The sequence below is a fragment of the Anarrhichthys ocellatus genome, unplaced genomic scaffold (assembly GCF_004355925.1).
Source record: "Anarrhichthys ocellatus isolate YVR2014 unplaced genomic scaffold, GSC_Weel_1.0 scaffold13, whole genome shotgun sequence".
Taxonomy (NCBI): Eukaryota; Metazoa; Chordata; class Actinopteri; order Perciformes; family Anarhichadidae; genus Anarrhichthys; species Anarrhichthys ocellatus.
In genome coordinates this window covers 3,693,454-3,762,861 of record NW_022280043.1, presented here as the reverse complement: position 1 = coordinate 3,762,861, position 69,408 = coordinate 3,693,454, and the positions used below count along the sequence as shown (strand labels likewise).

The 69,408-nt window shown below is 39.7% G+C and overlaps 8 protein-coding genes and 1 pseudogene across 10 annotated transcripts in view; 3 read left to right on the top strand and 6 right to left on the bottom strand.

Annotated features, from left to right (window-relative positions):
• otoa (otoancorin) overlaps positions 1-33 on the top strand; it is an 11,086-nt gene extending 11,053 nt beyond the window's left edge. The window contains exon 26 of the mRNA XM_031853064.1: positions 1-33. This exon is cut by the window's left edge and continues 68 nt beyond it. Within this exon, the coding sequence (XP_031708924.1) occupies positions 1-15 (15 nt within the window). The 3' untranslated portion in view covers positions 16-33.
• A 398-nt stretch (positions 34-431) lies between these two features.
• On the bottom strand, positions 432-8,632 carry znf687a (zinc finger protein 687a). The gene is made up of 11 exons (XM_031853324.1): positions 8,529-8,632; positions 6,091-8,037; positions 5,488-5,743; positions 5,188-5,354; positions 4,906-5,090; positions 4,632-4,808; positions 4,367-4,529; positions 4,038-4,268; positions 3,817-3,926; positions 2,621-2,723; positions 432-2,530 (listed from the first exon to the last, which is right to left on the bottom strand). The coding sequence occupies exons 2-11, from the start codon at positions 8,014-8,016 to the stop codon at positions 1,910-1,912; spliced, it is 3,939 nt and encodes a 1,312-aa protein (XP_031709184.1). The 5' UTR covers positions 8,017-8,037; positions 8,529-8,632; the 3' UTR covers positions 432-1,909.
• An 846-nt stretch (positions 8,633-9,478) lies between these two features.
• LOC116386800 (26S proteasome non-ATPase regulatory subunit 4-like) lies at positions 9,479-13,831 on the bottom strand. Its single transcript, XM_031853325.1, has 10 exons — positions 13,747-13,831; positions 12,696-12,836; positions 12,497-12,611; positions 12,130-12,216; positions 11,660-11,728; positions 11,345-11,560; positions 11,018-11,123; positions 10,749-10,886; positions 10,042-10,079; positions 9,479-9,948 (listed from the first exon to the last, which is right to left on the bottom strand). Exons 1-10 carry the CDS (start codon positions 13,770-13,772, stop codon positions 9,778-9,780), a joined length of 1,107 nt encoding a protein of 368 aa, XP_031709185.1. The 5' UTR covers positions 13,773-13,831; the 3' UTR covers positions 9,479-9,777.
• LOC116386658 (serum amyloid P-component-like) lies at positions 13,811-14,762 on the top strand (annotated as a pseudogene).
• A 154-nt stretch (positions 14,763-14,916) lies between these two features.
• On the bottom strand, positions 14,917-25,756 carry pip5k1ab (phosphatidylinositol-4-phosphate 5-kinase, type I, alpha, b). The gene is made up of 16 exons (XM_031853423.1): positions 25,681-25,756; positions 22,704-22,738; positions 22,325-22,417; positions 21,989-22,119; positions 21,771-21,888; positions 20,855-21,007; positions 20,399-20,698; positions 19,735-19,970; positions 19,549-19,632; positions 19,372-19,420; positions 18,932-19,016; positions 18,648-18,818; positions 18,419-18,551; positions 18,269-18,322; positions 18,066-18,165; positions 14,917-17,948 (listed from the first exon to the last, which is right to left on the bottom strand). The coding sequence occupies exons 1-16, from the start codon at positions 25,724-25,726 to the stop codon at positions 17,946-17,948; spliced, it is 1,791 nt and encodes a 596-aa protein (XP_031709283.1). The 5' UTR covers positions 25,727-25,756; the 3' UTR covers positions 14,917-17,945.
• An 820-nt stretch (positions 25,757-26,576) lies between these two features.
• On the bottom strand, positions 26,577-33,506 carry ecm1b (extracellular matrix protein 1b). Of its 2 annotated transcripts, XM_031853320.1 has the most exons (12): positions 33,280-33,506; positions 32,486-32,536; positions 31,994-32,062; positions 31,849-31,908; positions 31,216-31,284; positions 31,049-31,108; positions 30,391-30,671; positions 29,317-29,522; positions 28,019-28,307; positions 27,730-27,929; positions 27,375-27,462; positions 26,577-27,203 (listed from the first exon to the last, which is right to left on the bottom strand). In XM_031853320.1, exons 1-12 carry the CDS (start codon positions 33,347-33,349, stop codon positions 27,021-27,023), a joined length of 1,626 nt encoding a protein of 541 aa, XP_031709180.1. In that variant the 5' UTR covers positions 33,350-33,506; the 3' UTR covers positions 26,577-27,020. The 2 variants fall into 2 exon arrangements, with proteins under 2 accessions (XP_031709180.1, XP_031709181.1); XM_031853321.1 differs by lacking the exon at positions 33,280-33,506 and having other exon boundaries at positions 32,025-32,062; positions 32,486-32,537.
• A 2,575-nt stretch (positions 33,507-36,081) lies between these two features.
• rorc (RAR-related orphan receptor C) lies at positions 36,082-54,145 on the bottom strand. 2 transcript variants are annotated; one of them, XM_031853322.1, is made up of 13 exons: positions 54,089-54,145; positions 53,902-53,981; positions 49,311-49,337; positions 40,999-41,084; positions 40,047-40,188; positions 39,586-39,945; positions 39,393-39,494; positions 39,189-39,310; positions 38,672-38,804; positions 38,455-38,562; positions 38,238-38,348; positions 37,582-37,691; positions 36,082-37,452 (listed from the first exon to the last, which is right to left on the bottom strand). In XM_031853322.1, the coding sequence occupies exons 1-13, from the start codon at positions 54,133-54,135 to the stop codon at positions 37,288-37,290; spliced, it is 1,593 nt and encodes a 530-aa protein (XP_031709182.1). In that variant the 5' UTR covers positions 54,136-54,145; the 3' UTR covers positions 36,082-37,287. The 2 variants fall into 2 exon arrangements, with proteins under 2 accessions (XP_031709182.1, XP_031709183.1); XM_031853323.1 differs by lacking the exons at positions 49,311-49,337; positions 53,902-53,981; positions 54,089-54,145 and adding an exon at positions 47,611-47,722.
• A 4,198-nt stretch (positions 54,146-58,343) lies between these two features.
• Positions 58,344-61,642, bottom strand: them4 (thioesterase superfamily member 4). The gene is made up of 6 exons (XM_031853387.1): positions 61,227-61,642; positions 60,570-60,759; positions 59,563-59,725; positions 59,106-59,216; positions 58,619-58,743; positions 58,344-58,491 (listed from the first exon to the last, which is right to left on the bottom strand). Exons 1-6 carry the CDS (start codon positions 61,338-61,340, stop codon positions 58,445-58,447), a joined length of 750 nt encoding a protein of 249 aa, XP_031709247.1. The 5' UTR covers positions 61,341-61,642; the 3' UTR covers positions 58,344-58,444.
• Positions 61,643-65,488: 3,846 nt separating this feature from the next.
• LOC116386905 (FK506-binding protein 4) lies at positions 65,489-68,895 on the top strand. The gene is made up of 4 exons (XM_031853500.1): positions 65,489-65,967; positions 67,241-67,295; positions 67,522-67,636; positions 67,762-68,895. The coding sequence occupies exons 1-4, from the start codon at positions 65,674-65,676 to the stop codon at positions 67,946-67,948; spliced, it is 651 nt and encodes a 216-aa protein (XP_031709360.1). The 5' UTR covers positions 65,489-65,673; the 3' UTR covers positions 67,949-68,895.
• The last annotated feature ends 513 nt before the right edge of the window (positions 68,896-69,408 follow it).

Here is a 69,408-nt window from a genome sequence, read left to right as displayed (position 1 = left end):
TTCCTGCTGCTGTGAGAACAGAAAGCCACCACATCCAACTGCAAAACCTAGAGGGGCTTTAAGCTAACCACACACCCGGCCTTATTAACATTAGGTGCACTTGTGACATTTAACTCTTCAAGTTTGTTATTTGTGATGAAGACATGTTTTTCATAGATAAGCCAAGTCTGAGATAACTTGTGTGAGCATAGAAGTGTGCCTATTCTAAACATTAAGTGCATAATCATATGACCTGTTCATCTGTGTAAGGAATCGCTATTATTGCTTTTAAATACTCTGTCACTACAATGAAGAGGAATATTTGTTTGTCTTTATTTGACACTGCACTGACAAAATGAAAAGTGATTCAACTCAATAAAGAATATTGATATATACGTACTCAGTTACTGTTTAAATGGTATTTGAAGACAAAAACAAGTTAAAATAAGACAATGTGCCAGTTTTTTATTATTTTTTATTTTTTTTTAAAACTTTGGATATAAATCGTCTTTTCAATGCAAGAACAGAAAAGTTAAATAGAACAACGAGTGTTCAAGCATTGGATAACCTCCTGAGAAAGTGAGCACAAACAGGTCACTGATGACAAAAGTTCTTAAAAACTAAAACTCAGACGGGGATGCATAGGCTCAGTCAATTGATCCTGTGGACATGAACAGCAAGAAAAAAAGTGCCACTGAATCAAAACACATCCCTCTATTAACATATCCTCTCAGATCTCTTTGTATCAAGCAACAATTTAGTTTAACAGTTCTGAAATTAAACGGATTTCTTTCTGTGTTGATATGGAAGCTAAGTTTACACATCAAGAACAACCTGCTGACAGTCACTGAGCTATGCTGCAACATCAGATTTTTAACAGTGCAAAGCATGAAAACTAATTTAAAGTACAGAGTTCAACATGTTCTTCAAAACATCAGAAAAGCACAAGGAACAGACATTATCGCATACATACTGATCTTTTGTCTCATAAAACATTTAGAAAACGCATCACAGAGAAGGAATAACTCACTTAATCTAATGTTCATACATTAACATTCATTCAGTTTTCTCCATTAACAACAAATTGTTTACACTTCAGGTTTTTGCTGACCATTGCCCAAAGCAAAGTTGAAAATTTAATTGTTATTGGTCACTGTAATTCTGGCAGTGAAGACATTCCTTCACAATATGATGAACTATGGGGGTAAATTCTGGGATCATTCTGTGAAGAAATATATTCAGAAATTTAGTTTCAGCAATCTCAGTTAGACAAATGAAGTGGGTCCAAAATTAGTCTTTTTAGGACCAAATTTCACATTTGTATAGAAGTCAATGATTGCTTTTGGAGGTGGCAATCAATATACATTGTTATTGTACGTTTCTGAAAATGGCAATAAAAAAAGTATACATATTTAAAAGGTAACCGAGTTAACATTCTAAACTGCTGCAATGCTTATTTAAGAATATGTAATAAAAAATAATAAAAAGGACTTTGCAGAAAAATACCTGGGTTGCTGTTCATACTTCTCAGTAAGATGAAAATATAGAAATCAAAACAGACACATTCCATCACTGACTATCAACATTTAATGAAACATCCATCATCATCACAGTAGGCTCACAGCGACTAGTCAGACTAGCTGTTCACCGACAAAGAAGCAGCTCTAATCCTGTTAGTCATCACTACTGACCACAGAAATGTAGCATCAGATCCTGAGTGTCAAGTAAAAGGTTAATCTCATCCTCACCAGTAAAAATCACATCCGATTGTAAAACAATCTATTCACATGGGAACTCTGTTATATCACCTCTCTTTGGTTTAATTCTTGCAAAAGACTGCTAACCCACTCTTTGATAACAAGTCGACAGTATATAAAGGCACGTGTAAATATTCTGTCATCACCAACAGACAGTGCTCTTAGCCATGTATTTAGGGATTTTTGCCGGCGTTCCTTGCATTGATAAAAGCCATACCGTGAGTTCTGAAGTGTGTAGTCAGATCTGTTGCCTTTTCGAATTGTTTGTCACACACCCTGCAGGCCAGTGTGCCCTCCTCTTCCCTCCCCTGAGCCATGGAGGATTGAGAGGCGGGTGATGCTGGTGCCGAACCGTCCAGAGAACTCTTATACTCGTGGTTCCTGTTGGTACCAGGGGAAGGTGCTGGGTGCATGCTGATGGATTGCTGGTTATCAGTGGATGCGTCTCTCACTTTGTGGGTGATGAAGCGATGGCGTGACAGGGCAGAGGTGGATGTGAAGCAGGCGCCACACTGTAGACACTGCTGACCGCCGTTGCCGCCCTCTGTCCCTCCTCGTCGGTGCTGGCCGATATGCTCCAGGAACAATGCCTGGTCCTCTGTGGTGAAGCCACAGGGGGAGCAGCGGAACCCAGACTCGAAGGGGGCAGAGGAGTAGGTCCGCAACTTCTTCACTGGACTCACTCCATCAGTGGACTCTTCTTCCTGCTCCATCCTCACAGCAACTTTCCGTCTCCGGCAAGACCCCAAACTACCGTCCTGTTCTGAGGAACTGTCGGCCTCATCTCTGCCTCCCTGCGACCAGAGGAAATCAAGCTGCAGTTAACAACATCTTAGTAAAAATAGTTAACTGTTTGACTTCTGGAAAAGAGAAGAGTGGCTTACTATCGGTGTGTTCTGGCTCCCTGGGTCCATGCTGTGTCTTTGCTGAACATGTTTCTCCAACATTGCTCTGCTGCTGAATGTTTTCTTACCCTCACTGCAGAACCTACACACACACACACACACACACACACACACACACACACACGATTTATTAACTGCAGTGAAGGTTTGATGTAATCATCATTTTTGGACCATCGCCTATTTCAGGAATCCCAGTTAAAGTAAGGCTGACATTTTTATTTATTATTATACAAGCATTACCCCTAAAATCACAAATAGCCGATGGAATAAGGAATAATTAAAAAAAAATAGTTTAGTCCGTCATAAAAAAGGCATAAAATGTCGTAATATAGTAGGTCATATACAAATGCTATAAACAAATCATAGTACATTATGCCAAAACAAACAAAACAAAGTATTCAATTAAATGTCATAGTGTAGCATTTCATAAAAATGCCATTTAAAACGGTCATAGTTTAGTATGCAAAAATATGTAATAAAGAGTAGAGTATTGCATGAACTTTCATAGTATAGTATGCTATAACAATGCCATTAAGAAATCATAGTGTATTATGCCAAAAAGACAAACAAGTCATAGAGTATTCCATAAAATGTCTTAGTACGTCGTATAAAATGCACTAAAAAAGGTAAGTATGACGCTCTTATAGAGGAGGTTCTCTTTCACTCTCTCTCCCCTTCTCTATGTGTGTCTTTGTAAGCGCATATACACTATGCATGCAGGCCCCACCGGAGTCTAAGCTGAAGGACTTTCTGGTGAACCTACATGATTTCATCTGATTTTGCACGGAATCCGGTGGCACCAATGACCAGCATTAAGAATAGCTACATATAAACAGCCCGATGGTCTTGTTTACTTATGTAGGTCATATAGAGTCATCAGTATTAAATTACGACTGTTCCATAACCCGTGTTGTGAATCTAGGGTTGGCTTTAACCCGCTGACGAGCCCCGTACACCTTGTTAAACCAGGGAGGAAGGGCCAACTTTAAAAAGTGGTGTTTACAAAAAGCAACTGACAAATCCTACTCATACTCACGACCTGAAATCAGTGAGGTCACCACCTTGGTGTTATAAACAGAAATGCTCTTGATAATAGTTTCAACTTTTGGACAAAGTGCCAGCAAATTCAACTGTGTCACAATCAGGATAAGGAATGCAGAATTTGAGATACTCACTCGCAGCGGAAGCGGTTCATGACTTTGTGTTTGTCTCTGATGTGACGTCTCATACTGGAGGTGGTGGTGAAGGAGCTCTCACACTTGTTGCAAGGAAACTTCTTCAGATTCTACATAACAAACACAAAAACATCTATTCATTTATAGCTGTGTCTAAAAACTAAATCTATTCAGTCAAATGAGACATCTTTGACAGCAGGGGGTATGGCGGACTTCCAGACCTTGCTATGTTGCTCAGCCATATGGGTAATGTAGTCTTCCCGGTCTGTGTAGCGTGCATGGCAAGGTGCACACTTCCATCCGGAGGGGGTCTTCATCCTCTCCGTCTTCACCTTCTCTTCATCCAGCCACTCCTCTCCATCTGAGCTCTCCAACTTCACTGAAGGCCGTGAATGAGAGGAAGCAGCTGGAGGTGACGGCAACTCTTGTTTCAACGAGGGAGTCTTATGTGTCTGAGGAACAGAAGAAGAAAAAAAAAAAAAAAGTGGCATTATAAGGCTGTCTTAACACTAACTGAATGAAATTAGACATAATGTAAGCATACATGTACCTTGAAATGATCCAAAAGGGAATTCCTCTGAGAAAACAACTTGGTGCACTCAGGGCATTTAAACACATGCACCTTTTGATTGGTTAGATGAGTGTCAAAGTGGACGTGCAGCAGAGACTTGTTTGTAAAAACTGTGTCACACATGACACATTTATATATTGACCTGTAAAAAGGATAAAGAACGGTGTTAATTAATTGAGAGGAAACATTTATTTTCATGAGTTAAAGCACATCTGTGTGTGTGTGTGTGTATTGTAATATATACATGGTCTGTCCTTCAGTGAGCGTTGGATGTTGGGCACTGATGTGGTTCTGTATGCTGGGAGCAGATTTAAAAGCCATAGGACAGTTAGGGCACTTGTGGAACATATCACAATGAGCCTGTTGAATGTGAGCCTTCACCGAGTTAAGCCCCCCAAAGACTACCAGGCAACTGGAACATCTGCAGAGAGAGAAAGAGTTGTTAAATGGCAAGAGGAAAGAGGGGGAAACACGGGCATGTAAACAGAACTCCTGTGTCTACAACAACGATATCACACCTGTATCCAATGCGTCGTGCAAAGTGTAAGCAGGTCTCGTTAAGGTGCGTTTGAAATAGCGGCTGCTTGGCCGTGCCCCCACACTCTGGGCAGACGTGTGGAGGACAGCCTTGGTGGATGCGTTGATGAGCTGCTGCACTGCAGCTGTTGGGCAGAAGCATGGGAGGAGAACACTCTGTGCATGACTAGAGAACAACAGAAAAAACAAAGGAATTAAGTTAATTCTCCTATCGTTGGAAAACAAATTTAAAAACAAATGTCCTCACACTGAAAGGGACTCACAGAGGTTTGTGCTGGTTGGATTTCTTGGAAATGCGCGGCCACTTCTTCTTTGCTGTGGAACTGAGCCTGACACTCAGAACATGTATTACTGATGTACTGCACTGTGTCGGCTTTCTTCTTGGACACTGCTTGATTTGGCATCGGTGCTGGGGTGGCCGATGATGGTCCTGAACAGGGTGACAAAAGAGAAGGAGAGAGGAATCAATGAGGAGTATACAAAGAGAGACATAACCACACATACGAATAACATCCCAAAAAAGGAACAGTTAAGCAACAGTGCTGAGACAGATGTTAACCAACCAGTTGCCTTGGGTTCCTGGTGGCCAATCATCTGCTCCATCGGAACAGGTTTCATGATCAGGTGTGAACACTGCATGATCAGGCCTCTCTCCTTGTGTTCTCTGGCGTGTAACAGCAGGCTGCACTTGTTGTAGAAGGCTAACCGCTTGGCGCAGTGATTACAGGTCACCTCGATCCTCAGCGAGCGGCGATCGTAGTGCCGCGCCAAGCTCTGCTTCAACGCAAAAGCATCGCCGCACTCCAAACAGCGGTAGCCCTGCACGGGATCAGACATTCATCTTCTTAGATATTGACATTATTATTAAATAGAGCCTCGTGAAACAATGCTGTGAGCTCGTCATGTCAAATTAAGACCAATGAAGCCTCGTTCTGTTGGAGGAACGCTGCCTGCAAGGAACATTATATGTTACAATGAAAACAATTTACCTGCGACACTGTTCATAATGCAATATCAGATACTGCACACATTCTCTTCCCTTATATTGCTTTTTTTATTTAAATAAATGAAAACCAACAGTCCAAAATCCCCAAAAATTCAGTTAACGAACATACAGTATATTCTAATAAATAATTGTTTCAGCACTGTTCACAATGACAGCTTACCTGTGCAGGTAGAGGAAGGCCCCACTCTGCAGGAAGAGGTGAGCTCAGGTCTGGTTTATAACTGGGCAGGAGGTTCTTGTTGTTGAGGATCTTGTTGAAAGCTTCCACCAGGTTGGTCTGAGTCTTGGATATGATCGCCCCGGTGCTGTTAACTATGGAGGCTGGTCTGCTGCTACCATGAGGCGTAAGCAAAGGTGACGGAAGTGTCATCCCACTGTTCAGAGCTTTATGACCCAGGCTGCGAGGGTTGATCCCACCCGGACTGACTCTCAGAGTGGAGACAGAGATGGTGGGCAGTGCTGCAGTTTTGGTGATGCTAACAGCTGTCGGGGAAACTTTAGACTTGGTGTCCACTGCGGTTTTGTCTTTGACCGTACTGGCACCTTCCAGCGTTGCGGCACAGGCATCCTGGAGCATCACCATTGCAGGCAACTGAGATTGCTGTGATAACTCCCTCTTGGATCTTGTGTTGCGACGTTCTGGTGAAGGTTTTGAACTATTCGCCCCCTTGGGAATGGCTCTTTTTTTAGGGGCAACACCCGTCACAGTCCTTGTGACGCTACCTGTAGGCATTTTGATTTTAACTTTGAGGGGACGCAATTGAGATGAAAATGTGTCTGCAGCGCTAGCAGACCCAGGATCCTCAGTGCCAGCACCACAGCTCTCCTCGTTTGAATTTTCCCCATCTCCAGCCACCTTTTCACTCAGCTCCTCAGGGTCACCTGGCCTGTCCTCTTCTTTGGGCTCACCTTCCATGAGCTCCTCTTCGCGACCTAAGTCCTTGTGGTTTGCCGTTGCTTGGGCCGTATCAGGACTTCTGCATCTCTTGGGGATTACAAAACCTGTCTCACTGGGCGGTGGGCTCTCAGGTGAGTCCCTTTCATCAATCACATGCTCTGGGTATTTCTCCTCTTGGACTGATGTAGAGCCCGCGCTGAGAGAGGGGAGGCAGTCCTGGAGGCTCTGTGGTTGAGGAGCTGTGGAGGCACAACTGAGGGTGGTAGGTTGCCCTTGCTCCTCAAGTTTGGGTTTAGGTTTTGCAGGTGCCAGAGAAGGCAGAGGACGATGAGAGACAAGACAGGGATGGGATTCAGGAGACGCAAGAAGTTCAGACTGTATTTTTGCTCTGTATTTAAATTTGGGAGGGGAGGATATTACAGATTCTGGGCTCTCCTGGATCACCAGCGGACTTCCTAAGTCAGGCTCCGAGTCATCGTCATCTGAGTGCATAACATGTTTAATTACAGCCTTAATACTCCCATTTTGTGGTGAAGGGGAGGACGATGGATTACTGAAGAGACAAGTTTCCTCCTTCTCAGGTGAGTGACAAGTAAGGTGAGGACTGACTGAGTGTAGGGAAGGGGGAGTTGAGGAGTTAGGACCAGCCCTAGTCGAAGACTGGAGGTAGGGGAGGGGCTTCGGACTGGTTATGACATCAGTCGCGTGTTGGACCAATCCAACCTCAGCTCCTTTAACGCTTTTACTCTCAGTAGCATTCAGTGTGGACCCCAATGGTGAACAAGGGTGCCATGGCTCTGTGTTGGACTGTCCCTGGTTCCTGGGGACAGATCCCTCAAAGCCATTGGCAATCTGTGGCTCCACGGGGGCATCAGCAGCCATTTTTGGACCAAGTTGTGAGGCGAGGTCACCCACTGTGACTGTGACATCACTGTGAGACTTCTCCTCCTCTTCCAAAGACTCAGATCGTACTGTGTTCTTCACAATAACACTGACCACGGGGAGGTCACTGTGTGAGGCAGGAGGGCAGGGAAAGCATGGAGACCCACTCTCTCCATCATCTGAATTAGTCCCCACCTCATCCCGTTCCTCCTCTGGACTTGATTGAATGGCCTCTTTGGCATCAATGTCAGGAATGTCAAAAGCTGCCAGCAAATCATCAAAATCAGGGGTCTTCATGTCCCCCATTGCCAGCACAAGGCTCGAGACCTATCGGGGCAACACACGAGTCAGAACAACGTTACATATTAACGGTAACTTAATCGTGACACGTTGACACAGTTGGACTGCGACAGCTATACTTGTAGCTAATTGAAATAAAATATGTGACAGATGTTATCACAAAAGGGTCGCGATTGTCTGGTTAAATAAAAAGAATAGTTGGTGTTATTCTGCTCCAGACTACAGATAAACAGGTCTAAAGAAACAAGAAAGTCGCCGTTTCGCCTGTCAAACTTAACTGTGGTGTTGCAACAAGTGGGTCCTTCTGCTAACAGCTAACGTTAGCTAAACGTTAGCATTTAACTAGCTGGCCGTGCTAACGACAAATAGCCAACTTTCCTCACGTAACGTTAGTCAAAAACTACAATTAGCTAGAACAGTGCAACACTCAGCCAATGCGGTCCCAATATATAATACTTCATGCGTGTTGTATTTGCTCTAGCTGAAGCTAACATTAGCTTCTATTTAATTTGAATTACCTGCTAACGTTAGTTTGCAAAGTTGGTTCCTGACTTTCTTCTCGGACGCATAAATTTCTCGTCAACACATTGTGCGACAGTGACTTCCCAGGTGCCTCAAAAAGGTTGTCCACAACATTAAAGCGCTGTCATTCAAAAACATTCGTAGAAATTAACATTTTAAACACTATTTCATGAAGAACTTTTCCAATACGAACTGAACATTCTGCACTTTTCTCTACAATCCGTGACTTTTGGAGACTGGTGGTAGAAGCTCTCCTATATTACGTACAATTACAAAAGTAATGGCATCAAAACATATTTAAACTACCAGAAGTAAAAGTACTCATTTGGTAGAATTTACCTTTTTTACTGTTTTGTGATTATTGGTGTATTAATGGGCACGTCACTACAGGCTCAATTTATTTATTATTGATATATTTGACTATTATATCTTTTAATCTGAATCTGGAGAGTGACTGGTACTTTTGGTTATCAAAGAAATTTAGTTGAGTAAAAAGTACAATATCTGCCTCTGATGCAGTGATTAGAAGTATAAAGTAACAGAAAATGGAAATACTGAAGTACAGGTACCTACAAATTGCATTTAAATACAAAATTTATGTAAATGTTCTTATTTCTACTGGTTTTGGTATTATGAATCGATAAATCTAGAAAGATGTATGTACATTTTAGTACTTGCTGACACGCTGTTATTATAACATTTGATTTGTGGTCTCACATACTATGGTAACACGACTGCAGATTATTATTAAATAATTCTGCAAGAAAAACATTAAAAACACAATAAAACTGTATTCATCTGCTTTTTAAGTTACATACTAAATATAAGTTATACACTGATACTTCTCATTCGAAGTACCTGTGATGTTTGTAAATATTAATGCAACATCCATTGAAATTAAATTGATAAGTAGGTGTACAAATTAAACTGTAAATAAATTTCAAGTACCACCTTGTATTATGTAAATTTATTGAGGACATCTGCCTTCTTACTGAGTAGCTATATTACAAAAGATTCAAAAGAAAGCATTTCTGCTTGACACAAAAAATGAAATCAGAATAGGCCTTTAACCTTAAGTTGAAAAAAAGCAAACATTGTTTCCAGTTTACACAGCCTGCACACAGCCACATAAACAAAATGGTACCTGTACGGAGGAGGGTAATAATGTAACTGTGAATAACACATGCGGTGCAATTCTCTGGTCTTTTTTTATTCATATCATATATTAAGTTCTTCTTTAGGTGTTCATTTATTTTTCTCCTCGTCCTTCTTGTTGTCGGGTTTAGAGCCTGTCTGGGAAGCCAGGGAGCCCATGGCGCTACGGATGGCCTCGTTGTTTGGGTCGACTCCGGGAAGGTTTTCCAGGACGCTCTGAAGAAACTCTGGATCCTGCATAACATCATAGTCCTCTTCATCCTGGACAAAGAAAATTCCATATTGTAAAGATTACCACGCACATTTCAATCTGGTGAAAAAGACAAATGAGAACTAATAAAGGCTTGTGCGTACCTTAGCCTTGCTGGTGTCAGCTCCTGTGTCCATGTCCTCTGCAAGAAAAATGGAACAGAAATGTTGTTCGATTAGGAAAAATGGGGTTTATGGACAACTGTGGTCATTTTTAACCTGGATTGATGATGTGCAAAATAATTATTGCCAAAGGTATTGCATCCGTGTCTTATCTTAAGTAACGAGAGCAATACCATGCTTGTACTCTCATGCTGCATTTAGTTTGAATAGAGAACTTTGTAAATATGGACCTTAAACTGTAACAAACTGCTCTTGCCAACTGTTAAGTCATTAATCACACGTAAGATATGTGGGAATGTTTTCCAATACAATTTATCATGCCAGGTGTAGTAGAGTAATAAATTGTATTCGAGTGCCAGTACAAACAAGCCAATAACCCTTACAGTAGCATCTCCAGGTAATCATTAACCAAATTAGCAGTTAGATATATACACTTCTACAATCAATCATACCCTTTGTAATAAAAGGTTGACATTCCATGGCTTATTTTAGATTCTGATACAAATAGTACAAGTAAAACACATAAAGGACACCCACCAACTACAAAAAAAAAACGTTCTGCTTCCTCTAACATGCCGTGAACATGATTTTATAATGTTGATGTGATGCATACTGAATCTCAGCTTGTATTAAAGGTTATCAATTCTCCTAGTAAGGGAAATTCAGAAAAGTCAAAATCCGTGTTTAACCTGCTCCTTCTCCCTGCATGGACATCTGCAAAGCATAGGCAATCTGTTCATCCTCAGTCATGCGGCTGAAGTCTGGTAGAGCAGGTGTGGATGACTCTGTTTGGGGAACGGACATCTTCAACAGGGCATCATCAGACTCTGCAACAGAAAGAGAGAAAACACACTATGTGAACTCACTGAAAATGGGAGCAATATATCCTCTACTGAAAGAAGATGGGCAGAAATTGGCATCTATGATGGCAAATCAAGTTGTTGGACATTTTTCTCACCATCTGCAGCAGGAGAGGCAATACCAGCTTCAGTAGATGTGACAGCGGCTCTGCGAGCTTCATCCTCCTGTCGTTGTCTCTGCTCCTCCATAGACACTCTCAGAGCCTAGAGAGAAGAGAGGAAGAAATCAGCAGGTAGCATAATGCCACACACATACACTGAAGACGACAGATTAAAAATGTGGTGTAGAAGGTAGTGGGGGAAAAAAACAGCAGTTTGGACGAATAATCCAGAAGATTTTAGAGTCAAAAGACAAGAGAAGTTGTAAGTTCAATAAACTACACAAACAGTGACCCATTTTTACCCACTTTCCCCTGCTCTCTTACCAAGGCAAGCTCTGGGTCTGCACTGGGATCCACTCCAAACTCAAAGTCACCAGCACCCAGGCCCAACACTGCACCTCCCTCTCCAGCCAGGATGGGTGAGGACAGCAGGGCATCAGCCAGACTGGGGCCTGGAGGAACAGTGACCAGGTGGGAGCCTGCTCCCTCTTTGCCATTCAGTGTGTTGATGAAGACCGTCAGCTTCTCTGTGTTCATCTCCTGCAGGGGTGAGAAAGAACGAGGGTCAGCACATGGACCAGACAACAGCGTAAGAAATACATTAAGAACATTAGATATTCAAGATGAGTGGGAAAATACCTCCTCTCCAAAGTTAATGATATCCACATTGACCTTTTCCTTCTTTAGACGCTTTGCCATTTTGACGAGCTACAAGAAAACAAAAATACTTCAGTGACACATACATATTGTATCAGAAGGCTGTAATGGGAAAAAAAAAATACTAACTCAGCTAGAACACAACACATTTAACTACACAGCTGCCCATTTCAATAATAATGTAGTTTACATTAATGACTTAGTCAGTCATTTCTTTAGATAAGCCAAGTGTGAATAATTATGTGTTAATATCAATTTGGTGCATACAGGTAGCCGTGTTTAAAGTTCACTCCGTAAGAGTGCGATGAGCAGCATGCTTTTCCAAGATGTCGACCATCCCGTCCAAAGACAATCTCAATTGTCTGATATTGTTGAAAGTATCGTCCCTGGTTATAAATAACAAAATCCCAAATACATAAACACACGTTGACTTATTTCAGAACGTAGCTCACTTCTTTTTCGTTGTCCTCCACTGGGCTGCCAACAAACGCAATAATGCGCATCTTGTGGTTTTTGCCCTGTCTGTGCTTCAGTGCCAACTACAGAGAGAAACACAGCAAATTGGAAAAAATAAACTTTATGAACTGAAAAAAAAGGTTTTCTGTGACAAATAGGACGATGGATCTTTTCACCACAGACATTCTGGCATGTAAAGTACAGGTGTAATTAATAACATTTAGATGAGGCAGTTCTTTCACCGACACAATAAGTCCCATTGTTCCATAATTTGACTTTCCATATCTCTCCCAGCTCCGCTATTGGTTTTCCTGCAGGAGGAGCGGGAGAAGACTCACTTTGTAATGAAAGTCACGAACTCACGTGTGCAACCCTGATGCCGGTACAGAAGCAGATATTTCCAATAGGCTGCACAGCATGCAGCTTGGACAGTATCCTGCCCGTGTCTGGAGTCAGTGTGGTCAGCACCTCACAGTTGCTGCACAGGGAGACACAACACTTGTGTTATTTTATCTAAATATTTTAGATGTCAGCACTCTCAGTCAAACACATTGCCTCTTACTTTGCCATGGTGATGAGGCCCACGTTGTTTTCGGGGTTGGTGCGGGTCTTGGAGTGACAGACCATATTAACTGCGTCCTGCTGAGCCTGCAGCCGGGTGGGCAGAAAGTCTCCATTGCGCATGTACTCACTATTGTCCACACTAAGAACAAAAAATAGTGTCAAGAATATAAACAATGTAAAGTACACTGATTGGACTAATATTAGTTATAACCAACATGCATCTCTAATAGGTACTCTGTATAACACGTGAAGGGGTGGACACTGAAACAATCAGTTCATTAATCAATTCAATGATGGAAATTACTGCAAACAGTTTTCATAAGTGATTCCAGCTTCTCAAAAGTGAGGATTTGCTGCTTTACGTTGTATATTTTAGAGAAACACGTTGCTTTGGGAAAATGTCATAAGCATTTTAAACTTCTTTCTGACATTTAATAGACAAAATGATTAAACTGTCAACATATTTCACATGACAATCATTGTTGTAGCCCCAGTGAACACAATAACCTGATCTCATACAATGTAACTTTGAGTCCTGCAGTACTGCTACCTGTGAAAAAACATATTGTTTAACAAAACAGGTTTCTTAATGTGTGTTCTCTCCCTGAATGTACCCAGAACTGAGAGACAGTGTCTATTTGTGATAGCTGACTATTGTTTGCTAGCTAATGCTAACGCCTTAAACAAGAGAGATTTCATCTCAACTTGAGGCTCAATCTGAACTTAACAGCTAAATTCTCTTAAACGTAAAAGAGCAACTTCACATAGGCTAGCGTTAGTAATCATATAACTTGTTAAAGTGCATAACGTGACTAAACAGCCCTTTGTTAGCCGTGTGGAGGAAGCTCCTCCTGGCTAACGTTAGCTAGGTGATGGAGTGACTCAGGGAATAGCTTGAGCATCTTAACAGACAAAACTAAATAAACATACGAATGCTTCAGCCAAACGACGTAAAACAGACGAATATTTATTTTTATCAAACAACAGCTCATTTTGAATAAAGTTACGCTTCTCCATTTATAACTTTAACCATATTTCTTATTCCTTACCAGACCATAGTACTTTCAAGCACCATCTTGATGTCCGTGGTTTACAACGTCATCGTGAGGGTTTATGGGTAATGGTGTTTTCTTTGTTTTTCTAAAAGAAAAAAAGAAAAACACCGTGTATTTCATACAATGTTAAATCTTAGGATGATCAACTATTTAAAAAAAGTTGGATACAATAAGCTCTAAAAGTTTGCTCTAATGCTCAAATATAATGACACAGTAGCAGTTAAATCACATCTCTTCAATACTTATGTTTGTCTCAATCACAGAACATTTTAGTTCATGTAGTCAGTATTCTTGCTCACTCTCCACCGCTGAAATAATTTCTTGGTTAGCTTTTCTACCCTTGCAGATTTATCAATCAAAGTCTTTGTCTTCCCCAAGCAGACCGATATAGATCATATGAATCTCAAAACCAAATTCAGCTCTGTGACCCGCTGTCTCTGGTGACTGATTTTGTCATAAGAAAGCTTCTATATTCATTTTAATGTTTGAAGAATTGTTTTCCCCAGATCTCACCAGGAGCAACGGGCTCTTCTCTTTGTCTACTCCCACGCACAGCAATGACTTTGTGCTCTATAAGATCAACTCAGAGAATGTCATAAGAATGCATGCTCTGCAAGGGGTACAGACGTCCTGATGCTGCCATTTGCTCCAAACACCTGGCACTCTTTGTGCACCACCTGGCGCTCTGACAATATGTTGGCTCAGCTGTGGGTGGACCATCAAGAGATTCATCCAATCTGGGCCCATTACAGGAGCACCCATCACCATCCTGGGCCAAGAGCAGGAGTCCTTTGGCGGGGGTTTGGATGAGAATCAATCATTCATCGATACGATTGCTAAGGTCCACATGTAGGACTAAGTCATCCCCACCGCTGATATCAAACGCTATATCGATGACATGTACTTCACTCCAGGCAATGTGTTCAAATGAAGAGCTCTGGAGTATGAAATGAAGGCAGGTTTTGGTGGATGGGGAGTCTGAATTTATGTATCTGAGCGTAAGACATTGAATTAATGAGACAAAACGCAAATCAAACACATTATACTCTCTCAAGATGATTAAAGTCTCTTCAGATACTTAAAGGACGGTAGTCCTTTTAGTAAACATGCACTATTATTCACAAACCCGTAGCTGGATAACACATTCAAAAATGGACCAAAACAGAGATTTAGAAAATATGTTTAATCCTTTAAAATCAAACATGAAAACATCACCACCACATAACTGAAACATGGCAGGAGGGACAGGCAGCACATATTGCATGAGAAGGCATTTCCGTGACTCCTATGTACATATACACATTTTATACACAGTAAAAATATAGTAATTGAAGCATTATAGGACAACCAGCAATGTTGGCTTGTAAGCCTTGAGAAACATTCATGTAGAAAAAGTTTGGGAGATTAAGAACCCAGAATCATGGTGGAGCGAATATATCCATATTACAATCTGAACCTTCAAATATAAAAAGTGAAATTGTCAATAGTCTCCCTTCATAGGCAATACACGCTATAAAGTTTCAGACATTCTGTCAGTATACAGTAAAGTTACAATCATCTAAAAGGTACATAATATAACTTTTATCATTCCAGCCTGCAGCAATCATATTAATAAATATACTTCTTAGAACTGAACTGTGGCAGAGTTTGTGGTTTGTATATATATTGCATTACTTCAAATATCTTGTAGTGTCCGCACTGACTGCACCGCCCTCTAAGCACCGTAGGATGTTTCTATTGTGCCATGGTGAAGTACACAACAACTGCGACAGAACTGGTCTGCATCCGGCAATTACTTAGTACCACCCATCAAACAAAAGAAAACTACATAAAACCTCAAAAACAAGGGGACACAAAACATAATCTGGATTTTTCTAATGACAACAAATTTCCTGGAGTTTTTTTCTTTGGTGGCCGTTTGACTCTCAACCAACTAAATACAACTTTAAATTGACCTGTTTGAAATAATCAACATATTACACTTCAGCATATTATCAGAAACAACACATTTCAAGTACATGATCCTAATTACACAAAGGGAAACCACAACTGTAGTCAATTTAAACTGAATTTCACAGGAATGTGGAGTTAAATCTTGAAACGTCTCAGGCCAAAAAGTAAACGGATTCTTCTATAAAGAAACAATAAATTGATGTCAGATACAGCTTATCAGACGAGAAATGATGTAGCAAAAACAGACAAACATCCAGTTTAAAAATAAATCCTTAAAAACACAGGTCAACCCAGTGTTATTACCATGTACAACGTATCAGTCCAAGCAGGTATCAAGGAGTGTCTGATTTAATTTTCATGTCAACTGCACTGGATCCTGAACAATCACAGGAACTCCCCACTCTCTTCTTTGGTGCCACGACTGGCTTATGATACAAAAGACTCAGTCCTAAATCCTCAACTTAACACGAGTAGTTTTTCCTTTCTTCTATATTCACAACTCACATTTCCCCTTCTCCCTCTCTGCTGCATAGACCAAATGTGCCTCCAACACATAAATAGTAATACCTTAAATGAGATGATGTCTAAGATCTCGAGTGTTGCTACAGTCACTTTGTAGTGATTTGAATTTCTGTATTAGAAATACCTTGTGGGGTAAAAAACTTTCTGCAGCTTGTTTAGTGCCTTAAATAACCACATCATAAACACAAACAACATTTTGTGAAAACAAAGCACAATTGTTATGAACAGCCAAGTAAAAGCTGAGAGACTACATACAAAAAAAAAGTACAAATATTAGTTATACACATGGTTATTAATTGGTCCAAGAGCAGATGTGGGCGGGAAGTCACTTCTGTAACCAGCAGAAATGACTAATGAAGAGATAAGACATCCTTACTGTCCGACATCCGGAGAGTTAACAGGATTATCTGAGCTGATGAAACACAGCGACTGAGCACTCGGCATACACATAACCAAAATGTGTTGTATTCAAATCTGAAATTCTTTTTAGACCCTGACTGTTGGTCCAGACATACAAATGGCAGTTTGACCACTTCAGCTGTAGTGATAAGGCAGGTTTCTCTGTGTGACCACAACACTAACCTATACAAAATGTCAGTTATACGTCACATGTTAGGGAAGGGACAAAAATGTAAAAGGCACGGACATGACAGACGAATGACAGTAGCTGGAAAGTGTTAATATTCTACGAGCTTAATACCATGACTTCATTTAACAGCATCTACTGGCCGGCAATGCTGCCGACAGCTCTTCTCTCTGTATACATTTATAGCACATATGGTCACATCAGAGGGGGAGATTTTCCAGGTTGTATAAATGTGGTCTGCTATGTTAATAAGACACATTCTATATAAGAAAAACATTGTAGTGTACATTCAGCAGTGGCAAGATCCAGCTGGATCTTTTGCAGCACCACTGTGGCTTCCAGCAGAATAACTTAGAACATGAAACAAAATGGCCGTATAGGTCTGGTTGAACCCATTCCTCCGCTGTTTTCAAAATCAAATTCCAAACAAATACTGTTCATCCACAATCAGTAAGAAGAAATGCATACACGATTGCAGAGTCAACAGCAGCAAGTGTTGATTTGAACGAGGACCGCTCAGAGCGCCCCTGCTCATGAGTGACGAGGGGGGAAATGGAAGTGCGGTGACGGGAACACTTCAGCGTGAACCCACTTAGACTCCGCATGAACACAGAGGCAAATATTCACTCCTACAAATGCAGGCAATCCCCTTTATGTGCTCTTCAGGGGGTGCGTTCCCGCTGAAACGCCGTCTGTGTGGTTTCCCAATCGCTTCATGCAGCGAAACACAATGACGTCTCTTTGTGGATAACTTGACTGCCTTCACCATCCACTGGGGAATGGGGCTTGGGCTTTTAACAATATACAACTAATTATTTTGTGTATTATGTCATTGAAGCATCCTTCATTTTGTGAACGTGAAGTAAAATGTTTTTTTGAGATAAGAGAAGAGCTGCAAATTCAGGGCCATTAGTCTTTTCTTTCCGTCCAGGTGTATATAAAGACAGTTGGGCTTCGGGATGTCGATGGCTGGGAAAGCAAAAGCCTTCCGCATATCATCTTCTTCTTGATCTTCCCCTCGACTATTTAGCAATGGGGGGTCCGTGGTGGATGGGTGACTTTCACTCTCTTTACCCTTACTTCCGCCCACCTCGGCTCGTCCAGAAACGTCTCGTCTTCAAATATCTATTTTTTACTGTGAAGATGAAACGAACGTCAATACCAGGAAATGTACAACTAATACTTCCCAATTTAAAATAAGGTCAGAAATAATCGGCATTATCCTATGTAAGGTTTAAACGTTTAGACTTACAAAACTGATGTTGGTCTCAGGGATGATGTCAGAGAGTGAAATTGCATCTTCGTTTCCAGACAGGTTGCCCGAATTATCGACCGCCCCTTCTGCCTCCAGACTGGAACAGAGAAAAGGGAATTCATGCAAAAATAACACAAGCAAGAAAAGAATATATATATTTTTCAGTCTGTAATTTTATGACCCATCATTGCCTTCTGTACCTTTGATGGTCAAGCTCTGTGTTTGCCGATTTGTGCACCTCCACCCCTACAGACCTACGGGAAAATAGTCAGAGCAAAGACACTTAAAACAGAGCGTGAAAGTAAGGTGGAAGAAAACAGTCACGCATTATTAACTTGGTGATGCTTTACCGTAGGGGAGGAGAGGTGGAGGCGACTCCTGTGCTGCCTAGTGACGAGGTGGACAGGTTGGCCTCATAGTCAGAAGGGTTTTCTCCCAGCGGAGGGGTCCTCGGAACAAGATCTGGTCTGCCCAACTGCACACCTGAGAACAAAGTACCATTCAGAAACCAAATGTCAACACCAGTATCTCCAATCTGAGCACAAATGTGACAACAATAGATCTACTTGATGTTCTCACCACTGTCTGCCTCTGAATCTGTGCTTTTAAAGTGGCTGTGGTAGACTAGTTTGCCGTCAACAGCTGACTGTCCTGTTGAGTGGGAGAGCGGGGTGGGAGCTCCCAGGGTGGGGGCCCTCCTAAGACCTCCCTGACCTCCGCCACGACTCTTCTTAGATGGAGATGGTTTTACTACGGAAGATGGAGGACAATGATCAATACGGGCACCTAGAGTTTTCACCCCTGGGATTTCTATCCAGGCAATTAACTCCGGTGCGTTTGAAAATACACATATGCATACTTACATGGAATTTTCTTGAACGCCGTGTTGCACATGAATTGCTGGAAACGATCTGCATAGAAGCCAGGTCTGTGAACTGAAACTGTGTCCTAAAGTGGTAAAACAGAAACGAAGCCATGAGATCGTCAAGTCTAAATGCACGCAAAAGCAAACAGCAGTATCTACTACTTCATTTTATGTTTGTTAACAATTACCGATAAGTCTGATAAGAAAAAGGCCTTTTATCAGTCACTTAGCAAAATGATTTTTCTGTCAATCGACAAATCAATTAATTGACTAACCGTTCCAGTTCTGCATTGTTTACTGCAATTATAGCCATGAGTGATATATATATATATATATATATATATATATATAGTACATTCTGTTTGTCATTCTGCTCAGTTTCTCTGCTTAACAACACTTTGTTTAGCTTTATAGAACATTTAGTGTGTAGGTGCTTACCCCATCATGGACCAAGGCCTTCCAGGAGTGCTCCAACTTCTTAATAAACCTAAATAATAAGACACGATTAAACTAATTACTGGAAGTTACATAAATGGGTGATGTAGGTGGGAAGCTTGTCAGGGAATTAAGACCAAATGTTGAAACAGGGAACTGATTCGGCTGCTGTGAACAAACCTGTAGGACTGGAGAATGTCAATGATGCCGATGTAGATCAGCAGCCTCTCTCCTTTAGTATTACGGGATGGAATACCGCCCATGCTGAAAGGAGAAGGCCAGAGAAAAACCAGCGGATCGTTTAATTGTCATGTCCCAGTCACAAATGACAACACACGACAGACAAACACGAGTTGAAAGACTCACTGATCTTCTGAATCCAAAGCTCCCTTCCCTCGAGCCTCCCCCTGAATGGACTCCATGGCTGTACAGTACAGACTTTTCTGAATTTGTGGCCGGCGCTGATCTGGGGTCACTGCTCCCTCCGACCCCCCACTGTCACCCGAGTTTCCGCCGCTACGTTCTCGCTCTCGACTGGCTTGGTCCATGTTGTGGATGCTCATCAACAGACTGTAATCCATGATCTTGAAACTCTGCAAGAGCTACATAAGACATAGAAATACAATAAATGCACTTGCACAGTTGTAGAGACACAATGGAAATAAAAACTACACAGAGCGTACATGGTAATTGAGATACCAGAGAAGATAATAAATGTGTGGTGAGAAGTCCATTTATACCACAGTAGCGTAAATTGAAGTGGGTTGAAAAAGCATAGTAACAGTGACCACAAAGACAGATTAGCCTCTAATGGAAAGAGATATTTTAAAATTCTAAGCAGCCTCTGTTACATAAGTTGTTTGGCGTGTGAAGGCACAATGATAATGTATTCTGCTGGTGTACAATCTGAGCTTGTTTAGGACTTTTACACTTGCGCGTATTGTAACGATGCATGTCCTGTAATCCCCTGTGGGCTGAGAGTTTTGAATAACAATCACATCAATGAGAAACAAGTGTCTCTGTGACTCACCAAACAGTCCCTCTGAATCGTCTTGCACAGGGCATTGTAGTTGTCTGCTTCCAGCAGCAGACCGTCAGGCAAGTCCTGGATAAAGTCCAGGTCTTTGTGAATGGGAACAGCCTTTTCCCTCTCCTTAAGGGAAGCTCGTCTCTTATAGGTGGAGCCCTTCAGGTCGTATTTGAGGTGCATGGGGATGTTCCGAGGCAGAAGATTGTTCATCACTACGATGCGGATATTCTTGCCTCCTGCCTGAACGCAATACAGTCCGTAAAACTTGGGCAGCAGGGTGCGCTTGTTTTGGTTTATGTTCTGGAAGGGAGTAGGAATATGGAAACAGATATATGACACACTTCAATTTAAAATAAATGATTAGTAGACTCACTCTCATAATAACTACAGTTGATGCAATAAAATTCACTCATATTGAACATGCATGATGATTACACTCGCACACTCAAGGCTCACCATGAAGTATCCCGGCAGGAGTTTCTGGAGGAACTCTGCCTCTTTGTGTTGAACAGTCTTGATGATGAACTCGTCATCACTGGAGACATAGAAGAGGGACCCGCTGGCTCCGGGGTTAGACAACTCGATCAGTGGCTCGTTACACAGAGAATACTTCAAGAAGAAGCGGAGTCTGCATTAGTATTCAATTGAAACAAAGCAAATATATTGGCATATCCAGAGCTCTAATTTAACTAAACCAGTGGTTCTTAACGGGAAGTAGAGTATTTTTTTAATTGACTGTTTAAAATACTTTTAATGGTACTACCTATAGGCCACTTCTTATTAACAACGACAGACTTCTGACAGAGACTCTTGATTGCTTAAGTTACTTTGTTGGCATAGTTAGACCACGGAGAAATTGAGTGATTTCTAATCAGTGGGAGTGTGAAATTCTGATATTACAAAACAGCCAGCTTTGAAAGAATCAAAAGGAAAAACCCAAAAGCAGGAAATATGACAAAAAAGTATTTTGATTAAGGCTGTACTCAGACCTGTGATGGCAGGGATCCATCACTGTGTCAACAATTTGTGGTCATGTGTTGCCGCTGATTTGTAAACAAGACACAAATGATCGCAGATAGGGGCGTGAAGATTAACTGATACGGCTTTGGAAAATCGACACAAGAGTCTTAGGTACGGCTAAATGGATACAAAACTCTGAATCCTTGAGAGGGAAAGATGTACACGCCTAATTGCAGGCATTACTAGATTGGCAAAACTGGGAGCCTCACAATTTAGGTGACAGTGTTCATCCTCAGAAGGGGGCACAGGTTTAAACCTCTGAACTAAACCATTCTACAAAAGAAAGACTAAAACAGTGATTAAAGGCATCACATAGTTAACATGGCAGTGTGTGTTTGGTGTAAGTACTGACCAGGTAGTCATCTGGCCGAATGCCAAAGAGCTCTCTGAAGTAACGAAAGGCAATAGGAGCGTAGGTCTTAAAGCGAAAGTCACTGTAGTGGTGAGCAGGAGTCAGGTTACTGCCTTCACTGAAAACACACGAGAAAGAGACCCAAAGGCAATAAAACTACATGAAATCAAAAAACACAAATTCATAATGTTTTTTCGACTACAACTTCAGTTCCCAACCTGGGGAAGAAGATGCTTTCGACCACCACGAAGTCCTGCATGAGAACGTCCCTCTCCGCCTTTTGGCTTAAGCTGCCAACTGTGTGAGTGATGCCCAACTGGATGGCACCTTTTAGGGCCGATGACGTGGTCTAGAGGGGTCAGAGAGGAAAAGACAGTAAGCGCTGGAACACACTAGATTTTACCTTGCTGTTTCTTTCACTATCTAGTGAGAGGAATCCCCCAAACTAATTTTAGACTATGCACACCAAACCTTTACACTTTTCATCAATGCTGCTTAGTGCTGTGGGTGTCAAAAAAGCACTGGTGTCACCACAACCCCCACCCTGTTCTAACCTTTTTATAGGTGGTCTCTCCTGTGGTGGTCTCAACCCCCCGGTGTCCGATGGTCTTCTTCATACTCTGAGTTGTGCCTGAAGAACCCGGCAGCTGAGGAGACGGACGGAGAGAAAAAATGTAAATATGGCGTCTGGCGTGTGTGTTTGTGAACACAGAAGAGCAAGCTGTATGTAAACACCTTCACATGACAACCATATCCTGAGACATTGCTGAACTCTCAACTTGTGTGGAGGAAGTAGGGAGCGAAACCAATGTCAGTTGGCCTGGCTCCATTTATGTGTGACTGATACCATTGTGTCTACTGCAATTAAATAAGTACCAAAGAAATTGACGTTAATTTGTAATCTTTTATTGACAACATTTCTGACTTCCTTACCTCTGAAGGGGCCATTCTTCGGATGCCACTGGTCCCTTAAGACAGAAAAACAAGTTAAAGTGGGATTCACAATGTGAGAAAGACACTGAATCTCGAGAACCGAAAAAGGAAAAACACTAAAGCCTTAAGGAACGGCTAGTTCTCTTGTTCAGACTTAACTTGGTGAGGCCTGAATGTCAACCCATGCAGTCAGTGTAAATTTGATGCTTGCAATTATTTGAAAATACATTACGTTCACAGCTATTGAAATGGAAGAATTTGTTAATGACTGTTTAAGAAACCCTGTGCTGGTTAATTAGCAGGGCTATTTCCAGTACTGGCTGATGACTCTGAGCTAAGACCTAAATATGGCCACAGTAACTTGCCCGACTGCTGCCCTCGATACACCAGCTCTACGTGAACTGGAACTACTTCTCCCCTGAGCTGGCTGCTCCAGATTCATCTGGTCCCTGAAGAAGATGCGTGTCTTCACTCACAACCTCCTTCTGCAAAACTACAACGTATAGCTCTGTTTGTAGCATCTCACAGTAACTTTGCATTCTTTGCAATGCATCATCCTGGGCAGGCATGATAACAACCACACCACACAGTAGTTTTGTAAGAAACGCACACACTCAACATGATTCCCCTTATATAAACTTGCTGTTTAAACTCGCCCACTCTGCAAACACCTCTAGCCTGTAACCAATGGCAACATGTACTTCAATGCTGCAGTGTCATAGGTCAATATACACAAAAAAAAAAAAAGGATGTTGGGAAGATTACACACCTGCAATAACAATCCCGTGTGTGGAAATTAAGCTACGCCCAGCAAATTAATTTCCAGAATGAGTGGACACTTCCCAAGAAAAGTGGGCGTGTTAATAATAAGACAGACTCACTGAATGCCATGCATGTCTTCTCAGTTAACACACGGCAATCCTCAAACAATGAGCATCATTCTGTCCACGTTCCCTCTCTCATTATGTAAAACATCACACTATATCATTACTACTCATGCAGTTTCTGCTTACTCGCAAAGGAACACTTGCACAGACCCATGCGAGTACCTCGCTGAAACGCTCTCCTCCAGAACTGAGTCCTAATATCTGTGGAGTAGGAAACGGTCAGCCTCAACGGCTTAATCTAGTAAACAAGCAACACTGAACACGCTTACTGACGGTGTACGGGTACGAGAAAATGTATTTCATGTAGAGCTGAAAAGATCCATCAATTCAAGGAAAATTATACAAATAATTTTTGTAATTTTTAGTCTGCTCAAGCTTCATAAATATGAGAATTCATATCTTTGGGTTTTGGACTGATGGTCCAAAAACAAAATGATGCCTTGGGCTATCTTTTACTATTTTCTGCCATCTTATTAAAGACAAAACAGTTAATTGATTGATAAAGGAAATAATTAGCAGATTAACCAATAATGAGAATAATCATCAGCCGCATTACTCATTTCATCACATTGACTTTTTTTTCAAGAGCCAAAGTTGAACTAAACAACCACACACAACCACACACACACACACACACACAACCACACACACACACACACACACACACACACACACACTGTGCAGCAGATTCTGGGTAGGAATTACCCAACACAACCCAATTACGTTAAGAATGACTTTAGCTCATCAGCCTTACAACAATAGGCAAACCATCTGTTCCTCTCTGTATACTAAACAACTCCCTGCCAGCCCCATTCACTTGTAGCCTGCAGCCTACACAAGGCAATAATATGGGACACTTGCACTCTCCTAACATCATTCACTGCCTATGAAGACTCCATAAATATACTGGTTCTTGCCCCGATGAGAAAACAAGGCCAATACGGGCTAGTATTCCGGATACCACATTATGTTACTGTCACTCAACTCTCTGTGTGTGTGTGTGTGTGTATTTGACAGATCGCTGTATCTTGTATATGTACACTCTCAGGCTCTCAGCCATGTGAGAGACACTATTTTTAATTCACTGATTCAGACTGGGTGGTTACCAAAGGCAGAGCAACTCCTCTATACACAGAGAAGCTCATAAGTGGCACACAATTTAATGGATTAGCAGGATGCAATCTCCCCATTAGCTGTCCTGTCTACAATATAAGACAAATCTGAAAGCATCACCATCACCCATCTGTGTGGGCACTGAAAACTGAGACAGACCAGTTCATGAGGGACTCACCATACAGAGATCTGATCTGAGATTAGAGATCCTAGATCAGCTGGATAAGGATAGCAGAATGGTTTAAGCCTGTTTATTAACTAGATAATGATGACAAGCATGTGTAATTGGTTTTAAGAATGTAGGAAATCAATAAGATCAATATTTGCTTTGATATCAAATCACCTCGACTGTGAAACTTTGGAAAGTAAACTAACTGACATGGTGCTTGTGCTGGAGGTACAAAATGGAAAATGGATTTGTCTGCTGGCTTTACCACAAACCTGGACAGACAGAGGAAGAGGAGGGGTATAAGGACGACTAGGGGATAACAGCTAGTTTCCATAGATGTAAAGACCCATTTCAAACAGCAGCCACTTAGCGCGCCCCATATTTAGGAAACAACGGACCGTTATCTATTAGAGCTCATATCCTCCTCCTCCGGCTAACTCATTAGCATAGAAACTACAACAAAATTGCCGGCTTGCCAACGTGGTCCGTGGAATTATTTCTTTACTAAGTTATTCATCCCAATATATAATTTGATGTAAATACTGGCGGCTAGCTAACTAAAGTGATTAATACCAACACCAACTAAGGTTCATCAACAAGGCAGCTAAACAAGCTAAACCAGCTAGCCATCGCCTGATTCATTTGTTAGGTTTGAAAGCCTCGATGCTAATTAGCTAACTGGCTAACCGGGGGACATGAAAAAGCCAGTCACCGAGTCAAGACGTTATCATCGCGACAAAATGTCACATAGTTATATTTGTACGTTCGTTGTAAGACAACAAAGGAGGAAGATTTATCATTTAGATACCTGTCGGGGCTGTTGATCCACAGTCTGCTGCTTCAGCAGTCGCCATTACGATTTGACTGTTCTCATCCCAGACAGTTGAGTTCTGATGCTCGTCCCGCAGCCGCACGACAGCGCCCCCAGTGGGCGCACGTGGAACAGTTTCAGTTTCAGTTTTACTGTAATACTACAAATAATCATTTATTTACACCAAACTTTTTAAGTATAGAATAACAGGCGATCTTATTCCAGTAGTTTTGAATATTTAATTTACAATGTGATATGTTTTAACTATTTAATTAATAATCTTACCAAAGAAGCTGGACTATATTTTCAAATGTGTTTATTCGGTGTTATGTTTCAGTTTTATCCATAATACCTTGTTTGATTTACATTATGTATAGTTTATATCTTTATATTTTTAGTCTGTCTTTACATGTCATTGTCCTAAGCTGGATTGAATCTGTGTTACCTGTATGTTGTTTATGTGAAATATCATCAAACCAAATCATTAATAGTTTTATAGTTTTCATCTAATGTCACTAGGCAGATGTTAAAAATCATGAGTTGCAATGTTAAGAACACAATATTAAAACATATAGTATAAATAACAATTAGAAAATGTACATATAACACAAAGATAAGCTAAATCATGACTTGTTATTTGTGGAAATTTGTCCAAGTGATATTTTGACTTCTGTTAAACTGCAACATCTTTCAAATGTCCACCAAATAAACGCCCTTTCATTACATTCATTTCATTGACTTATTTGTGTTCAACCCATTAACATTTGCTTCCCAAAAATTTGTCATCAACTTTTTAACATGTCAACTCATTGTAGCCTACCAGGCACACTAGTGCACGCTTAAACGAACAACACAAGTCTTGCATGTAAGAAGACAGTAAACCACACGGCAGGTACATTTAAAACCATTTTTATTAGAACTTTTGTAGATATGACCACCAAAAAACCATACGAAGAAGAGAACTGATCTTGCAGCTTCAACTGAATCAATAAAATGCATTCATACTCAAATATATAATGAGCAGCCTATAACAAATAATGGTAAAGTGACACAGACAACAGTCTGTTTTCCAAACTAAGCATTTAGCTATATTTTTGTTTCACTATAAATCTATTCTTGTGATAACAATGCTTCTAATGTGATCTCAGATGTAAAAAAAAAAAAAGAAGCAAATAACATTGGCAGTCAGAAGCCTATAAAGCTAGAATTTTGACCACATTTTCTTACAGACTTCTAATTGTTCCTGTTCAGTGATCTGAGGTCAACTATGCTGCTAGCTTGCCGTTGCCTTGAAATGCCCAGTGCCAGTAGGGTCAGCAGCAAAAGGTCATAAGTGTTTAGGAGAGAGGGCACCTCTTCTTCTTCTTCTTTTGGGGTGAGACGGTGGTTGCTTTGGAGATGGCATCCATGATCATTTTGGAGAAACACTGTGCAGACTCTTGTGAAGATCTGCGGCAACAGCGATGGATAGCTAAAAGAGAAGCCTTCCTTGAGTAACACACCCGTGCTATTTCCTCAAGCTGATTTCATGGAGAAAGAACAAGATGACAAACAAATGAGTAATAGCATTAGAAAATCTGAATATTGGGTTTCATTTTCAAATATTCCATTTGAAATTTTCCCAGCCCAAACTTTGTCTTCTGATTTGTCCACCTAGATTTTTGTACAGACTCTCTTCCTTTTTAACTCACCTCCTGCTCAAAACAAGCAGTCTTGGATTCTTCAGAGAGGGGGCAGCATTGGTTCACAAAGCGCTTGAGAGGAAAATCAACAGGGAACCTAAAGCACATTGACATCGTTACTGTTTCTAACTTTACATTGTGCACAGATTGTGACCATGTGTTAAGATCCATGACAACGCTCATAACACAGAGAACGTTGTGAATAAGTGGCGACAGCACATTTCATAAGAGATATTCAATTGTTTTCTTTGACAGAAAAAAAGAAGGAAAAGAGAAAAGAGAAACTGTACCAAACAAAAAAAGAACATAAAAGAGGAAGAGAATGAAGGAAAAACACAGACAGATGTCGGAAGTTGGGTCTTACTTCTTCTTGACAATCTTGTGAGTGTCACAGATGTTGTGAAGTGAGAGCTCTTCAGTGGCAGAGGTCATGTTATAATGTGGGTCAGGAGAAGCATCTTGGAAACAGTTGTAACGATCAATTGACAAATCGCCCAAACAACAGAGGAAATCGACCTGTCCACCGTTCTTGGCAACGCAATACTTGTTCAGCTCTTCACGCCACTAAAATACAAAAGGACAAAGGACATGGGAAGACAACAACAATGACTAAATTAAGCAAAATATGTAAGTATGTAGGTTTTTATCCTTACCTTCTGATCAGCACAGTTGAGCACACCCTGCTTCTTTTTGCAGCAGTTTTTGAATCCCTTTTCTATACGATTAATGGTCTTTGCCTGACGAGCCAGCCATTCGTACCCGACACCTGTCAGGCAATTTATTTTATAGAGGGGGCGCTGTTTCCGGTCGCGACACAGTGTCTCAATTGTGTCAGCGGTGGGTCGTCCAGGAGGAAAGCTCATGTTAACTTTCTGGGGAGCAGATGGTTTCTTCTCTATCTTTCTTCTGTTTCCTCTGACCCCCTGCGAAGTCATCACTGTCCTGTAAAGTATGAGGCATAAGGTCAGAGTCAAACCTGACCTGCTTCAGCCTCTAGGATGCATTTACTGTAGCACAAAGGAATTGTGCTTTGCAATGTGATGTGCTCTATGCTTTGATTCATTAAAGGATAGGTTGGCCTTACATTTGCCTTATTGTCATCAAATCCCATGAAAAGACCCAAACCAATGTCTTAGGTTGCATTCATCTGAATAGGACCACTACACTGATGCAGCTGGCTCAATGCAGACGGTTCCAGCAAAAACAAAATTATACATATTTTGTGTTGTGGTGTCTGATAAGCCTTCAAACTTATGGATCAGTCAACTGGACCTCCTGGGTCACATTTCATTGTCTCGCTGGTAACTGAAGAACCACAATATTTTCAGATTTCCAAACCCTATCTCTTTCAGACCCGTTTCCACTGAAGATGTAACTCACAAAAATATATATTGTTAAAAGAAGGCATGGTAATAGAAGCTGGGCACAGCAGGTTTTAGCAAATGTTATTCAAAGAAGGGTATATTGTGCATTTGTTTGGTACTATTTTCAGCAGTGGATTTATACACATTTGGTGCTCTAGTGATTATTTACAGCTCCAGGACAATGTATGTGGAATTGACTCAAAATAAACTAATGTCAATGGTCATTGTAATGAAGGAAAATGTCGCCCAGTAAAATAGTGTGGCCCATTAACACTTTTAATAGTTTCCGGGGGAAAAAAAGTGTCAAAATGTTTGTCTTTCTATCGGATTTATTGACCATAAGAAAAGTATACAATTTTCCAGGGCATAGTCTTCAAGGCATTAACAGATGTTAAAGCAACTTATTAAAAGCTGGAACTAATTTTGTCCTCTGAATAAGAGCATAAATGTTAAGTTCCATTTGGAAACTGTCAGGTGGAAATGTAGAAATATCATAGAAACTTTGTGATGCTACTTAACCAACACTAGATTGTCAATATCAACATTTTTATTGGTGCTCATTTGACATCTTTCCATGCATAGACTACCTCTGGCAAGTGTTAGGGTCAAAGCTGAAGTTGTCCTTAGAGGGAAGCGGTGGTACCGGTAGCTCCTCTGTTGCCTCGTAGTTTGGGTTTGGCGCGTCGTTTTGGAAACAGTTCAGCATGTCGTTGCCCCTCAGTTTGCAGCAGTGATAAACACGATGCTTTATTGATATGTCGCCTTCACAGAAGGATTGGACTGACAGCTCCCACTGAAGTTGGCACAAAACAATAACACAGATACAGGGTGTATGCATTAAATCCTTTGATACTGATATGAAGTCTGCATGCCTGAGGCTGCATGTTGAGTGATTTGCCACCTGCAATTATGTAGATTATTTTAAGACACACTGAACCAAATCTGGAAAACAAACAGTGTAAGAGGGAGGTAAGATAAGATAATGCTTAAAATCTGAAGAATTTGAGACAGGTTGCCTTCAGTCAGCTCCACTGGTGCTCATACCAAGGCCTGTCTGATATGTCACGCTGCATATAATGAACTTACATTACATTACAGTCATTTAGCAGACGCTTTTATCCAAAGCGACTTACAATTCAGATTCTATCACATTTCTACACCGTAGGCACAGCTACGGGAGCAATTTTGAGGTTAAGTGTCTTGCTCAAGGACACATCGACATGCGACTAGCAGAGCCAGAGCCGGGGATCGAACCGCCGACCCTCTGATTGAAGGTCTGCTACATTACAGCGTGAGGAATTAAGTTATTATGAATGTCAAGTTACAAAAGTTTGCAATAATATAACATCTATGATAGCCTTCCTCCACATGAGGTGGATAACATTAAATATATCTTGATATTTAGCATTAAATCATTTTGGTTTGGGATCAAATTTTATCTCCACAGTGCATACTCTCACTGTGTCTCTCATCATGCTTCTTTAGAAAGTAATTATGTTGAGACTAATGAGAAGAGGCTGCAATAACATAATCAACAAAGTGGAATGAACCAAGAAGAGCAGAAATAGAGGCAGAAGATACACGATGTCATATCACCATTTTGTATTTATACAGAGTAAGAAAGTGCTGAATCGGCTATAGGAGCTGTTGTGAAAACTTACTGCCTGTGTGGCGCAACACAGCGTCACTTCCCTCTCCCACGTCTGGTTCCCTTTGCAGCATGTGCGAAACCAGGACTCGGCCATATTGACAGCACTGGCCTTCTCCTTCTGCTGGCTAAAGCCAGAAACAGGAAAGTAAGACTTTGGGTAGGTGGGACGATGTTCTCCATTGAGACAGATGGCTTGGAGATTGTCGGAGGTCGGTCGCCCGAGGGGGAACTGAACTGGGTAGTTCAAAATGGGAGGACCACCAAAGGAACGAGGCACAAAACTCGGACGACCTTAGACGAAAAGACAGGAATCATACTGTTATTTGGTACTATTACAACAGTAGTACAGATGAAGTTAATGAAAACTCTAAAGAAAGAGAGGAACATATATGAACGTCCTCTAGGTGTCAAGACTCCCGGTCTATAGATTATATTACTAAACAGTACTTTTCAAGTGTTTTCTTTATATAATTGCTGCTTTATTTTACAGGATTCAGGGGAGTAAGACAGAAAAGAGGAAGCAGATAGATAGATAGATAGATAGATAGATGGATGGATGTATAGATGTATAGATGAAAAGATGTATAGATAGATGGATGGATGGATGGATGGATGGATGTATAGATGTGTAGATAGATAGATAGATAGATAAATAGATAGATGCTTACCTCTGTCATTCGTGCTTTCAAACTGTTCTGGTGGGGACATCATTACCAGCTCTGGTAAGGCTATGAAAAAAGAGAAAACATTATGTGACAAATGTTTCATGTGGACATGCAGCTCCGTCGTTTTGTCAAAACAAGAAGAAGAAAATAAGTAAGAACATTAACAGTACCCTTTGGATCAAGAATGTATGCCAAGTCCACCTCTTTCTGCAACATGTAGGAATCTGGGTGTTCCATCTCTGAAAGACACAGGTTTTTAAAACAATGATTTACAAAAAAAGTTATTCAAAGAAGGGTATATTGTGCATTTGTTTGGTACTATTTTCAGCAGTGGATTTATACACATTTGGTGCTATAGTGATTATTTACAGCTCCAGGACAATGTGTGTGGAATTGACTCAAAATAAACTAATGTCAATGGTTATTGTAAGGAAGGAAAATATCGCCCAGTAAAATAGTGTGGCCCATTAACACTTTTAATAGTTTCTGGACAAAAATGTGTCCAAATGTTTGTCTTTCTATGGGATTTATTGACCATAAGAAAAGTATATCATTTTGCATATTCTTCAAGGCATTAGCAGGTGTTAAAGCAACTTATTAAAAGCTGAAATTGATTTTGTCCTCTGAATAAGAGCATAAATGTTAAGTTCCATTTGGCAACTGTTGGAAATGTAGATGTGTTTTCTTTATATAATTGCTGCTTTATTTTACAGGATTTAGGGGAGTAAGACAGAAAAGAGGAAGCAGATAGATAGATCGATAGATTAATTGATATATAGATAGATAGAAAAATAGATGCTTACTTCTGTCATTCGTGCTTTCAAACTGTTCTGGTGGGGACCTCATTACTAGCTCTGGGAACGCTGTGAAAAAAGCGAAAACAATACGTGACAAATGTTCGTTTTGTCAAAACAAGAACATGAAAATAAGTAAGAACATTAACAGTACCCTTTGAATCAAAAATATCTGCCAAGTCCACCTCTTTCTGCAACATGGAGGAATCTGGTTGTTCCATCTCTGAAAGACACAGGTTTTTAAAACAATGATTTACAAAAAAGCATTTTTTTGTGTGTCTACAGGCACCAGAGACAGAAATACTTGCGTTGTATTGAACCTGACCTCAGGTACATCAACCATAGTCATGCATAACCTACAATCTTATCCTAACCTTAAGGGAATCTCTAGTGATTTAGTATGTCACTCAAGCGCCACAGAAGACATTAAACAGATATTTAAAAAAGCGAAGTATTCCTCGTGACAAGTAACTGGAACTTCATGCGTAAAATGAGTGGAGAGCTCCTTAAACCTCAATCTCAAACTGAAGTCCTAACCCTTAAAATAGCGTCTTGAAGTAGAGAGAAGGGTCAAATGCCACTCTGAACATCTGAAATTCTAATTGGTCCTTGCAGAGATACTGCACTAGCATGTGAACACACGCACCTTGCATGATTTTGTCAAAGGTGACCTCACGCTGCTCCCAGTCGTGCTCATCTGGAAAATTGTACACACAAAGAGAGAAAGGCAGAAAGCCAGACAAAGTTATACAAGTCTTAAAGCACTAATTCGATTGAGAGACAGCCAGTGGTGAAATAAGTATTCCTTTACTTAAGTAACAGCAGCAATATTACAGAGTATAAACACACTCCATTATAAGTAAAAGTCCTACATATAAAATATTGTATTATCAGAAAAATGTACTCACAGTATTAAAAGTAAGTAAGTACACATTATACTGTCAGTGTTGCATCATTGAATATTACACCCTATATTTGTTTCACAATATTACTTTTAATGATATTAATGTTGCTGGTTGGGGTGGAGCTAATTTGTAATACATCATATTCTATTACCTCATATGCAAAATCATAATCTGCAAAGTAGATGCAACTATGAAATAAACGGAGCAATAAGTAGGCCTATTTGCTTTTGAAATGTAGTGAAGTAGAAATAACATAACATACAAATATTCAAGTTAAGCATTAGTAGGCTACCTGAAAGTTGTACTTCGGTAATCAATTAGTTAGATTTCATCACTGGAGACATAAGAACAGTCATGCTCGGTAAAGGTATATAAAAGTCTTTTAAAGTCAGTTTGCTATGGGATTAATGGCAGGAGGGTCCACAGGCGAAATAAACGCACTTAGTCTGACGCGAACAAAAATGGAGTCAGCCAAGAAGCAAACACAACAATTTCTGACAACAACAAAAAGAAGTGTGGAAATAACAGTACGAACCATTGGATGCTGAGCTCAGTAAAATCAAGACAAACGCGGTGGACCAGACTAGAGCCCCAGACGACCCCATTATAAACTTGGTAGTGTCGGTCCTGAGCTGTTCGTCCTGCTATTGCTTCTGACTGTCCTGGCACAGTGAACAGAGGCCGCCCAGGAAAACACGCTCGGCGGGGCTGCGCTCAGACGGGCCCGGTAATTGGTCCAACGGAGGCTGCTGTGCTGTCCGTCTGTGAATGCGAAACCCCGCATAAACAGATTTTATGGTTGTTGTGGGGTTTCAGGGGGGATGAGGCGGAGAGAGGAAAAGAGGGAGTGGAGGAAGTTTTTTCAACATGACTCATAGGTGATCTGTTCAAATGCTGATATGTGGGAAAGATGAATTCATCTGTAGTGAAAGGTCGTCGAGCCTGAGCGCATGTGTGAACACGAATCTCATTTCAATCTTTTTTATTCAGACTGTAAAGCAATTGTCTCTGCACTCATTGCTCTGCCATTAAGCCCAATTATCATCGATTGGAAAAGTAATCATTTGACTAATCACGATTATGTCACGTGGGATTGAAAGTGAGTTATTGTCATTATTATTATTAGTAGTAGTAGTATTATAAATATTTCTTATAAGATAGTTTACAGTCCTCTACAAACAGGTTGTATTAAGTAAGTGAGCAATATCCAAGCTAGAAAATAAACAGATATACATGTCTATTAACAATCTAATTTTATTCCAAGTGTTGGAATTCCCCTTTAACAAAGATATGCTATTTTATTCTGCCCTATACTCACCAAGGTTGTAAATGCATTTTTAAAGGATCAAACAAAGGAAACTGTTACTATTTACCATGAATCATATGTTTACTTGGCCTTAAAACCATGACATATGGATGTGGACATGCATGTGGATAAAGGTTCCTATATGTCAAAATAACTGATTGATTACAGTTTTACCAAACTCTTTCACAGTTTGAGATCTGAAAGGGAATACTTCAGCGATTTTGTATTGCAATTCCATGGGCTGTGAATATTTAAAAAATAATTATTTTGAATTATTTTAATCAAAGCAGCAGAGCCTGATAAACCCTGTCAAGTATAGGTCAATAAAAGACAGGATTCAACATTTGTCATATTGCAACACAGTATTGCATTTGACCCTCCCTTCCTGGTAAATGCTCATGTCTTTCAAACTGCACACATGTTTGTGACACAGGATTTTTGCTAAAGAAATTGTAGTCCTCCCATCTGAACAGGTTTTGTTTTTTCAGACTTAAGACTTTAAACTGGATGTGTAAAATTAGAGGAGTGCTCTTTAAAATAGTAGAACCTTTTTTGATAACTAGGATTTCGTAAAACATTGAAAAATGTATCAATATAAAGATAATGCTGTTTTATTACCTCGATCTGAATTTTGTCCGTGTTGGTGAGTAAATGTTTGCTTGTCAAGAGAGAGAGATATGAAAGTCCTTAAATTCCTTGTTATCTCACACTGGGTTTGACCCAGGGTTATTGTGACCTCACAGATTTCAGTCTAAACAGTAACCTCTTCACTATCCCTCCCACCATGTTCTCGTGAAAAAAAAGAAGACACAAAAGCCAAATCAGAACAGAGAAGAACTCCCTGTGTAGCTGTGAACTGTAATGTAGAGTTTCCACAGTTTTTTTCTCTATAGGCCACAGTTTAAACTGGAAAGATTATCCTGCCTTTGCTGCTCTCCCCACAGCTCTTTCATTTCCCATCATAAACAGTAGACATTAAGATCAAAGTTTACAGTTGGTGGTGGTGAGTCCGGAAACCGTACAGAAGTGTTTGTCCTGGGTAAAAATTCCCCCGAGAGGTCGGAGAGCAAACAAAAAGCAGACTCTCATACTCACACTGCAAAGAGAGTTTTGTGTTTTGCCTTGAAAGCATTGAGAGAAATGAATGCAACAAAATTAGCTTCCTTTAAGGCTGCTGAAAACTGGCTTTACGTGTCAATATACAGTATGTGCGTGAGTTGACAGTTCAGTGTCTGGCTGTTTACCTTCACTTTCAGGAGTAAAAATCTTATCAGGTCTTGTTTATTCATATTGCTTATTTAGATTTAATGTCTCTATGGACTAAACAGATCGTGAGAAGCAAAAGTATCTTAGAAAAAAAACAAAACACAGCAGATGAAATTGAAGTGGTATTACTGTGGGTGAAATAGCTGCCACGAGGGGGAAACTGGTAATTAAATAAACATAAAGTTGCGCTGTAGTTTTCCAACATGAGAGAGAGAGAACATCCCAACAAGTAGTATTTACCTGATCTGATGTCTTTCCAAACCGAACTGAAATATGAAAACAAAAACTACTGAATGTAGAAAGTTGCTTTCAGCTTTCTAGCGTAAGTACATTTGACATAAAGTCTTTGTGGCTTTTCATAGGAAAACATCATATTTACCACATCCAATTGAGTCTTTTAATTTGCTTCCTCTTAACTTGGTTAGCAACTGTTTTTTGTCTATGACAACCTGACAACTTTCCACTGCCAGAGTCTGCTGAAGGGTCGCCCACAATGACTAACATTTCCTTTGTTTTGAATGCAACAGCAACAACAGTACGGTGCAGGGACTATGCTAGGATCTTCTTATATGCTATTGAGAATGATAAATCATGCTTATCACTTGTGAGCTATGTCTGCTACAATTAAACTGTGTTTTGTTGAGTTAAGGACATTTCTTATCGTACCATAACAGGATCTCTTTCTTTCAATCTTGCATGTCTCAGTCTTACACAATTGTTTATATTACACAATCAAACAATCAAAGTTACCACATCTGCATGGTATCGCAGCCTCAGCAGTTTATTAGCAGATTTACATTGAGTTATGTTCATTATAATCTCAGCCATTCCAGCAACAGAGAGGACTTCATCCTGATATACAGTACTTAATGCTGAAACATCTCATTGTTTCCAATTTACTCATGGCTTTATTCAGAGATATGTTAAGAAAGCAAAACATATGCAAGTTAATCTGGAAAAAAAAAGGAAAAGTTTGCACACAGAGGAAGAGACTTCTACTGTGTCTCTCACATTTTTTACAATATTTCTACTTTTAATGCAACATATTTTCAAAGCTCAAAAGATATAAAAAGCCTCTGAGGATATATTCAAACACAGAGGATAACATTTAAGAGGTACTGCTGCTTTGTCTGATTTATTCGTCAATCTGACAACATCAACCTGAGGAGAGACATTTCTCTACAGACATACAGATGCAAAGAGGCAGGTTGTCTACTATGGATGTGTTTAATTGATCACACCAATATTTCATGTTTTGTTGGGAATACTTGTTATGCAATATATTAAGGACACACTTAAATGTGTTTTTGAGCTGTAAACTAAATAATGTGACTGTACTGTGAAGAAGCACATCAATGCTGGATTTAATTGGGTGTGCACATATGTTTATTATTCTGATTGCTTAATGTTGCTATTTTGCTCCTGGAATGTGATGTTTACTTCTCAAGGGGAGATGTGTGGTAATAACCTTCTTGCTTTTTCGGCTCTGCCAAAAGAATTTTGTGTGGCTTTTTATAGCTTACTTTTCTATCTAGCTTGTCCAGGACCATCTGCAAAGTCACCTTTTAACTCTACAGGAGGTCCGCATTTTAAACTCCAAAGAAAGATTTTGGATGGACTTACATTTTAAGTTTCAATTGACAACGATCGGTACCCTGCGTCTTTGAATTTCTATGTCCAATCGCACTGCGACATACATTTACTGTGACTCACAATAGCACGTATCCAGAGAAAATTAATGCTGTGCCTCACTGACAAGGAGCTGTCAAACAACAACAGCAAAATGCATGTTTCCCTGGAGTAATAAAAATAGGTTTAAGCTATCAAAATATTAAAATTCATGTTTGACACAATCTACCAAAAAGCTCTTTTGTCATTTATTTGAATTATTAGAAAAATAGATTCTGTCAGGATATAATGAAGAGACTTAAAATAACATGTGTGTATGACTTTGCGTATACTGGTTAATCATCATTGAGTGGTCCCCGGCAGCAGCTCTGCCTCAGAGGCGAACAGCTCCTTGTAGAGTGGAGGGAACAGCGAGTGAGCAGTGAGCGGGTAACGCTGACTGAACCAGTGCAGCTTCTCCATATGCAGACTGCATAGTGAACGCAACACTGACATCCTCTGGTACAGCTGCAGGGAGAACACAAACAAAGTTAGAAATATGCTGTCTGCTACAGTGAGGAACATGCAGGTCAAAGAATAATGTGTTTGGATAGAGTAAATAAAGAGAAAGTATCTGCTCTGTACTGAGACATGTACCTTGGGCATTAGACTTTCTTGGTTGTCTCGGTGTAGAATGTGTGTGAGTCCAAACTCCACGCTTCTTTGCACTCGCTGAACTCTGCCTCTGTCCTCCAGACAAGGACGATCTGCACAGAAATACAAAAAAATAAGCTAATTTGTTTTAAAACCTTACCATACACTCAAATCATTCTACAATCATGTGAATAGTCCTGGCTCACTGTGTGGCCTGTTATATTACATTGTCTGCCACTGGGGGGGGGCAGAGAGGCTAATTGTGTGGGAATGAATGAATGAATAAAATGTGATGGAACATTTTATAGTTTTGATTCAAATGGAAAGCTGAGAGGCTTCTTCAAAAAGCAGTATTTTCAAAAATGTTTACGTTTTGGTCTTAAAGATGATCATGACACTGACACAGACTAGATAAAGCTATAAATAACCATCAAAGTAAATCTGACACGTGGACCAGGGTAAATCCCGCAGAACAAAGAAAGAAAAATCTGCTTCGTAAAGTTAAACAAAATTAAGTGGATGTTGCCTGATTGAGATTGCAAAGCCTGTTGCATGTTGCTTATCCTGCTGGTAATCAACTCCTGCTATAGTGTCTTCCCACTATTTTATGTAAATGAATAACATGCAACATAATGGAGGCACAGGTGAGTTGATCTTACCTGTGTTGATCAGCACGAGAGCACTGAAGAGAGCAATCTGCTGCTCCGTAAGCTTTAGATCACACATACCGTGAGCAAAGTCAAACACCGCTGTGATTAAATCACCACAGGCTGCAAGACAACAAACCACAGAGCATTGATAAAGCACCATATTTATGTATTGTGCTCACTGCACAAATGCTTTCAGAACTGCCTTTCTATGTAGAGAAATCCTCACCCAAAGACTTGAAGACTTCAGCTCCAGCAAATTTCCCATCAAAGTAGACGGTGTTGTTCTCAGTGTTGAAAAAGCGACTCATCCTGACCAGAACCACCTCCATCGAGCCTGAGGGAGGGGGGGGGAGGAGAGTGCGTTAAGAGAAGGTAAAACAGACTATAAAAGCATGTTAGATTATGATTGACGCTGACTTTTTGTAAGTGACAGGTAAACTCACCAGTCTTCAGGAGAGCGATCTGGTCGTTCTGGTTGAGCAAACGGAAACCTGGGATGTGTTTTGCAAACTCCACCACATACTGCACGGCATCAGTCAGTCGGATAGCGCAGTGCTGCCACATCTCATCCACTGACTGGGAGAGAAAATATATTGAAGGATGAGTGTATTTGAACATAACATTTAAATCAACCCAAATAGAGACTCAATTATTTTACTCATCACACATAAAGTCATCCTCACTGTCCAGTCTACTGATCTTTGCTTGGAGGTAGCACAGAATGTTTCTGTATTGTATCTCTTTGTCAAATGCAATTAAATATTATAACATATGTGCTGCTGAAAAGCGTTAGCTTCATTTGAGATCAAAGAGGAAGAAGAGAGGAGAGGGAAAATGACAGTTTCTCTGTTTAATGAATCAACTGTAGCCTCAAGATCATTTGAAATGATGTGTTTTCTTTTAAGGTCACACAAATGTGAGAGGGAGTCTGAGAACCAGAAAAGAGTGGTCAGGTTATACTTTGCTCTGGTAGGCTTGGATCTCCTCTCTGCTGAGCAGCTTCCATCTGAGAGCCTGCAGCTCCTCCACTCTGTACTTGCTGGTCTCTCTGTGGGAACGCACAATGCTGGCACACAGCTCATCTGAAAATAAAAAAGAAACACTTGTAAATATTAATATTCAACACGCCATTTTTCACGTTAGCCCACCGTGCTGTTTGCTCACCTATATTCCTCAGAGAGTGAGGATAGAGGCTGTAAGAATCCTCCACGGGGTTGTAGGGATGAATCCCCACAAGATCATGAGATGGCTGTCTGGAGTCAAACCCTGACATGAGGAATAAAGAAGAGAAATGAGAAATAAACAGAAGAGGACAACGTACACAAATGTGATGTATGTACACACATGAGAGCCGTACCTCTTATGTCAAGGTGTCCGCTGTTGTCCCCCCTCGCCTGGGATCTCGATGTGGGAGACACACCGGAGCCTCGGTAGATCATACCCGACACCTGCGACTCGTTCGGGGAACAGACCAGGTAAGGGTGAACATCAGCGGTGTAGGACAGCAGCTCAGCCTCCCCGGTGAAAGAGTAGGTTGAGGCCATGGGCTGAAGGAGCTGTGGGGAGCGGTCTTGACGGGCCTTGGTGGAGAAGGACAAGAGAGACTGGGCCTCTCCCTGAAGCTGCTGCTGCTGCTGCTGCTGCTGCTGTCGATGTCTCTCCACTTCAGCAATCAGAGAGTCACGCTGACGTTTGGACATTCGTCCGAACTTCACAGCTGAGGAGGACAAAAACATGAACACAAGAAAATAAACAAATGCTGTGAGTGGAGTATATATTTTGTCTGTCGGTCTGCATGTCGGTGTGTTTGTGTCTCACCATCTCTGCTCATGCCCTTTGCTAAGCACTTCTGCAGGCGGCAGTGTTGGCAGCGGTTGCGGCTGGCTCTGTCGATCTGACAGTTGTTCTGCCTGGAGCAGGAGTAGGATACGGTAGGCAGCTGGCTGCGCCGGAAGAATCCCTGAGGGTTAGGGTTAGTATGGCATGATTAACAAAGCCCAACAGAAACTGGATTTTTAAGGCAAATACCAAATACTGACATTTAAGACTTACAAACACGTGATAATCGACAGGGTTGTATTATTTAAGATCGGTCTTGGCCTCAAGACAACTTTTTGAACGTCTCTGTCTCGTCTCGACCGCATTTTTACTCTCGGTCTCTGTCTCAGACAAAGAGGACTCAAGATTTTATATCAAGACCGGTCAAGACCACAACTGTGGGGATATCTCTAAATTGCCTGTGCATTGTCTAATTTATTTGGTGACATCATTACTGTGACTGCTCAAAAGAAAACAAAAGAAAATCCCCACAAGCAAAATTCACCTCTGCAATGCCTTCGGATTATTTTATCAAGATATTTCTCACGGTACACTTATACACTGAGTGAAGACCAAGACCGGACCAGTGTGAGTCCCACACTGCATGACACACTTACAATAAAATATGGAACATGCAAAGCATAAGTACTCCTCAAATTTACATGCAATATATATATATATGACAATATACAGTAAGAGGTGAATGAAAACAAATCTTTATTTGTTTTCTGTGGGTGTTTTTATGGGAATGTGGATCATTCACAGCTTAAGGAGTGACGATGGGCTTGTGGGACTCACACTAGTCTGGTCCTGGTCTTGACTTGGTCTCAACCCCTTCAAAGTCTTGGTCTAGTTTCTAGTCGAGCAAAATGATGAAATGCTCCTTTAATACCGATAAGTGTTGTGTGTGTGTGTGTGTTTGTACAGTGTGTGTCGGATGCGGTCATCTCACCTTGCAGCCCTCACAAGTGATGACTCCATAATGCACTCCAGAGGACTTATCCCCGCAGATCTTACATGGAATAACCTCAATCTGGGCTAAACAAACACAGGAGTAAAAGCAGTGTTAACATTTTCAAGTGCATTCCACATCTACTTTCCTCCACGTGGGTACCACTTCACATTCACTCAGATAGCACACCAGGAGGGACGAAGCTACTGAGCCAACTCGATCTTCAGTATCATTCATGCAGTAGCTGAACAGCATATGAAAAGCTAAAATTTCTCAATGAAATTAAACAGTGCAATAGTTCATGTTCTTGGAATAACATTGAAGAATTCCACATGCTGTCTGTTTCATAAAATCATTTTAATATCCATGAAAACATCAGCGCACAGCTTCTCACAGTTGAAGTAACATAAGCCAACACGCATCAGAATGACGTTATATTTTTACCAAAAGAAGTCATCTGAGCAATTCCCACTGTGAGAACTTCTGCTGTACTTCCCCCTTAAACATCTATCAATTGCTGTGTGACCAGAGTGAACCAAAGGTATTTTCCTCTCAAACACCTCCTGCCTTAATAATAATGAAGAAAATAACATCAAATACGGCAAGGAGAGGAGTCTTCTGAGGACGTGGAATATTTGCAAATGGAGAAAGGTGAAGAATACGAAGGTGTCAACCTCAGAGTCCTTTCAAGTGGTTGATTGGCTTCTCTTTCACTCTGACTGTCCCTCTTTCATGTCAATTCTTTCTTTGTGAATCCATCTCTGTCTCGCTCATAAAGGACACAGCTGCCAGTAATGCACTCTCTCTAGCTTCATCACTGCCAGTAACGGCCCACCCCCCTCTCACCTCCCCCCCTTCGTGCCCCTGATCTCTGGGAGCTCTCACGCCCCTCAATCTTTTGCTTAGTGGCGATTTTTGTCAGAATCAGATGTTATTTGATGCATTAAAGTACCAGAGAAGTCTAAAAGTCTGTGTTGGTGACAGGTGTGAACAGTTTTATAGTATGTCCTGACAAACATATCTCCAATGAAATGATAGAGTACTGTGTATAATTACTTGATATAATGAATTTATAGTAATATAGAATGACACACAACCAGAAAGAACAGCTTATAGCATTGTCATTCTTTACTAGATAATCTCCTTTTATCTATTCCTGTCATCTTCTCTCTTCCTTCCACAAATGCACATACGGCGTGTGATTCTTTTCGGCGAGACAAGCTCTTACGTCTGATACACAAGTATTTGCGTTTCCGTGCATAACTGTGTCAGATTTTCTCACGAGTGTGTGTTAGTGTGTCAGTGTGTGCCCTCTTTCTCTGGTGCCACAGGGATTACCTGAAGGCTCCCGAGGAGGACAGCCGGTTTGAGGTAAAATACACTTTTTTAAATGCACACGTAGAGTACAATGTGTAACGAAGCACAAACACTCATGAGAGTTTGCTGCTTCTACCAATAGCTGATTGATTGACCTCAAGATTCACCACGATAAAGATTAGAGTATTTCACAAATACAAGAAGTTACGGACACTCCAATATGACTGGATGATTTGGTTCAAATAAACACAGCAGAATCATTTCCTGCAAGCTAAACATCATATACGGTATATGATCAAATATCATTTAAAGTTACTGAGCTGTGACTATGATTGTATTTTTTTCTGTCGCGCAAGATAGGCGGAGGGAACATGAGTGGTCTCTGGTTTTTTTCTCACTATTTCACTTCTGATTATTAACCTCAAACAACAGGAAATCCACCGTGACCCACAAACCTTTCACTAATCACACACGTACTTACACACACACACACACACACACACACACACACACATTCATCACATATACCGCTCGTCCATAGCTCTGATAATTCTTAATATATCAACCTAACTACAGAGCGCGGTATCTAAAGCAGTATCAAGTTAAATCATGAATTATTTTTGGGCCTTTTTATACTTGCAAAAAAAAAAAAAACACCTGCAAAAGAGGGAATCTACATCACGACACCAGTATCTGTAAGTGGAAATTAACTTAAGAGCGGACAACACTGAAGCTCTTGTGAGCTTTTTTTTTATGTCTTACATTGTTATCTACAGCCACAGGCTTAGATCAATCACACCCAGCATCTCCTGGTGTGTGTGCATATGTGTGTGAGACAGATGGAGAGATAAAATACTGAACTAAACCACCTTTATTTCTTCCATTAGTGTCTTTGTCAGTGACAGAGAAGGGTTATTGTGTCTGCAGCCAATACAGACAAAAAACGTATTTCATAAATCCCCTTTACAAAAAGGGTCAGAGCGGACTATCTGCTGAGGAGGCTTGGAGTGCAGGGAGCACTCCTGAGGACCTTCTTTGACTCTGTGGTGTCATCAGCCATTTTTTATGACTTAACAAACTTATCAAGAAGGCCAGCAGTGTGCTGGGGTGTCCACTGGATACGGTGGAAGTGGTGGAAGACAGGAGGATGAGGGCTAAGCTATCATCCCTGATGTAGAACATCTCCCACACCATGCGGGACGCCCTGGCAGCTCTGTGCAGCTCCTTCAGCTACAGGTTGATTCACCCCCCGGTGTGTGAGGGAGAGGTACCGCAGGTCCTTCCTTCCTGCCGCTGTCAAACAATACTTGTTTTGATCTTGTTTTTACCATGTCTCTTGTTTGCACTATCCACTATGCTGCTGTAATCCTGTAAATGTCCCCACTGCGGGACTAATAAAGGATTATCTTATTTTATCTTATCTTACATGTAAAGATTAATCTAAATTAGCTTCTTCTTTTTTTTTACTGGCAAATGCCTAAAGCAGATATTGGTTTACCCTCATGTGGCATCTCTGCTCAGCTGCTCAGGTTATGAGCCAATTAATAATGTTAAACATATATCTTTACTATAGATCTTGTGTGCTCATGTGCTCAATCATTAATGAAGAAATAATTTAGCTTTTCATTGTGCTTTATCCAAGCAACGCTATTTACTTTTGTTGCATCATGACTTACAGTATGTCTTGACGAACATTCAACATTTTATATTTCCACTACGTTCTATTAACAACGTACAGTATGAAACCAACCATAAACGCACCACATAAAGCTATATTTCCATATTCATACTGGAGTGAGATCATTTAACAAAACAACCACTCCAATCAATTTAAATCCTAAAATTGATTTTGTGTGAGATGATGTTATCAAGTGAAGATGTTTGAGTACAGTAGATGAGCAGTGGTGGAAATGTTCTGGTTTGTCTGTCAAAATAAAAGAGCGCCACCTCCCACGCTTCCGCATACGAGACGCTGTGGACTGATTTATGTCTTTTGATCAGGATTTAGAGTTATCAATGGCTTAAAAGGTACATTTATCATTGTCGTCGTATACAACGGAAGCTTACGTGTATAAAAGCAAATAGACATTGCGAAACATTCACAGGTTTCTTGTGAGTTTAATGACTTCCTGCTGAATGCTGGACAATAACTTTGGTTCTCAATTTTTGTGATTCTTAAGCTTGTTGACAAGACAAAGCAAAGTGAGCTACCTCCTAATATGATAAATCACACTGAACAAGCCTGAAAAGGTAAAAAAGAGTCATTAATATATGTATGACCTTAAATATACTGAAAAAAGCCAGAGAAAGAAAAACATAAAAAAAGTTTTGATCTCTGGATTTCAACCTAGAAAGAGTGTATTTCAGTACGCTCACCACTTTCGTGTCAAACGGTGTGCGTATTTGTGTGTGTGGGTGGTGGGGTGGCTGAGGTTGTGTGTGGACGATCTCTTGCCTAAAATCACCCCATCAGCAGTCTGTTCTTAGACTGTAAACGGACAAAAAATCTAAAAAACTTTCCTCTGACGGAAGCTTCGGTACATGCGTAAGCAAGAGTGCAAACAAAGTTTGTATGCAGCTCACACCCTCACACTCACACACACACACACACACACACACACACACACACACACACACACATACGCTGCTTACACACAGTGATGAAAATATCAACTACTAGAGCTTTGGCATCTGAATGCAGATGACCAACTAACACACTGATTGTGTGTTTGTGAGAGATTAGCAGACTGTTAAAGTTTTCAAACAACACATTATTAAACCCGGGTTAGGAGGATTGTCATTTAACTGATCTACAACATCCCTGCAAGTTAAATGTTTTAATAATGTGTGTACCATGATTGAAAATGGTTTAGATATTTATTTTACTTATTATTATTAATAATAAAGACAACTTTTTTTTAAGTTAGTGTCGCAAGTAATTCATATAAATTATACTTTAAAGATTTGAATTTAAAAACTTGCTGAGGCAAGACGTTTAAAATATTCATCATTACTTGCGTAACAACCACAATCTATTTTATATTGTAAAAATATATATATGGGGGGTAAAGTAGAATATGTCATCTTTGTAGTTAACAAAATAAAATAGCATCATATCTAAAATGCATGCTTTTCTCAATCAAAAATAATCATTCAAAATCCAACTTTAGATTCATTGGTCCTGCCGTGCAAAGCAGAAAAAGATCTCTCTGACTTACTGACACAAAATTAAAATAAGCAATAATTCATTTATTTTAAAAGCCATGCTTTTTGAATTTCTAACTGTATTTAATGATCTTTAACAAAACCTTAAAAAAAGAGAAAGAAACACAAATCATGACAAACTAGGGTATTTTAATAAGAACTATTTCTTACCACTCGTCTGTATTGAATACTTTGTTACTTGACATTTCTGGTTACATTTATTGCAACGCTGACTGCAGATTTAAAGGTGTTAAATACCTTTACGCTTCAAACTGTGTTGGTTGTTACATTTATGTAAGAACTACTGAGTTTCATTCATTATTTGACACCAACAAAGTGAGAGCAACTAACCACAATACCTTATCTGAGAAAATGTGAACTAACAAAGCTAATCTGAACATCAATTAGCACCAGATTAACCCTATTTTACTTTGAAGTGCAGGCTGAATTTGGGGGTGTTTGAAAGAAGTAATGTTTTGACAGTTGCAGTGTATGAATCAGCTCAAGTGCTCTTTTACCATATTTTGGGGCGAATGTGTCACCTGCGATTTTCATGTTAGCTTTGATCTAAAGCCATCCGCTTTTGCCGCTTTGGAAGTGCTGCACAGAGGCACAAGGAAATCCTTTCTGATAAAGAAACTGTATAACAATTTACGCAGGAATCCCCCGAACAGAACAACAAAGCCATATGACATTTGTGTGTGCGTCAATTCTGACGGCATCAAGCCCACTGTAAGAGTGTAAAACCAATGAATTAGATGAATATACAGTATGTTCATTGATGAAGTGAAGACACAAAAAGTTCTGTTTTCGGCAATGGGAGCCTTCTCTCTCTTTCATGCACACATCATCCACACACAGCTGCAGGGCTGAGATATGCTATATCTAGGCGCCATCTAAAAAGCAGCTGCGGATCTGTGTGTGCTTGTGCATCTATACGTGTGTGTGTGTGTGTTTGCAGGTTGCAAGAGAGACCAAGTGTGTAAGCAACTTGCATAGAGAAGATTATTCATTTCTTATTGTTTCTTCCCTTCTGCATGTTGTGTGTTTTTATTCTATTCATTTTAAATTAATTCGTATAACAAATGTGATTTTCTTTTATCATTTTCACGATCACATTTTCACAATAACATCAACATTTCCTCTGCAACTTGTCTATTGTATGTGTGTGAAGTTAGTCCATTCAAACTGATGCACTGTGGTTGTGAAGCATCCTGTTTTCCTGTCTCTTTCGTTTTTACTTTGATTACAATTCAGTGAAAGTGTTTGCAAACAAGTTTGTAACATTTTAAATGTAATTTTAGAACCTGGTCCCTTGGGCCTTAATAAGTTTCATGTGTTAATTATATTACTTATCATGAAAATATGATGAGTCTAAACAAGGCATGTTTTGCAGCAAACTCAAAATGTATGGAATTTGTTTAAAAAAAATATACATTTTAACTTATTGCACTCTGGTTCTCAACATCTTACGTCAGCTCAGCGTTCTGAGGTGTATGTGGGAGGGAGAGAGTGAAGAAATATCTGAGACATGATTCAAATCTTAAATCCATCAAAGGAAGCTCAAAATTGAGTCATGTAACCAAAATCCTAAAACTGAAACACATATATTGATGTGAACATACACAACAGTCAGCCAATCAAGAACTCTGGAGAGACCCAATTATGTTTCAAAACAAATAAGAACATCTGCCTTCATTAAGGGTACTTTAAACAAGTTGAAACATCAAATTAAACATTCAAATTAGTTTGACGTAAGTGCAAAATTGTCACACTTTGAACTTTTTGTTTCACTGTTCAACCTAGTGTTACATCAAAAATGAAAAATAGAAACCTGAACTGAAAAACTGCCTTAAACCTAAAAGTGACAATATTGGTCCGGATAACAATATGATGCATCAGAAGCATCACTTCACAGTCATACAATCACTTTCAATAAACTTTACAATCAGGGTTTATGAAGAGAAACTTTGAACACTAACATACAATTGATCTAATTGATAAAATATCTTTGATTAGACTGCCCACACACGTATACACACACTTACACACGCACACACACAGACACGCCAAAAAAAACTTCATCCCTACCTCGCATCATCCTCACTCCTCCACTTGTCTCAGACGTTTGTCCCACTTTCACAAACTCACTTGTCCTCTCACTTTGTCTGACACTACTCTTTCTTTTGACACACTTTCTTCGCACCGTCTATTCTTTCAGTCTGTCTACTGTCTTTTTTCGTTCTTCCTTCACCGAGCCGTGTCTGGTGCTCACTGCAGCTCTAAGCACACTTATTCAGACTTTTGAGTAACAGTCACCGCCTCACCTTCCTTGTTAGCGTGTGTGTGTGTGTGTGTGTGAGAGAGACAGAGAGAGAGAGAGGAGACAGAGAGAGAGGAGACAGAGAAAGAAAGGGGGGGGGACTGTCCCCTGCCCTGGCTTCTTTCTCAAGGTACTTTTTCCTTATTCCTTTGTTGTTATCATTCACCCCCTCACTCTTCACCACACGTTAAAAAAATCTGCTTTATAGTGTCTGGCACCTTTAGGACTCTCTCTGAGAATTTTAACTAAACTATTTTCAACAGGAATAAGCTAAGTAAGTTACAAAAATATTTCAGTAAAGTAAGATTTATATACTGTTACTCATACATGAGTTTAATTGAAGTTGTCTTGTTGATGCTTATGATGCACATGGTTGTTTATTTACACTGGCAGGAATAAGATAAAAGTATTGAGATAAGCAGAAAAAACATTCTTTTACAGTACTCTCCTATAACTGAATTATCTAAATTGTACTTATCTAAATGTGCAAAAGTTTTGCTGGCAAAATGTACTTAAAGTGTACTTAAAGTAAAGGAATGGCCCCCATCACAGCGCGTTATCACATTAATGGATTATCATTAATGCTGCATTAAGATGTGAGCAGCATTTTGATGTTACAGCTGGTCACGGTGGATTTTAACTACTTTGAATACTGTTGTGTCGTTTAATCTATAACAATGCATCATAGTTTGTTTGGTGATCATATGTTTGCATGTAAACTCTTCAAAGTCAGATTAATGTAGAACAATATTTCCATGTTGAATGTAGTGGAGTAGAAAAAGAAAGTATCAGCAAATGGAAATATTCGGGTACAGTACAAGAGCCTCAAAACGTATAGTTAAGTGCAGAGTATGTACAGTATACATAACACCTGACTGATGCACCTAACAACACAAGACTACCATGGCTATCTTCAATACGTACATGTGCTATCACTCACAAGCAACAATCACAAGAATCATCATTGTTTATGATCAATATGTTTATAGTCACACCACTCAACACAAAGGTTGGTGTGTGTTACACAGCATCTCGACGCTTGATAACACACCCAGGTGTGCTAAAGTTGTGGCAGAAAGTGTTAAACCAAAGAAGTTAAAAAAAGATGAGACGTTATCTCTGTCATCTGCATTCAGATGCCAAAGCCCTGGTAGTTGATATTTTCGTCACTGTGTGTGTGTGTGTGCGTGTGTGTGTGTGTGTGTGTGTGTGTGAGGGGGGCAGCACAGGTGCAACACACAGCGCACACACTGTGTTGCTAATGCAACGACACTACACAGTGTTTGTGTGTGTGTGTGTGTGTTTGGTGTCTTGCTTGTCTTGTACAGGTGCAATGTTGTATGTTCACTAACTATGAAGTCAACCGCAATGCATGCACAAATATCTAGCACAAACACAAGCAATGTCATTACCACATTCAGACACACATATGTACATGCCAACACAACATATTTCGTAAAGCACTTACTCAAATGAGTCTTCTTGGACACAACTCCTGAGGGAGAAGAAATGTTGTTAGTGATTCAAAACTACACAACACTTACTGTGAACCTAGGTTTCACTACAAGCTGCACTAAATATGTGCATCTGGGTGAATATTTTAGAAACAGAAACGCAACATGCAGTGTATTCATGAGCTTTACAGACTACACTTAAACTCAGGCAAAACCCAAAATTCAACCCAGGACTAAACAGCACACTGGCACTTTTTAAAAAGGGTTTTTTAATCCTGCCAGTGTTAGAAAAAAGTTAAGTACATTTACTAAAGTACAGTACTCAATTACAGTTTTTACATGCAAATGTACCAAACAACCACAACACCACCAACTACAACACAAACGTACTGCTTACATACTGATGCACCAATAATAATAGTTTGCTAATATATATAAACACTGCCGGTGGGGGTTCTGCATAATGAGTACTTTTATTTTTGAAGTACATTTTGTTGTCAATACTGCTACTTCAGTAACATTTTAAATACAGGACTTTTGCTTATCCTAAAGTTTGTGTTTCTAAATTATCTGAATACTTCTTCCACCACTGAAACATTGCATTGTAGCAGGGTTAGCTTGGCAGTGACAGATCAAGTTTACAATTTTGTAAAATTATTGTGATGCTGTAACAAATGTAACAAAACATATTAAATATGCAAATTAGAATATAACTATGTAAAATCCTGAATATTATATACACAGGGTTCACTTTTAATCAGGGGAGTAAATAAAATTTGCATGAAATGTGACAGAAACTAACCCGGGCTTCAAGTTACAGATTCAGCTGTGATAAACTCTTCGTTGTCAAATCCTTAGTGGCAGTTTGATACAGGGTTTTCAGAATGCACTACTTTTTTTCAGTATTTTTTCCAATGTACAAAGGCCTGTGGTCAGATAAGAAGCCTTACTGATAAATTAGAGGATTCCTATTTACAATGCTGCGTGTCTATGTTATGTTCGTGTGACTCTTCGGCACCCATACCCACACGCACACACACCCACACACACACACACAGACACACACATACACACACACACTCACAGGAGATAAAGGCAGAGAAGGTGGGTGTCTGTGAAGCAATAGGTCCTCTTTTTTTCTGCCTGTTTGACCGCAATTGTGAGAAAGTCTGAATTGCAGTGAGTGTGAGTAAACGGGCGGAGGGACGATTCTGAAACAAGGGGTTTATTTCTGGAGTTGTATGTATGTGTGTGTGTGTAACAGAGAGGTTTGAAAGCAGGCGAGATAAGTATCAATGGAAGACGTAGAGCTAGCCGGTCTTTGTCTGACACCATCAGGCCCTCTGTGGTTTCCACTGTTTTCCTCCCCTCATCAAATCAGTTTTGCTTCATAAGCAGAAAGCATGGAATGAAAGCAGAGCAGTGCACACACAGCCGGAAAATGTGAAGACATTTTAACACTAACTGTGCAAATGGTTGAAGGGGACTGCTAAATAAAATGTACAAGATTTATGTTCAATGAAATCATGCTTTAAAAGGAACTTTTTGAGGTAAATATAAGCATAATTTCCAAATCAAAAGCAATACATTTTATTTTATTCTTTGATGGGATTTAAATGTTTCCAAAGTTAAAATGTTAAATACATAAGCATTGTATTAATATGGTTTCAACGGAGCGTAAGGACTGATTGTCCTTCTTTTCATTAGACAGTTATAGAAATGCACAAATCTAAATTATCATCTGATTACCAAATTATAAAGCAGGTTTTATGGATATATTTATTTCTGTATTGTTATTTGCATATATATATTATTCTTGTTTAAAAGTTTCTACTTGTGTATATAGTTTCTTTTGTTTCTTGCATATGTATTTGTCTGTGTAATGTGTTTTTTATTACTGTTTTATAAATATTTCCTCTTATCTAATATCTAATTACTTGCTTACTTATAATTAATGTTATGTTTGTTAAGATTGTTTTTGGGGGATTGGAGGGATGTTGTTTGTGGATGTTTGTTCTGTTTAATTAAAAATGAAAACCAATGAACAATATGTCAGAAAAAAAGCTGTTGCTTGATGGTTGTTTAAAGTCATGAACTTGTCAACAGAAATGAGCCAGGGTAAGTGATTTAAAGTAACCTGCAAAATACAGAATTTCGGGCTAAATCCATGTCATTTTTTAAATTTGGTATTAACAATTTTAACTTAATAAAGATGATCTCTACGCTGAATACAATTGACAGTTTGCAGTGTGTGGCTTGTGGTGGAAAATAATCTAACGCGATCACCAACATCGGTCTCTGTACAAACTAAATGTGACACAGCATGTACAAATTTAGCAACTTGTCAGCCAGGCCAAAAACCCACCACCATGTCCACACACGGACACACATACACACGGACACAAACAAACTATACAAGACTACATGATTACAGAGGCACAAATTGAAACAGCACTCATCAGTCAAAACCTTACTAACGTCTCTACACTGACATCTAAGCTGACTGCTGAAGTGACAGTTGCTGCGTTACATAACAGCACTGAAGACCACTGAACCCAGAGAGTAGGTCGACTCCTTCGCCTGAATACAAAACCATGAGACATAATACAAAATGTACATATATTAAAGTCAGATTAGCTACTTCATTACCTTCTTAATAATCTTCAACCTTATGCCAATGTAAAATAATGTAGAAGAAGTGAAAAAGGCAGATAGTGTTTAAGTCTATGACAATCTGTATAATTAAAATAAGTAAATCCGAAAGAATTTGACTTATTTACAATATAATGAAAGTAGTCAATATATGATACCATACTGAATAATTTAAACCGAAACACACATGTGTAAACTCAATTAAAGCCGGCCTGATAAAGCTGGTTTGGATGTTTGTCCAGTTTAGACTAGGTTGTTGACTAAAATGAACAGTAGAGTGCTGCATGGTGCATGGCTGAGTGTTTTTGAAGGCCAAACCCAGAAGTTAGCATTGCACTGGCTCCCAAGACAAAAACCAAATGGGATTGTTTCTTTGGATTTTGGATTACCAGGAGAGGTTGGAAGGAGACATAGGATGGAAGGATATACAAAAATGTGATCAAATAAAAGCAGGATTCACAGTTTTGAGGTGAATTAAAAGGACATTTTGGAGGGTTTTTTTTAAAAGAAAGCAATTCATTTATGTATGATGTAAGCATGTTGGCCTATAAGTGACTGACTGAATGTTTAAAAATGACTTTGAGGAGTTTCAAAATACATTTGTAGAAAGGCCAAATATGGTTGTGATTTTTGTAACCGAAAGTATTTTTGGTCCATAAGTTAAGATTTATTGCAAGAAATGATCATGCTTGATATCACTTTGCTTTAGAGAAAGATTCTACTGGCTGACACTATTGTGTCAATAAACACCAATACATTCACAAATGACTGCAGAATAACATAGAGAGTATATAGAGAAAATAATCGGACCCACAACAGATCCCTGAGGGACACCACAGACAGCAAATGAACCAATAATGAACAGTAGCAGAGTTTTAACCTGGCAGGAGGAAATGCAATGTGGAGCAGTACCAAAGACTCAAACCCAGCACTAAAGAATAGTGAGAAGACACCCACAACCGCCACTAAAACCAAGACATTTGTCACCTTAAGAAGGGCTATATCAGCAGTATCAAAAACTGTACGACCACACTGAAACTCTCTTAAACCAGATTGAAACGCCATTACAGCAGTTCCAGTATCTGAAGTATAGCTGATGCTGCTCTTTTAAGAAAAAAAATGTAACCACTAAATCTGTATCCTCTGTATCGTTATTGTTATCGTTAAGGTTGTTGAAATGGTCTTTTTTTCACTCCGTCTGACAATATTGTGCATTGTGTTCCAGCTCCAGCTGTCTTGAGCATCATTTTAGACAAGATTCCTAAAAATTGATTTCAGTCATATCTGGTATATTCCAAATATAAAAACTCACTTTCTTTTCTTCGCTCTGCACTCTACACCCATTGGTGAAGGGTTAGGATGTAAACTCTAGCAAAAGGTGTCGAATGAGAGTAAGGTGTGCAGTGGGTTTCTGTGGCAGAACGACAAGGTTTCTTATCTCAAGTGACAGTCAACAGTTAGATTTTAGCCTGGAAGAGGCTTTGAATAGTAAAGCATTGACCAAAAACGGAAGCAAAAATAAGAACTAATCCTTAAGGATTACTCCGGCTTACTGCCATTCTTACCCACTCGCAGCACCTTAACCACACTCCATGAAAGGGATGAGGGGGGTTAATGGGGATGGATGAGAGGGGAGCTAAAGAAGATAATAGTGAACACTTGTCAAAGGGAAGACAGATACTCAGTGAAGGAAAGGTGAGCAGTACATGAGATAAAGAGTGTGAGGGAGGAGATAGATGTCGGTGGGAGTGGGCAAAGCATGGCATGCTGAGAGACAATTGGCTTAATTTGTGTTACAGAGAGAACTACATAAAGACAAAAAATAACACAATACAATGTAAATATGAGACTAAAAATAAACTATAAGTAGCTCAAGCAAGTTGCATAATACTTGTAGAGGCACAACAGTTCAAACAAGCTGCAGAATAAAAGCTCAGTGATGGATCCTCTTACCTCTTTTGAGGGGGCTGTCAGCGGGGGGCACGTCGGGCTCCTCATATTCCATTACTCTCCTGTCAAAACACTGGGTGGCCCTACACACATACAGACACACAGACACACAGTCAAATGACAGTCGGTTTTGAACTCCACCTGCCGCCATAATACTTAAACGTTAACGTGACAAAACTCGAGCTCATACCTGTTGGTTGTTCTAGCGCCCGGGCCGGCGCAGGCATTTGACAACATGCACTGCCATCTCGCCTAATTCCTGTCCTTACAGCGGGTCCCAAAACTCAGTCGCCATCCCCTCTCTGTCTGCCTCCCTTTGTTAACACAGCACACCTCCTCTTGTGGGGTTGTTTTGAAATAATTGAATTCCCCCCGAGGCAGCAGCAGAGAGGAGAGAGTGCAGCTGGACCGGCCGGCCGTTCACAAGCCGTGCGCCTCGGTCTTTCCCCCAACCCTCCCTCCCTGCGCTCTCTGTGCGCCCTGACCGTCCCAGGCTGGAGAGAGTTATGTCACCGGCCGTTACGTAATAGCAGCGGATCGGGTTTTGCTTTGTAGTGCTCAGTTGACAAATGTAATTCCATGTTGCTGTCACAAATTTCCGCCACACTAATCGAGAATATCCAATGCATAGAGGAAACATTAAACTCCAATGCAGGTTTGGCCTTTCACTTCATATTGAACAAAACTACTTCCACAAAATCTCTCTTCATATACTGGTATAACTCTTGTGGGTTGTTATGACCACCTGCAGGACTCTATACATGCAATTGGAGGGGGATTGTTCTAATAATGGTATGCAATACCTCATTTTATCAGCGGTAGGAAATCAACTGCAGACACAAAGAAAACGATGAATAATCGATATGTCTTCTCGGTTTACAACATTGTGCTAAATGCTCCTTTAAGACAATACACTGGGTCCAGACACACATGCTGAATAGTCATTGGTTGGCTATAACTCAGTGCATTTACTCAAGTGTTGTGGGCCTACTAAAGTACAACGTTGAGGTATTCTTATTTTACTTTATATTTCTACCTCACCACATTTCTGGAGGAAATATTGTACTTTATACAGCTAGAGTTACTAGTTACTAAGATAAAACCCCTTAAAATATGATGAATTCAAAGTAGTTCAAATCTGTTCCACCTCAACATGCCTCAACATTAAAATGGTTAAATTTGTATGCATTAATAATGTTACTGTGTGCAATGTATGAGTTACTGCTACATACTTTCAGTTAAGTAAGATTTTGAATATAGGACTTTTAATTGTATGTATTTTTCCCTGTGTGGTAATGCTAGTTTAAGTAAAGGATCTAACACTTATACCTCTTCAAGCACTGCAACACGCTAAGAGTCAATCAAGTAATCCACAGCTACTCTGTCCAATGAGGAGCATGCCTGTTTAATTAAAGCTGTTGGTGACCATAGAGGCGGTGGAGAGGGCCCACAAAAATCCAGTATGATAGGTCATGCAATCTTTTTTTTTCCCATTACTAATTAATTTAGAAAAAAATACTTTAAAAAACATGACCATTACCAGAGCCCAATCATTTCTCTAAGCTGCTCATGAGTCACCAACTCCTCACAAGAGAGCGGTGAAGTGGAAATGTTTAGTATTTTTTACTTGATTGACATTCACAGTTGCCTCTGATTAATTTTCTGTAAAATGACTAATTGATAACTGTTTCGACACAATATAGTCTGTTGTTAAAGAAATGGACCCATAGTAATATTTATTCCTGGATGCCAATACTCCGATGCCAAAGGCGACAATCAAAAAGATAACTCTTCACTGTCAAGTCACCGACACCTCACTATTCTGTCAGGTGATTCCACTTTTAGCAGGAATTTAGATCAAAGGTCAAAAAAAGCTTTCCAAACATTATCTAAAGTAAAATCACTTCTGGAAGTGCTACAGTAGACAGAGCTTGCTGCAGGTGGTTTTAACTGAAAGTTGAAAACAACTGCCCCCACGCACTTCCTCAAACCCAACTTGACCACATGAGCCTTCAGGGGAGAAGAAGAAACTGCCGGTGTTCATTTGTCCTGCATCCACCGCCACCACACACACACACACACACACACACACACACATTACTAAGGTACACAAACTAGCATTTCCATCTGCACTTGTACTGAGGTTAAAGATGTGAGGGGCCCTCAGAAGACCACCAGGCCTGTACTGTGATGAGCCCATACACTCAGAAACCACACATCAGACAAAACAGTGTGAGAACTGAAGTTATTGCATACAGGGTTCACTATACTCATAACCAATGATTTACTGAAAACAAACACTCTTTCAGCAGCATTGGCTAACAAGCAACACTTTTCTGTATATTAAATGGATGTAATAGGAATAGGAATTTGTAAGTGTCACATTAATTTAAGGATTATTCAGAGCGTATTAGCCATTTACTTAAACATCATATAAAAGAGTAATATTAACAAATGCCAGAGACTATTATAAGCTGCATTTCAAAAACGTCAGTGGATTTTAACAGTTAATAATTTACCGATATAACAAGCAGTGACTGAACAGAACAGGAAACATTGACATAATTGATCAATTTCAAGCTCCTTTTTACATTTTACTAGAATCCAGCGTCTCTGGAGTTGCAACTCTGTCATCTGATAGTTTGTGAATAATCAAGAGGAGGGGGGCTTTGCTCAGAGTAGTGAGTAGTTGCTGGCTGTTTGTTTAGGTGACAACAAAATGCAGTTAAAAATGGTTGGATAAGTAAAAACACATTGGGATGTTAAATTTGCAGAATGAAACAACTCCCTCTTACAGAAAATATAAACTAAACTATTTTCTCTTTTTGTTCCACGATGTAAAGAGATATTAACATAACATTCACATTTAGATGTTTCATAGTCCAATATAAAAATCAAAGAATGTAGTGTCTTCAACATATAGGCAGTGCAGTATATGTTTAACCCAAAATAGTGCTCACTTATTCACTTTTTCAGCATCGTGGTCCGCAGTAGCTGCCTGAGCAGCACACATCTCTGTGATGTGGACAGGGTTACTTTTTATGGCATATCGTGGAGACGCCTCAGTCATTTTTGATTGTGGAAAATGTTCAAAGTGTCACGAGTTGCGTGAGACAAACCAGCGTGTGAACAAAATGACAACTGCTATGATTTTGGGTTTGGAACCCCTTGTGTCTCCATTTGAAGTCACGATATTCTCATGACATGTAAATTCACACCCCGTATTCAAATACAACCACATCCACCACATGGTGGGGTAACAGTTAACAACCCACACCTGAACATCTAAATTAAGACTAGCTAGAAGCCTGAAAGTCTGGTTAGCTGACATGTAGAAAAGTAGATCTCCTTGATTGCACCAATGTATCAAAGTGACAGCTAATTTCTTTATTTATTCATCCTCTATGTGCACAACTTAAAGAGAGACAAAAAACAGCACATGACATTCTGCATTCATCTGTTTGTTTCTACAAAATCCTGACCCAAATATAGCAATATCAGTGTCAAGCAAACCTTACTACTGTATGATGTTGGTTATATTAGCGGTCAAACGCTGATCAGGGGATTAATTATAAACAAAACATTTACAATAATATGTTTGATTTAAAAAAAAACATATCACACCAAGAGAAACTTTAAATGTTATTTTAATTGTAAGTGCAACACATCCAACTCAAGTCTTTTTCTAATGTTCAGAAGCAAAGACCTCAGAATATTAATCAAAATAAAAAAAACAATGCAATTTTTATTCCCTGCTGCAAACAATTCAACTTGTTGACAAACAAATAAGCACATGCTTTGCTTAAATCATATAATACCAATAGGTAAGGCTTTATTGTAGGAAATCAAATATTCACTTCAGTACACTTTGAGCAATACTCTCACGTCCTAAGGCACCAGTGTTACTTAAAACCACAAATATTGTATAAGTTACAATAAATAAAACCTAACATTTACTTTGCTGAATAATGCTTAGATATGTACTGTCTATGTGTTAGTAACACGAAGCAGAGGTAGTTACAGTGGGTACGGAAAGTATTCAGACCCCTTTAAATTTTTCACTCTTTGTTTCATTGCAGCCATTTGCTAAAATCAAAAAAGTTCATTTTATTTCTCATTAATGTACACTCAGCACCCCATCTTGACAGAAAAAAACAGAAATGTAGAAATTTTTGCAAATTTATTAAAAAAGAAAAACTGAAATATCACATGGTCATAAATATTCAGACCCTTTGCTCAGTATTGAGTAGAAGCACCCTTTTGAGCTAGTACAGCCATGATTCTTCTTGGGAATGATGCAACAAGTTTTTCACACCTGGATGTGGGGATCCTCTGCCATTCTTCCTTGCAGATCCTCTCCAGTTCCGTCAGGTTGGATGGTGAACGTTGGTGGACAGCCATTTTCAGGTCTCTCCAGAGATGCTCAATTGGGTATAGGTCAGGGTATAGACACACACACGCACACGCACACGCACACGCACACGCACACACTGTGGCCTCAGGTTGCTGACAGTGTTTGGGGAGATGGCAGTCTGGTGTGTTTGTGTCACGATTCCAGTAGTAGGTTGCTGAAACTGATCGACACGAACAGCGCTGCATATGAGGCATGAAAGAAAAGAGGACAATAACAATACAGAAGGTTGACGAGCAGAGACGTGACCAACCACAATCTTTCACACCGACATGGCTCATCAGACATGTTATGCGTGTAAAAATGTACCTGTTGTTTCTGTGTGCAGTTTGGAGCCATCACTGCTGGTCACTTTGGATGTAATAAATATTTTTTTGCCTTCTTTCTTATCCAGAGAGGATTCAAGCAACAAGGTGCTTCCCAGTGGGATAGGCCTGGGAACAAGACAAGTGTTTGTCAGTGTAAACTGGACATAAATGATAATAGTCATACAGTACAACATACAACATATGCCCATAAGGCCGAACAGACACGCAGACCCTGACTGCTCATCCTAAATATACATTAAAACTGAAGTAAGACAATTAGGGTATAATCCTAAATACAGAGTGTTATAGACGCAAAGGTCTTCAAAATGTACAAAAAACTATTGTCATTACACTAACCAATGAAAAGGTAGCATATTCAGTATATTTAAACAAAGCTACAAACATTAATTCTGCTGGACCATATATGTCATAAAACTGAATCTACAAACACAACTTAAATAAAGTCTAAAAATATGTTCTTTCTGTACTTGCGGTAGTTGATGTTGAGGTTGGCAGTCACAACAGGTCCAGATAGTATGAGAGCGAGAGCCCCCGTCACAGTGTCGATCATGGTGGCTATTGCCCCCCCGTGGACATGTCTGGAAATACACATAAGTTCTATTAGACACCAAATACAAAGTCTAAAAGGTGCAGTTTTGTAAGTTCTGAAGATTTAAAGATAGCCTTTTTCTTTTTTTATTATTATTTGGAGGCATTTTGCCTTTATTGGAAAGCTGATAATAAAGAGACAGACAGGAAATGTGGGGAGAGATTGAGAGGTATGACATGCAACAAAGGCTTTGAATCTTTTAAAACAGTAAAATGTAAAAATACCTTCAAGGTAATATTATTGTGTTGTATGGAGTACATTTAAGTATGAACAGTATGTAAAAATACAACAAACACATCCATTTAAAACACAACCAACATGAACAGTTATCTCACCCTGGCGGCCCCTCCAGTAGGTGTCCAGCCTGGAAAATACCCACACACTTCTGCTCCTCTCGATTGAAAAATAAAACATACTCGAATGCTACCCCCGGGTCTCCGGTGTTCCGGGTAAAAAGACGAGCTTTTGACTGGATTATCTTATTAAGATAAACTCCACCTGATGGGAAAACACACAAGTGAACTGTCAGCAGCTTATCATCATCATAAGGGGGAAAAAAACATCATAAGTACTGGTGCATTTACAGATTTCTATGTGTTCATATCAGCACATACCTAGTTCCAATCTTTATTCTGGTTTAAAATATACTATGTAACATAATTCTACGATACCTTGACAAACATGGAAGTCATATTGCTTCACTGGTCATATATAGCTGGTTACAGGTGCGGGGCTGATACAGTAGAATCTGTGTACGGCTTTAAGTTACATGATGGTTATGCCTTCAATTGCACCATTGTGGTGTTTTGCTCAAACCTGCAATAACTATTTTTTTTGCCAATTGGGAGCAGCAGAAACAACATGCGACATTTCATCACCTTTACAGTTAATATGGCTAACATGTTAAAACAGTCGCTTATTTAGAGATCCAGCAGTTGCAGACTTTTATTCATTAGTCATTCATTTGGAGTCATGTTTTTGGCCACATGCATGTCCAATATTCACTCAAGCTTCTTTTCACTGAAAACAGCTGCCTGCTGCAGCCAAAAACAACACCATGAGAGTGAAGAGAGTGGACCAAATTAACAATTTGATACATCGGTATTATAAAATCATTGAGTATAGCTTTTGAAAAGTTGTTAAAGTACAAAAAAAACGTTTAAAATCGAGTATGGGATAATATCAGGTGATAAGTCATGTTCAATTTAAACAATAAAATACAACAGTCAAACAATGCAGTTTACCCTCTTGTCCCATCATTTTGCTTATATTCTATTTCATGACCAAAACAAACAAGCAGAAAGACAGACAGTGAGACAAACGTCACAGTCTGCACGTTTACCTGTAGCATACTTGAGGACGCGATTGTAGCTCGGCAGTCTCCGCCACGGCCCTTCCTGTTTCTCTCCTCCTTCCATCACGACCTCACACTGGCTGTTATAATGTTTATACAGCCGCATCATTTCTGAACCCCAGGAAGAGTTCGGCAAGCTGAAGTCCCGGGACTTAGAGAAACAGGACGATGGCAGCCCCTGATGAACAAGGAAATCCTTTACAACAACAGTGTGAAACTGGGTCTGGGTCTAGCAAGCTCTGGGCAAAGTTAGTGGTGGGACTGTGTGGGTCATACGATGCATGTCATACACTGGAGGTGTGGTTTGAAACCATTATCTTGTCAAGCACCACTCTCTGAAATATGGCTTAAAATCCTTGTAGTTCTGCTAGTAGAATTAAGTTTACTTACTTGTTTTTGAACGTTAAATGTACTTTTTTCAATGTACAAAAATAGGAGTTTATAGAAAGATTTGTCTACATTTGCTTGATCTACATATTAATATGATGCAAAAATGTGTCTTAATTTATCAGTAGTAGTAGATCGAGTAGGATATTTTTATCAGTGTACAATTTATGGCTGAATTGTTTCTGAACTGTGTTTTGCATTGCATGAGGTGTTTCCCAAAAAAAAAAAAATGAATCAAAACAGATCGTTGCTACCTACCAACATGGTCCTGACTGAACCGCTGGTGGACGGGTGAATGAGTTGAGACTGGACAGACGAGAGTGAGCCGAGGCGTTGAACGCCCTTGCATATTCGACCGAGGCTCCATGCCATTTGTACACTTTAAAGTGACGAGGATGGAGGACAACGTGCCTGTACTCTGAGGTAACGTTGGCTAACGAAAGTCAAACGCTTTTGCGAGCTAACGTTTGCTAGCACCGTGTCAGAGTATTATCGCTTTAATAAACACTGATAAACCGTATAAGCATATGTTATATAATCTACCTTAAGCATGTTCAACACATGTCACTGTTTAGCTACCTCGAACAAATAGGAATGCAACGAGCGATACACTGTGATGTTTTACCGGTGACTTTCAAGTGTCGGAAGACAAGCAGCTGCTAACAGAATGACAACTTCCGGGAACAAGAGTAGGTCACGTGGTGTGCACCTTTTCACTCTGATTGGTATCAACCTGTTCTTCAGGGCAAATACCTTCTTCACAAATGAAGCATTTGAGAAGGTGAAACCCGGCATTACATCCATTTGTAACTATATGGATTCTTACATCAAGATTGTTCATCACAAAACACTAAAGCTCTGAGGACTTGTGAACTACCTCAGCAATATAGTATATTTTATTTTATAATTTTACTGTATGTATTTTCCCATATCCACCCCTGCTAGTGTTGTATTCATTTTATTTGACTATAAGTCACTCCCTGGCAGTGTTATGTGTATATTTTCCATGTCTCTAACCCAGGCAATGTTGAACTTTCTATTGTAATGTACTGTATGTTTACTGTGCTCCTTATTGTTAATCAATAAAGCACTGAACAAAATAATGGTGGTGGAGGAGAGCTGGGTTCACATGGCAACAATAACTTCCTTTATTACCGTTTTTTCTACATGCATTTCTCAAAACAGAGTTCAGACAGGCATCACAACTGCAGTTATTATGGACTTCACTGTGGATAACATCTCAATGCTTTGACACAAAATGCATTTCATGACCAAATATTTCATGAGGAACAATTTCACTCAAGACCAGCTAAATTAAATATGACTGTGGAAGACACGGTTATTGTTCATCAAAAGTGTCACCTACTACTTAACCCACTTACAGTATGCTATTTCCCAGAAAGGTATCTAGCACTCTGAAGGCCTAGAGTGCTCAGACTTAGACCGGCTGCACCAAGACTGAGTATATTTATAGATTGAGCTGAAGGGTAGGACAGGAAGTGGGAGCGAAACTATGCACAGACGTTGATCTTAATCATGACTGAAAATTGCAAAAAGCCTGTCAGTATCTTTAGTTCTGCACTAGGGGGAGGTAGAGGAACATGGCATTTAAATGCTATCATTTACTATATTTTGATTTCTGATGAATACAAGAACATAACGTGTCATGAATTTGGGCTCATTACATTCATTTTCAAATTGTCCATCCCCAGACGGACAAGAGAGAGCTTTTTAATTAACTGACAGTTTTCACACTCCAACATGTGATTTGAGGGTTTTTACATAAAGGATAAGCTTATTGTTCAATTCAAGGGGGTCTATTTGGTGAACAAATTCTTCCACAGACAAGGCCTTGGAAATTAAACAGATGCCCATTTACTTTTGGGGTTGCTGGTAGTCACTAATGTTTCATCAGGAGGCAGGGCAACAAAACAAATTACCAAGTCAATCAGGGGAAGCTGACATCTACACGAAAAAGTCAATTTATTTGTGAAGGACTGCAATCCCAAGTATCTGAAAATGTGTTTTACAGAGAAAATAATGCATCATAGATCTAACCGATACACAATCACATTACAAAATGATATGAAACTATAAAACATATTTGCTCATTCCCTATTTCTGTGCCATTTGTCCAATGAATGAATGTATAAACAGTGTGTTTTTTCTCTAAATCAACATAGGACTTTCTCATAAGGAATGAACAGAGCTATACTCACATCTGTAATAGTACAAAATCCATCCTAATTTGCATGGCATGCTTCTTTTATTAAAATTTCACATTCAATGTTGAGGGTTTCTGAGTTAACTTTATTTCAGAGCTTCCACACAGCTTCCTGCGAAATGGAGAAAAGGAAAAAAATAATGTTACTTTGTTGTCCAGAATCCTAATAAGATAAGGTTTCCTTACATCTTTAGTTTTACAGCCATACTATGTGGTTCTGCTCTGTAATGATATTGGTTTTGACTGTTGAAACTCTGATGTTCTGGACCACATATCTCAAGATGCAAGTCGGCATTTCTGATCTTACCTTGCTTCCTCCATAGTTGTATCTGCAAAGACACAAATAGCTCTGTCTCTATCCAAAATCTGTTTTTTCAAATTCTGAATGTCCCCTTCAGCATTGTTTTTAGCCACTTGGTGATCCGCTGAGGAAATGTATAACAGAGAGAAACAATGTTAAAAAATGTCTGTATTCAATAAACAATAAAAGAGTAAAAATGGGAGTTGCTACTTTTGCTAAGCTCAGTGAATAAAACGAATGAACCGTGTGCCTGGAGCCCTGTAGGTTAGTGCTGGCACAACTAGTTCTACTGGTTTCTAATTGTCAGTACACAAGATTGACAGATCTCAGCAGCTCCAAACGAACCTCTGTCTTTTAAAAGGCCAATAGAAAGCCTGACTAACTTGTGTAGAGACACATTATAGTTTGTCACATTCTCTTATCTGGCTCAATTTAGAATTGACCAGTATTAGTGTACATAAGCTCACTTTAACTACATGCCCAGAGCTGATACCAGACCAGAGGTGAAACACAAAGCTGCCTTACCTTTGACTTTAACAATGGCTTCTCCCGTGCTTGCCTTCTTCTTCTGAGCATTTTCCTGATAAAGGCACAGGTGAAAGTATTTGTCAGCAGTTACAGAAGGTACAATGGCAACATAAATCAAATATTTGGATTTAACAGAATACTGAGCGGATCCTGACACGCCAACCCGACACAGTCAAATAGTATCATGTGCATCAGGAAGAGTGATACTTTCCTGCCAGTAATGGTATAATTGTAGTGAATGTTAAATAACTCCAATTGTGAGTAAAACCACGGATGCGTGTCTGTGTGTCCCTTACCGTGTCCGTGCTACAAGTCTGCAGAGCTTTAGTGAGGTCCTGTGCCGATTTTACACTTTCTTCCTTCCTTTTCCTCAGCTCATCTATCTTGGTGTTGACGGACACCAACTCCGTCTTCATGTTCTTGTCCTTGGTTTTCAATTCGTTAATGGACTCCTCCTTCATCCTGATCTCTGCATAAGATTCCACAATGCGGGTTTTCAAATTATGAAGTTTGAACTCCTGGTCCACGGCCAGGTAAATCATTCCAACCATCACAGTCACACTGAGGCTGACCAAAACAATCACGAGCTTCATCCTGATCGAGACGAGGAATAGATTGGATCAACGTGGGAACAAGTGGTGGCCAGTTGTTCATTCCAGGTATCTTTCAAACCGTGTGCCCTCCAGGCTCCTTCGCTCAGTGAGACACTAGTGTCTGAGGTACCTGCTCCACCTGCTGAACAGGATGGGCGTGGCGACACACGTATTTTCTCCCTGCGCGCATTCGGGAATAGATTTAAGCCATGATCACTTTGCTTCCTGATATCTTATAATGCCACATACTGCTTAGTTTTAAGAACAAGTTAATGATGTACAAATAAGCAACAATAAACGATGTGATAGCCTACCATTTGTAAAATATCAAAACATTTGTTGTCGTAGACTGTGTATATTGACTCAATCTCCTCCTTCAATAATTACGATTGATATGTGCTCGTTTTATGTTTTATTATGACACCATTTTGATTTGTTGAACTGTGACTCTAATCATACCTAAAGCACATTTACTCTATTGTACTTGAGTACAAGTTTGAGATATGTGCTTAGCCATTTTTTTAAGTACTTTTAATTTCGATATTTAATTACCAATACTTCAATACTTTTACTTAAGTAAAGATTCGATTTTTCCCCTTGTAACTGAGTTTATAAGTCAAAGTCGTACACTTTATTTATTTTAGGTTTGTGGTGTTGTATTCACTGTTAAAATGAGGTAGCCTATTACACAAATTATTTGTCATATCAGCTTCAGCTTGTCCTATCAACAGACGCACAGTAATAAAACACAAGCTTGCCTGCTTACATACACAGGACTATTTGTGAGGACATTACAAGCACCGGGTGAAAGCAGAGCGTATACGTGTTCTCGATGCCGTAAAAGAAGAGGGCGTGTTTCCAATGACACCATAGAGCAGCTCATATCCAACTCATGTGAATGTCCAATCGGACAGCGCAGGTGAGTCGGGCACCTTGGTTGATTTTAATTTGGCAAACGTAGAGAAGTGTAACCAGGGAGACACGGATAGCAGCCTTGTGTTCAGATTTAGCACTTGCCGAAGTTTATCCATCATCAAGTATAAAAAAGCTCACACAGCTATGAGGGTCCAATGTGTGCTACCTGTGACATTAGTCCTGTCCGTCGCTCTGGTGGGGATCATGAAAATGCGGAAATTGCAGCACGACAAATACGAAAGACAGAACAATTTTCAGGATATCAAGCTGCGGGTGACCAACGATGTGCTGCAAGGCTATAATAGTATGGCGGCGGAGACGGAAAACCTCATGCAGAAGACCCAAACTGAGCAGAAAGCGCTGGAGGAAGAAACGGTCAGGCTCGAGGCCGAAGCAATTGCGGCAAAGGGTAGATCGGACATCTGCGAGTCAGGCCAGGTGAGGAGAAACTGAGAGACTCAAGCAAAGAGAGTGTATGAATAGTTTTGCGATTCCTTGCGAAAGTTATGTGGGATTTAGTTTACACAGAGAGCCATGTAGTAGACTGTGTCATCTTAACAATGAATTCAAAGCTCACGGTTGAAAGAGGAATATGAACTTGAGGGGTTACATAAACTATAAAAAACAAAATTCAAATCTTTATATATGATTAGACTTGTTCTGCCAGTGAAAAGAACACATAACCAGTTAGGAAGGAATTCATCATCACCACCCAGGCTTGTCTTGTAGCTATTATCAGAGCAGGGACTGACTATAGACCTATAGACACATGTAAACTCCAGCAATAGTGTACTTTTTTCCTGCATTACTGTATAATTTGTAAACTATTTATTGTTGAAATTATTAAAACTAATCTACTATCCCTGCCTGTATAGGCAGGCCTTCGCCTTCAGGATTCCATAGGCCATTTTCCTTATTTTACTACATACTTATTTTTGCTATAATACTACAGATATAACAGTGTTTTTTTATTTTAGAACAAAACAATTATTTTATGAATTGGAAATAGGACTTGTCTATGCCCCTGTCACCCTGTACTGAAATTTGGGTCCTGTGCATAGATGGGTTTTTTATTCATATTTCTAAAAACAAAAACTTCTTAAAAGGGCAATACATGCATGAATATGTGTATCACATAAAATAAATGTTCCTCTGCTCGGTTGTCTCACATAGCCAGTAGTACCTCTGGAGGAAGACGAAGTAGTTCTTTGGTTAAGAGAGTCAGAATTTGCATTTACATACGTTTTCCATAATTTCCACTTATTTACTGCCCTTTATGAACCATCTCTGCAGATCTAATGGCCTCACAGTGGATCAAGGTGATTCCTCAGTGTTGCACAGAGCATCTAAGTAAAACATCATCGTAAAAAAGATTTTTTTAGGGCACAGAAAATGGTGTAATGTGTAAGGAACCGATAAAATGTTGGGAGAAATAAGCTTGAGACGTGACTTCACAAGACTTCATTAAAACATAAAGTATATCCTTATAGGCTACTTGATCACGTAACACTGAGGAATAATGCTGAGACTGTGTTGTGTGCAGATCCGGTATATGTTATGAAAGAAGCATTCAAATATTTACTTAAGAAGTCAAAAGGATGTGGCTGGATCAAAGTCGAAGATGCGCAGATGCAGGGTTTTAGTCTGTGTAGAGAAGATTTCTCCAACAAACTCAAGTTTGCGTCGCTGACATTCTCGTTTCTACTTGCAGAAACATGTGACAGATGAGCTGACATCAGTAGAGACGGAATTAAAAAAACTCCAAGGTAGGCGCCGATTTATGTGCCTCAATGCCAAAAAGTGGTCATGTATTCAATATCTCAGAGAGGACACAAAGAAACCTTTCCCTCTTTTACTGAGCACCGGTGCTGATTCAAATGCATTCAAATTGATTTCTCTTCCAGTTGAAAAAAAGGAACTTCAAGAAATGCTCCTAATTCCTTTTAAATTGTAACACTTAAAATTCCACTTGTCATATGATAATACCTACAGATGAATTCGAGAAGGAGAAGACCAACTTGAAAACAGAATCGGATACACTGAACCAGCAACTAGCAGCAAAGAGTGCAGTGTGTGGCTTTTTGAAAGCAGAATTAACCCCTGCAAGGTATTATTAATACTTTACTCGACTTATTATAACGTCAAAACTTTACAAAACAATATATATATTGATAATGATAACCACTGTATGCATTCACTGCATTTTCTATTGTTTAACTTTTTTTTTTAAAGCCAGCTGTGTGGCATCGTAGAGGCCCCGAAACCAGAGGAACCAAAGGCAGAGGCCCCCAAACCAGAGGAACCAAAGGCAGAGGCCCCCAAACCAGAGGAACCAAAGGCAGAGGCCCCCAAACCAGAGGAACCAAAGGCAGAGGCCCCCAAACCAGAAGAACCAAAGGCAGAGGCCCCCAAACCATGAAAACCAAAGGCTTAGGCCCCCAAACCAGAAGAACCAAAGACTTAGGCCCCCAAACCAGAAGAACCAAAGGCTTAGGCCCCCAAACCAGAAGAACCAAAGGCTTAGGCCCCTAAACAGAAGAACCAAAGGCAGAGGCCCCCAAACCAGAAGAACCAAAGGCTTAGGCCCCTGAACAGAAAGCACCTAAGAAGAGATGTGATGTTTCAACCTGTGTTTTCACAGCACATTGCTTCACTGGGCCAGTATGAGCCTAAAGTAGGACTTGGTTCATGACTGGGATGTTAATGAATATTCCATCTCTTTTAGTTTTTATGCAACAAAATGAGGATTTAAATTATATTTTGATGTGGACATATGTTTTTGTGTTGGTGCACTATTTTTTGTTATAAGCAGATTGTGTACTAATGTAAATATTTTTGCACTGGCCAGATTCAAGAGTTCTCTCACATTTGTTGGAAATTAAAGGCAATTAGAGGATTGATTTATACAAAGCTTTCTTTGCGTCATGTTGTCTGTCGCTTGGTTTTCTTTCTCAGCAGCAACAGTGTTTGTCTGCCATAATTCAGTTATAAATGCACAACCGTAAGCCAATGTTGTTTTAAAAAATTGGGGTGATATGGATACAGTAACTTGTCATTAATGTACACACTTTGAGTTTAACTTAAATAAAAACAAATATTTTCCAGTAAAATACATTTTCATTGACTATTAAAATTACGCAGCTTCTCTTGATTAACTGTGGTATTCATAGTGGCAGTGCTGGAAAACATATTAAAATCTTCTACTTGGGGAAAAAGTAGAAATACCAAGATTTAAAAATTCCTTCATTGCAAAAGTACAGAAGTATTATCTGCAAAATGGACTTCTGAAAAGTTAATGTACTCATTATGTAGGGCAACCCTTTCCAAGAAATATGTTCTTGTATTACATTAATGTACAAACAGCATTAAAATGTTTTTTTACTATTTTATATTCGTTTGTGTAATTATATCTTATATGTATACATCTATTTTTTCAAATGCATTGTATTCTTTAAGATGATTATATCAATTGTATTGTAAATGTGAAAAGTAACTAGCAGTCAAAAGTATTTGAGTAAAAAGTACAATATTTCCCTCTGAATATCATTTATCACAAAATGGAAATACTCGAGTAAAGTATAAAAACCTTAGAATTGTACTCAAGTACAGTGCTTGAGTAAATGTACTTTACATTCCATCACTGCATGCCATACATCCATCTCACGATACTGTATCCATACACAGTAATATCTTCACAATTATATACTTGTAATATTCATGTTGTGCGTTGGTGGTGTCGAAAAGTACATCCACTATAGTAGTTGTGGTATTTATAAAGAGTAAAATGCACGTAAAGAATTGAGCAAAATTAGTCATTTGCAGGGTTTGTTGTCTCACAATCCATCACAAAAATAACCTTTGGGAAGTTTCCACAAACAT

Excerpts from the sequence above, each read along its gene's own strand:
- znf687a (XM_031853324.1), bottom strand. The coding sequence starts at position 8,016 with ATGGGGGACATGAAGACCCCTGATTTTGATGATTTGCTGGCAGCTTTT. Across the intron at positions 5,744-6,090 it reads GCCTTCCTCTACCTGCACAG|GGCTACCGCTGTTTGGAGTG; the intron begins GTAAGCTGTCAT and ends GATCCCGTGCAG. Across the intron at positions 3,927-4,037 it reads TGGCTGAGCAACATAGCAAG|AATCTGAAGAAGTTTCCTTG; the intron begins GTCTGGAAGTCC and ends TTTGTTATGTAG.
- LOC116386800 (XM_031853325.1), bottom strand. The coding sequence starts at position 13,772 with ATGGTGCTTGAAAGTACTATGGTCTG. Across the intron at positions 11,729-12,129 it reads TGGAGGACAACGAAAAAGAA|CTCGTCAAAATGGCAAAGCG; the intron begins GTGAGCTACGTT and ends GTTTTCTTGTAG. Across the intron at positions 11,124-11,344 it reads CAGACCCAGAGCTTGCCTTG|GCTCTGAGAGTGTCTATGGA; the intron begins GTAAGAGAGCAG and ends TCTTCTCTCTAG.
- pip5k1ab (XM_031853423.1), bottom strand. The coding sequence starts at position 25,726 with ATGGCGACTGCTGAAGCAGCAGACTGTGGATCAACAGCCCCGACAG. Across the intron at positions 22,120-22,324 it reads GAGAGACCACCTATAAAAAG|ACCACGTCATCGGCCCTAAA; the intron begins GTTAGAACAGGG and ends TGACCCCTCTAG. Across the intron at positions 18,819-18,931 it reads GGCGTTCAAGAAAATTCCAT|TAAAACCATCTCCATCTAAG; the intron begins GTAAGTATGCAT and ends CATCTTCCGTAG.
- ecm1b (XM_031853320.1), bottom strand. The coding sequence starts at position 33,349 with ATGGGGTCGTCTGGGGCTCTAGTCTGGTCCACCGCGTTTGTCTTGATT. Across the intron at positions 28,308-29,316 it reads GACCCTAACACTTGCCAGAG|GACAGTGATGACTTCGCAGG; the intron begins GTAGTCTATGCA and ends CATACTTTACAG. Across the intron at positions 27,463-27,729 it reads CACAAGATTGTCAAGAAGAA|GTTCCCTGTTGATTTTCCTC; the intron begins GTAAGACCCAAC and ends AATGTGCTTTAG.
- rorc (XM_031853322.1), bottom strand. The coding sequence starts at position 54,135 with ATGTTGTCAAATGCCTGCGCCGGCCCGGGCGCTAGAACAACCAACAG. Across the intron at positions 41,085-49,310 it reads GTCCAAGAAGACTCATTTGA|CCCAGATTGAGGTTATTCCA; the intron begins GTAAGTGCTTTA and ends GTGTTTGTTTAG. Across the intron at positions 38,349-38,454 it reads TGAAGTCTTCAAGTCTTTGG|CCTGTGGTGATTTAATCACA; the intron begins GTGAGGATTTCT and ends GTTGTCTTGCAG.
- them4 (XM_031853387.1), bottom strand. The coding sequence starts at position 61,340 with ATGGCATGGAGCCTCGGTCGAATATGCAAGGGCGTTCAACGCCTCGGC. Across the intron at positions 60,760-61,226 it reads GTTCAGTCAGGACCATGTTG|GGGCTGCCATCGTCCTGTTT; the intron begins GTAGGTAGCAAC and ends CTTGTTCATCAG. Across the intron at positions 58,492-58,618 it reads ACTGCACACAGAAACAACAG|CGCTGTTCGTGTCGATCAGT; the intron begins GTACATTTTTAC and ends CCTCATATGCAG.
- LOC116386905 (XM_031853500.1), top strand. The coding sequence starts at position 65,674 with ATGAGGGTCCAATGTGTGCTACCTGTGACATTAGTCCTGTCCGTCGCT. Across the intron at positions 65,968-67,240 it reads ACATCTGCGAGTCAGGCCAG|AAACATGTGACAGATGAGCT; the intron begins GTGAGGAGAAAC and ends TTCTACTTGCAG. Across the intron at positions 67,637-67,761 it reads GCAGAATTAACCCCTGCAAG|CCAGCTGTGTGGCATCGTAG; the intron begins GTATTATTAATA and ends TTTTTTTTAAAG.